Source organism: Rana temporaria, chromosome 12, assembly GCF_905171775.1.
Source record: "Rana temporaria chromosome 12, aRanTem1.1, whole genome shotgun sequence".
Taxonomy (NCBI): domain Eukaryota; kingdom Metazoa; phylum Chordata; class Amphibia; order Anura; family Ranidae; genus Rana; species Rana temporaria.
This window is the reverse complement of record NC_053500.1, coordinates 4,066,875-4,138,963: the sequence shown is the minus strand read 5'-3', so window position 1 is coordinate 4,138,963 and position 72,089 is coordinate 4,066,875. Positions and strand designations below refer to the sequence as shown.

At 47.8% G+C, this 72,089-nt stretch overlaps 2 protein-coding genes across 2 annotated transcripts in view; one reads left to right on the top strand and one right to left on the bottom strand.

Moving 5' to 3' along the window:
- Positions 1-45,627: 45,627 nt before the first annotated feature.
- On the bottom strand, positions 45,628-62,248 carry SLC2A10 (solute carrier family 2 member 10). The gene is made up of 6 exons (XM_040331612.1): positions 62,023-62,248; positions 57,778-57,826; positions 55,034-56,377; positions 53,155-53,277; positions 51,766-51,901; positions 45,628-45,964 (listed from the first exon to the last, which is right to left on the bottom strand). Exons 2-6 carry the CDS (start codon positions 57,779-57,781, stop codon positions 45,847-45,849), a joined length of 1,725 nt encoding a protein of 574 aa, XP_040187546.1. The 5' UTR covers positions 57,782-57,826; positions 62,023-62,248; the 3' UTR covers positions 45,628-45,846.
- A 9,453-nt stretch (positions 62,249-71,701) lies between these two features.
- Positions 71,702-72,089, top strand: part of TP53RK (TP53 regulating kinase) — a 3,424-nt gene continuing 3,036 nt past the window's right edge. The window contains exon 1 of the mRNA XM_040331613.1: positions 71,702-72,049. Within this exon, the coding sequence (XP_040187547.1) occupies positions 71,815-72,049 (235 nt within the window). The 5' untranslated portion in view covers positions 71,702-71,814. The remainder of the gene's footprint in view (positions 72,050-72,089) is intronic.

The window sequence follows — 72,089 nt, the reverse complement described above, 5'->3', positions numbered from 1 at the left end:
ATTTAATTTAATTTTCTACTTTGTACATTTTGTGGAAGCCGGTAAGATGTAGCAATTATCAGTTGTGGAAATTGTAGGTTTATCTCATTGTTTGGAACGTATCGGTTCGCAGCTCAGCCATTTCCTTACAGAGGGAGACTGTTCTCCGTGAGATCGCATTCCGAGATGTTGTGATATTGTTTACCTGGGAGAAAAAATAAAAAATGTGATGACACTGCAATACATTTACAATGTTGCTGTTTCACTTTTTCTATGATGGTATTTTATATGCAGAATCGTAGTCTCGCCCTCTAGTGGTCATCTGTAGAATAGGAAGTGTAGGTTGCAATCCTGCCTAGGAAAACAGTAAATGTAACGCTGACCGCTAAAATCTCACATGATCTTCATCAAAATTATTTTTAAAATAATCCCTGGTACTGTGAAGATTATTGGCAGGGCCGGAACAAAGAGTGGGCAGGAGGGGGGCTGCTTTGGGCACTGTGGTTTCATGTGAGGTTGGGGGGGGGGGGGGGTGCTGCGAGGAGATTGAGGGGATTTGTGTTCAGAGGAACAATTTTGGGGGGGGCAGGGGGTAAGAATCACTAGGAGTGGGGATTTAGGGGGATTTGTGTTGGGAGGGGGGATGAAAGAAGAGGATTTGTGCTAGGAGGGGGGGGGATCTGTGCTGTGATATGGTAAAGGGGGAGGAGAATTGTGCTATGTACATTGTTACTCCCTCCCTGTTACAGCCTCTCACCTTGTGACTCTCTACAAAGTTACAATGTTGCAGCCTCTCACCTTGAGACTCTCTACAAAGTTACAATGTTGCAGCCTCTCACCTTGTGACTCTACAAAGTTACAATGTTGCAGCCTCTCACCTTGTGACTCTACAAAGTTACAATGTTGCAGCCTCTCACCTTGTGACTCTACAAAGTTACAATGTTGCAGCCTCTCACCTTGTGACTCTACAAAGTTACAATGTTGCAGCCTCTCACCTTGTGACTCTACAAAGTTACAATGTTGCAGCCTCTCACCTTGTGACTCTACAAAGTTACAATGTTACAGCCTCTCACCTTGTGACTCTCTACAAAGTTACAATGTTACAGCCTCTCACCTTGTGACTCCCTACAAAGTTACAATGTTGCAGCCCCTCACCTTGTGACTCTACAAAGTTACAATGTTGCAGCCTCTCACCTTGTGACTCTCTACAAAGTTACAATGTTGCAGCCTCTCCCCTTGTGACTCTACAAAGTTACAATGTTACAGCCTCTCACCTTGTGACTCCCTACAAAGTTACAATGTTGCAGCCCCTCACCTTGTGACTCTACAAAGTTACAATGTTGCAGCCTCTCACCTTGTGACTCTACAAAGTTACAATGTTGCAGCCTCTCACCTTGTGACTCTACAAAGTTACAATGTTGCAGCCTCTCACCTTGTGACTCCCTACAAAGTTACAATGTTGCAGCCTCTCACCTTGTGACTCTACAAAGTTACAATGTTGCAGCCTCTCACCTTGTGACTCTACAAAGTTACAATGTTGCAGCCTCTCACCTTGTGACTCTACAAAGTTACAATGTTGCAGCCTCTCACCTTGTGACTCTCTACAAAGTTACAATGTTGCAGCCTCTCACCTTGTGACTCTACAAAGTTACAATGTTACAGCCTCTCACCTTGTGACTCTCTACAAAGTTACAATGTTGCAGCCTCTCCCCTTGTGACTCTCTACAAAGTTACAATGTTGCAGCCTCTCCCCTTGTGACTCTACAAAGTTACAATGTTACAGCCTCTCACCTTGTGACTCCCTACAAAGTTACAATGTTGCAGCCCCTCACCTTGTGACTCTACAAAGTTACAATGTTGCAGCCTCTCACCTTGTGACTCTACAAAGTTACAATGTTGCAGCCTCTCACCTTGTGACTCTACAAAGTTACAATGTTGCAGCCTCTCACCTTGTGACTCTACAAAGTTACAATGTTGCAGCCTCTCTCCTTGTGACTCTCTACAAAGTTACAATGTTACAGCCTCTCACCTTGTGACTCTCTACAAAGTTACAATGTTACAGCCTCTCACCTTGTGACTCTCTACAAAGTTACAATGTTGCAGCCTCTCACCTTGTGACTCTACAAAGTTACAATGTTACAGCCTCTCACCTTGTGACTCTCTACAAAGTTACAATGTTACAGCCTCTCACCTTGTGACTCTCTACAAAGTTACAATGTTGCAGCCTCTCACCTTGTGACTCCCTACAAAGTTACAATGTTGCAGCCTCTCACCTTGTGACTCTCTACAAAGTTACAATGTTGCAGCCTCTCACCTTGTGACTCTACAAAGTTACAATGTTGCAGCCTCTCACCTTGTGACTCTACAAAGTTACAATGTTGCAGCCTCTCACCTTGTGACTCTCTACAAAGTTACAATGTTGCAGCCTCTCACCTTGTGACTCTACAAAGTTACAATGTTGCAGCCTCTCACCTTGTGACTCCCTACAAAGTTACAATGTTGCAGCCCCTCACCTTGTGACTCTACAAAGTTACAATGTTGCAGCCTCTCACCTTGTGACTCTACAAAGTTACAATGTTGCAGCCTCTCACCTTGTGACTCTACAAAGTTACAATGTTGCAGCCTCTCACCTTGTGACTCTACAAAGTTACAATGTTGCAGCCTCTCACCTTGTGACTCTACAAAGTTACAATGTTACAGCCTCTCACCTTGTGACTCTCTACAAAGTTACAATGTTACAGCCTCTCACCTTGTGACTCTACAAAGTTACAATGTTACAGCCTCTCACCTTGTGACTCTACAAAGTTACAATGTTGCAGTCTCTCACCTTGTGACTCCCTACAAAGTTACAATGTTGCAGCCCCTCACCTTGTGACTCTACAAAGTTACAATGTTGCAGCCTCTCACCTTGTGACTCTCTACAAAGTTACAATGTTGCAGCCTCTCACCTTGTGACTCTACAAAGTTACAATGTTACAGCCTCTCACCTTGTGACTCCCTACAAAGTTACAATGTTGCAGCCCCTCACCTTGTGACTCTACAAAGTTACAATGTTGCAGCCTCTCACCTTGTGACTCTACAAAGTTACAATGTTGCAGCCTCTCACCTTGTGACTCTACAAAGTTACAATGTTGCAGCCTCTCACCTTGTGACTCCCTACAAAGTTACAATGTTGCAGCCTCTCACCTTGTGACTCTACAAAGTTACAATGTTGCAGCCTCTCACCTTGTGACTCTACAAAGTTACAATGTTGCAGCCTCTCTCCTTGTGACTCTCTACAAAGTTACAATGTTACAGCCTCTCACCTTGTGACTCTCTACAAAGTTACAATGTTACAGCCTCTCACCTTGTGACTCTCTACAAAGTTACAATGTTGCAGCCTCTCACCTTGTGACTCTACAAAGTTACAATGTTACAGCCTCTCACCTTGTGACTCTCTACAAAGTTACAATGTTACAGCCTCTCACCTTGTGACTCCCTACAAAGTTACAATGTTGCAGCCCCTCACCTTGTGACTCTACAAAGTTACAATGTTGCAGCCTCTCACCTTGTGACTCCCTACAAAGTTACAATGTTGCAGCCTCTCACCTTGTGACTCTACAAAGTTACAATGTTGCAGCCTCTCACCTTGTGACTCCCTACAAAGTTACAATGTTGCAGCCTCTCACCTTGTGACTCTACAAAGTTACAATGTTGCAGCCTCTCACCTTGTGACTCTACAAAGTTACAATGTTGCAGCCTCTCACCTTGTGACTCTACAAAGTTACAATGTTGCAGCCTCTCACCTTGTGACTCTACAAAGTTACAATGTTGCCGCCTCTCACCTTGTGACTCTCTACAAAGTTACAATGTTGCCGCCTCTCACCTTGTGACTCTACAAAGTTACAATGTTGCAGCCTCTCACCTTGTGACTCTACAAAGTTACAATGTTGCCGCCTCTCACCTTGTGACTCTACAAAGTTACAATGTTGCAGCCTCTCACCTTGTGACTCCACAAAGTTACAATGTTGCAGCCTCTCACCTTGTGACTCTACAAAGTTACAATGTTGCAGCCTCTCTCCTTGTGACTCTACAAAGTTACAATGTTGCAGCCTCTCACCTTGTGACTCTACAAAGTTACAATGTTGCAGCCTCTCACCTTGTGACTCTACAAAGTTACAATGTTGCAGCCTCTCACCTTGTGACTCTACAAAGTTACAATGTTGCAGCCTCTCACCTTGTGACTCTCTACAAAGTTACAATGTTGCAGCCTCTCACCTTGTGACTCTACAAAGTTACAATGTTGCAGCCTCTCACCTTGTGACTCTACAAAGTTACAATGTTGCAGCCTCTCACCTTGTGACTCTACAAAGTTACAATGTTGCAGCCTCTCACCTTGTGACTCTCTACAAAGTTACAATGTTGCAGCCTCTCACCTTGTGACTCTCTACAAAGTTACAATGTTGCAGCCTCTCACCTTGTGACTCTACAAAGTTACAATGTTGCAGCCTCTCACCTTGTGACTCTACAAAGTTACAATGTTGCAGCCTCTCCCCTTGTGACTCTACAAAGTTACAATGTTGCAGCCTCTCACCTTGTGACTCCCTACAAAGTTACAATGTTGCAGCCTCTCACCTTGTGACTCTACAAAGTTACAATGTTGCAGCCTCTCACCTTGTGACTCTACAAAGTTACAATGTTGCAGCCTCTTTATTTTTATTTATAGCGCAAAAACTAAAAACCGCAGAGATGATCAAATACCACCAAAAGAAAGCTCTATTTGTGGGGAAAAAAAGACACCAATTTTGTTTGGGAGCCACGTCGCACGACCGCGCAATTGTCAGTTAAAGCGACGCAGTGCCGAATCTCAAAAAGCGCTCTGGTCTTTGACCAGCAATATGGTCCGGGGGTTAAGTGGTTAGATCGTCAATGAATGAAAGGTGGAGCGTCTCGGAGAAATGATTGGGGTTTCTGTACATCGTGAGATATCAGGAAGTTACGTTTTCAGACTTGTGAATGAATGAAAGGGCCACTTTAAGCCAAAGATGTCGTCAATAATTGTTTATTCCTCTTATTTTCTATGACCCGCGTCTAATAAAGACCGATGACATCTTTGAGGACAGTGAAGGAATCTCGGCTTGGTACATCCCGGTGTGACGGGTACCCCACATCCGTGGTTCATAGAACGCCCCTCCTCCTCTCTCGGCGTCGCTCAGTAATGGTTCCGGCACTAGGGGAAGAACAGCTGCATCTTATCGTCCTAATTAAAAGCTAATAGGTCTTCCCACTTTGTCATTACAGCCTCCGATTGTTTATTTTTCTTCATAGCCATTTATTTTAACAAGTGCAGCACTGGAAGACTCTGGGGGGGGAGAAGGGGGGGGAGAAGGGGGGGGGGGTTCAGGTTTTTCCACCATCACTCCATTGTGACAACAGGTCCTCTGGGGCCCGTTCTCCTGACAATCCTGCCACATATATTATATGAGATATATAGCTATACACTACTATGCAAAAGTTTTAGGCAGGTGTGAATGCTTTCAGAAATACAAGTGTTAATAGTTTATTTTTATCAATTAACCACTTCCCGCCCGGTCACTGGTCAATTGACGTCCGGGAAGTGGTCGTGAAATCCTGACTGGACGTCTATTGACGTCCTGCAGGATTTCATGCCGGCCGCTCGCCCGTGCGGGCGCGCAGCGCGGCGATCGGTGATGCGGGGTGTCAGTCTGACACCCTGCATCTCCGATCACAGTAAAGAGCCTCCGGTGGAGGCTCGTTACCACGTGATCAGCTGTGTCCCATCACGGCTGATCACGATGTAAACAGGAAGAGCCGTTGACCGGCTCTTCCTCACTCGCGTCTGACAGACGCGAGTAGAGGAGAGCCGTTTGGTGGCTCTCCTGACAGGGGGGGTTCGCGCTGATTGTTTATCAGCGCAGCCCCCCCTCGGATCCCCACACTGGACCACCAGGGAGTGCCCCCCAAATAGCAAAAATAGATGAAAACATTTTTTTTTGGGCACAGTGAGGCTGCAATTGATGTGTTTTTTTTTTTTCGTTTGTTTGCTTCCCCCCAAAAATTTTAAGGAACCAGCCGCCACTGGTCTGGCTCTGGACTATTGGAGATTGATGTGGCACTTCAAATTTTATCCTTGCTGTCTTGCACCACAGACCAAGGAAACTATTGAGATCATCTGGGGTTTAGAAACTGTCTGTCCAGTGACCATATCACATGTATCAATAGCACTAGTCTCCAAACTGTGCCCCTGGGGGGGCCAAATATGGCCCTTTGCTTGCCTTTATCCGGCCCTTGGGGCATTATTCCTCCCACTGGCATCAAAGATGGAGCAATAATTGGTGCACTGACACCAACGATGCGGCACTATTCCTCCCACTGACACCAACGATGCGGCACTATTCCTCCCACTGACACCAACGATGCGGCACTATTCCTCCCACTGACACCAACGATGGGGGCACTAATAATTTTCCCAATACCAAAGATAGGACATCATTTACTCCCACTGATGCCAGGACATTTCTTACTCCCGCTGGCCATGGTCTGGTCCCTCTAAAGTCTGAAGGTCAGTAATCTAGCCCTTTGTTTAGAAAATTTGGAGACCCCCGATCAATATCATTCCAATACAATTGTATAACAACACCACTAGGATAACCTCACGGTGTCCACTTTGCCAAACAATGGAAACCAGAGCTCTCAGAAGAGACCTACATCTACAAATACCGTAATGGAGGTTCCCTTGGAGAAGAAGAACCCAGAACTCCAGTACTGCAAGGCTAAGGGGCTCACCACTTAGCCACCATTGTACCCTACTGAAATATATTTCTTCTTTGGAAACCAACGAGACCTTTAATGGATGGGAGCGCCGCCCCCTCTGGCTCTCGCACCGCCCCCTCTGGCTCTCGCATCGCCACTGAGTCTAATAACATCGATTCATGCATTGCATGAATCGATGTTATTGTCGCCGCTGCCGCTGGTCTATTCAGATGGCCGGACATAGAGTGCCGGCCACCTGAATAACGGCAGCTGGTTGGCTGTACGGAAGTGCCTATCAGACCCAGCGACTCTGATAGGCTTTCCGAGTACAGCCCTCAGTATCCGGAAGCTTATCCAGGGAACGTACCGGGGTGCGTTCCTTGGATAAGACTGACAGGCGTCTCAGCCAATCAGGTTGACTGGTTCTGGCTACCGGTAACCTGATTGGCTGAAGCGTCATCGAGGGCGGGAGAAGACATCGAGGGACGTGGATGGCTGACTCCAGTAAAGGTAAGTGCCGGGGGGGGGGGGGGGAAGGGACATTTTACAGGGTACAGCAGCGACGAAGGGCACAGTGACATCAATAGGCACAGTGGCGACAATAGGCACAGTGGGGACAATAGGCACAGTGGGGACAATTGGCACAGCGGCATGAATGGGTACAGTGGCGACAATTAAAGGGCACAGTGACCTCAATGGGCACAGTGGCGACAATTGGCACAGTGGCGACAATTGATGGCACAGTGGCTGCGTTTGATGGCATGGCACAGTGGTGCGAATTGATGGCACAGTGGCTGTGTTTGATGGCATGGCACAGTGACTGCGTTTGATGGCGTGGCACAGTGACTGCGTTTGGCATGGCACAGTGGTGCGAATTGATGGCACAGTGGCTGCGTTTGATGGCATGGCATTGTGACTGCATTTGATGGCATGGCACAGTGGTGCGAATTGATGGCACAGTGGCTGCATTTAATGGCATGGCACAGTGGTGACAATTGATGGCACAGTGGCTGCGTTTGATGGCATGGCACAGTGGTGACAATTGATGGCACAGGGGCTGCATTTGATGGGCACAGTGAGGCTGCAATTTTTTTTTTTTCGTTTGCGCCCCCCCAAAAATTTTGAGCACCAGCAGCCACTGGATGGGGCTGCCTAGTTATCGTCCAGTTGTGCAGCGGGGGGTTTTAGCGAATGGTTCCCTATAGTACCAGTCAGCCATGAACGGATCCTCGTAGTCTTTAGACCCTTCTCCCAGCACGTTCCAGGAACAGAGTTACGGAAGCGCACCTCTCCTAGGCAGATTGCCTTACTCCCATGAATATTACTTGAAATACTTAGCCGTTTGGCCAGTGGCCTGTTTCTCCCCCATTCTTTTCAACTCTTTCAGCGCAATGTTTTGTGGCGGCGCGGAAAACAGATGGCGCTGTCTGAGTCCCGCTCGCCTTGTAACAAGTGCAGGAACTAATAGACCATTAATCTGTCCCCGTTTCCTTTTGATGTGCAGGAAAGGTAATATTTTATCAAGAGAGAAGATATCGAGGCAACACTTTCCTCTCTGCGATCAGTCCACTGAAAGCGACCTCAAATTTCACCCCCCTCTGATTGTGGTTTCAATAGCTTCACTAAGTGGCTGAGATAATGAGCCAGGGCCCACATTACCCCCTTCAAATAACACTTGACGCATTGTTCTTATGACTTACAAGCCCTCTTTGAAGCTTCAAATCATTTGTTATTTTTGTGTCCAGCGAGCATAAAAGTATTCATACCCCTTGGAATTTTCCACATTTTGTCATGTTACAACCAAAATTGTGAATGTGTTTTATAGGGATTTTTTTTATGCGATAGTCAATGCTGTATCCTGGCCTAGGCCAACAAGGCCCAGGCCTAGGGCAGCACTTTGCAGGGGGGCAGCACGGACAGTGTCCCCGCCGGCTTGAGCTACACTGCTAGTAGGCAAATTAGTTTAGCGCCCCCATAAATCGGCCGCACTGCTTCCAGTATGTGGGCGGTTGGCATTCTGCAACTGTGGGGGGGGGGTCGCTTCTAAATTTTTACCATCCCTGTCCCATTGCAGAGATTTCCCTTCACTTCCTGTCCCATAGCCAAACAGGAAGTGAGAGGAAATCTATGCAAATTAAGGGAATCCATTGCCCCCTCCCCCCCAGGCCATCAGAACTAGTGTCCCCACTTGAAAATTTCAGGGTGGGTCTTAAACCGCAAGGGGTGTGGCCTTGACAGGAAGGGGTGGGTCATATTTAAATTAGGGGGTGCACGAGTTTGGTCAGGTCTAGGGCAGCACAAAACCTAAATACACCCCTGGTGATAGGCCAACACGAAGTGGCACCATCTTTGTGTTGGTCTTTCACATAAAATCCCAATAAAATACCCGTATATACTCGAGTAAAAGCCGACCCGAATATAAGCCGAGGCACCTAATTTTGCCACAAAAAAAATGGGAAAACATATTGACTCGAGTATAAGCCTAGGGTGTCCATCTGCATGCCTCACTGTGCCTCACTGTGTCCATGCCTTACTATGTGCATGTCTCACTGTGTCCATGCCTCACTGTGCCAATGCCTCACTGTGCCCATGCCTCACTGTGTCCATGCCTCACTATGCCCATGCCTCACTGTGTCCATGCCTCACTGTGCCCATGCCTCACTGTGCCCATGCCTCACTGTGCCCATGCCTTACTATGTCCATGACTAGACTGACGTTTAACATGGGAGTCTATATTTTTCCTGACGAGTTTCTTGGCAAGAATCTCTTGCCACCCGAGTGTACACACAGTCCTTTCATAAGAACCGCAGTTCTCTTGAAAGGAAAGAACGCGGTGACGTCATCGCGTACGACGAGCATGCGCTCGTCACATTCGCTGCCGTCGCCGCCATCTTGCTTCATCCTACCTATGCAGCACAACTCGCTTGGGATCTTCATCATGAAAGGTGGGGACCCAGTAAGTCACTGGGGCCCCTTTACAGCTTCAGTTGCTCCGGGCCATGAGGGCCCAGAGTCAGGAACTCCGCGTAGCACGTGCGCCCTGACCTGGTAGGCCATATCGTCGGGGCCCGTGATGTGCGCACACCCTAAAGGTGGGTGCCGCACCCCCGGAACTAGGAACAGTCTGCCTAGGCCCTAGAACATGGCATCTGTTCTAGAAGTACCCTCCCCCAGCATGCCCCGCGAGGGAAAAACTCCTCTGATTGGCTGCTGGCAAGAGGCTCCTCTGCCTGGCCTCCTCTGGCGCCACCTGCTATCCAAAGATGGAAATGTATCTTTGGAACACAGAATGAACCCACAGGACAGCCCAGCCTGGCAGAAACCCAATTTAAAGCGGATGTGCCATGGGAACAAAATATTAAAAGTCAGCAGCTACAAATACTGCAGCTGCTGACTTTTAATATTAGGACACTTACCTGTCCTGGAGTCCAGCGCCGATCGCAGCAGAGGACGAGCGATCGCTCGTCTCTCTGCTGCTCCCCCCGGCATCCACGCTGAGGGAACCAGGAAGTGAAGCGCTGCGGCTTCACTGCCCGGTTCCCTACGGCGCATGCGCGAGTCGCGCCGCGCCCGCCGATTGGCTCCCGCTGTGTGCTGGGAGCCGAGTGTTCCCAGCACACAACGGGAGGGGGGGCGACGGGATGTGACGGAATGCCCGTCTTTTGCCCGTGAATGCCGGGCCGGAAGTGGGTGCAAATACCTGTCTTTAGACAGGTATCTGCACCCCCCTCCCCCTGAAAGGTGTCAAATGTGACACCGGAGGGGGGGAGGGTTCCGATCAGCGGGACTCCACTTTAGGGTGGAGAACCGCTTTAACCAAATCAACATGGATGAGAGCAAAGTAACTCTCTCATCCCCCCTAAATTTAACATTAACAATTTGAAAGTACACAGGCGCTACATTGGAAAGCAATCTGCCTCAAAGAGAGACAAGCCAGGAAAAAGTACAGAAATAGAGAGAAATAAAATAAAAATTGAAAAATAGAAAAAAAAAAACAACAACACAAAGGGTAAAAGAAAGGAAATGAAGAAAAAAAAACAAAGAAAAAAGCGTGAAAAAGAAAAAAAAGGAAAAAAGAAGACAAAAACAAAAAACCAAGAACCAAGAGAAAAAACAACAGAAAAAAAAGGAAAAAGTACGTATAAAAATAATAATAAAAATAAAGATAAATGTGAAATAAAATTGAAAATAAAATAAACAAATAAAAACGAAAAATAAAATAAAATGAAAATAAAATACAGCGCTTTAGGCCGGGTACACACGGACAAACATGTATGGTGAAAGCGGTCCGTCGGACCGTTTTCACCATACATGTCTGCCAGAGGGCTTCTGTACGATGGTTGTACACACCATCGTACAGAAGTCCGCGCGTAAACAATACGCGGGGCGTGTCCGCGGTGTCGCCGCGTCGATGACGCGGTGTCGCCGCGACAATGACGCGGCGACGTGGGCGGCCCGCCTTTAAAATGCTTCCACGCATGCGTCGAAGTCATTCGACGCATGCGAGGGACGGCGGGCGCCTGGACATGTACGGCAGGTCTGTACTGACGACCGTACATGTCCGAGCGGGCTGAATTCCAGCGGGCTGTTTTAAAACAAGTCCAGGAATATTTGCCCGCTGGGAAAAGGCCCGGCGGGCAAATGTTTGCTGGAATTCGGCCCGCTCGCGCCCACACACGACCAAACATGTCTGCTGAAACTGGCCTGCGGGCCAGTTTCAGCAGACATGTTTGCTCGTGAGTATGGGGCCTTAGTGTAACATGTGTTAGAATGCTAAAAGCCAATGACAACATGCATGTGGCGAGATAAATAAACCAGCGGCCTCTATTGTTTCTTATTACCTGCCGAGTAGGAAATTTCACAGATAATTCCATACACTTGTCACAGTCTTGGACGATACACGTAAATACCCAATAAAATACATTGGGAGTGTAGAGAACGGGTCATGATCTCCCTAATGCACACCTCACCGTGGCTATAAGAGTTGTAAGGCAGGCCATAGGGAGCCATTGATAAACCTTTATACAGGCTTGGTAGTCTTGGTGTTTTGGGCCCCCTGGCCGCCCCCCCCCCCGTAGCAGCTGCATGAGCTGTCATGACTGGCAGTTACACCTTTCAGCTTTCAGCAACCTCCCTAAATGCTAGAAATTTTCGTCATCCATCTGCCCAACAGCTCATTGGCTTGTTTTTTTTTTTTTTCGCCTTCATTTCAGGCTCGGCTCTCTCTCCCCGGTACTGCGGAGGAAAAAGATTAGGAAAAGAAGGAAGCGGCCCATGTTATGGATCTTACTCAGCCAAAGTAAACGCAGGTCAGGAGATTAAACTTCATCAAAACTTTTCCGGCCTGACCCAAGTCAAACACATGAGCTGTCAAGGAGGACCGTATAGACGAGGGCCGCGGCTGCAGGAATCCGGTCGGAACTAATCGTTTTTCTTCTTTTTTTTTTGCAATGGACCTTTTAACGCCGCATTCCTGGGAGCGGGGAGACTGGAGTTTAAATACCGTGAGCGGATTTTCGTAACGAGGGTTAGGCTAATCTGCAAAAAAATAAAAAATGAAAAAAAATTTTTTAAAATCAACCGCAGAACTCGTAAGGAGCTTGACGTTCTTTTTTGGTGATCTAGAAATGAAGGGGAATTAACTGAGGGGGGAAAAAAGGACGCCAAGCTTTCACCGGTCCGTGTGCAAGTCTGAACCTGGCGCACTCTTCCCGGGAATAATGGAGTTCCATTGTCAGAGTTTATAGAGCGAGAGAGAGAGAGAGGGGGGGGATTAAAAGGACATGCTCACTTAGAGGATAGCTCCAGCCAAAAAAAGCTAAATGCAGAGTTTAACCTACCGAAGGATTTGTGAAATAAAGCACAGAATGTTGTGGTCTGCCCAACCCTGCTGTGGTGTATGGCTACCACCCCAGTGGTGGAACTACCAGGGTCACACTTGCAACTAGGCCCTGGTATTCTGTCCCTATGAGGGGGGCCCCCGAGATGGCAGGAAGGGGGCCCACTGTAGAACATGTGAAAGGGTCCGACTCGGTTCACACTCTTGCACCCACAAAGTCTTGCTACTTGCTTGTGACTTGCTTGAGATTTCATTGCCACTTCCTTGTGACTTGCTTGAGATTTCCTTGCCACTTCCTTGCGACTTGCTTGAGATTTCCTTGCCACTTCCTTGCTACTTGCTTGATATTTCCGTGCCACTTCCTTGAGATTTCATTGCCACTTCCTTGTGACTTGCTTGAGATTTCATTGCCTCTTCCATGTGAAATGCTTGAGATTTTCTTGCCACTTGCTTGTGACTTGCTTGAGATTTCATTGCCTCTTCCATGTGATATGCCTGAGATTTCCTTGCCACTTCCTTGCGACTTGCTTGAGATTTCATTGCCACTTCCTTGTGACTTGCTTGAGATTTCATTGCCTCTTTCTTGTGACTTGCCTGAGATTTCCTTGCCACTTCCTTGCGACTTGCTTGCGATTTCCTTGCCACTTCCTTGTGACTTTCTTGAGATTTTATTGCCACTTCCTTGTGACTTGCTTAAGATTTCCTTGCGACTTGCTTGAGATTTCCTTGTGACTTGCTTGAGATTTCCTTGTCACTTCCTTGCGACTTGCTTGAGATTTCGTTGCCACTTCCTTGTGACTTGCTTGAGATTTCATTGCCTCTTTCTTGTGACTTGCCTGAGATTTCCTTGCCACTTCCTTGCGACTTGCTTGAGATTTCATTGCCACTTCCACGTGACTTGCTTGAGATTTCATTGCCACTTCCTTGTGACTTGCTTGAGATTTCATTGCTTTTTTCTTGTGACTTGCCTGAGATTTCCTTGCCACTTCCTTGCGACTTGCTTGAGATTTCATTGCCACTTCTTTGTGACTTGCTTGAGATTTCGTTGCCACTTCCTTGTGACTTGCTTGAGATTTCATTGCCTCTTTCTTGTGACTTGCCTGAGATTTCCTTGCCACTTCCTTGCGACTTGCTTGAGATTTCATTGCCACTTCCACGTGACTTGCTTGAGATTTCATTGCCACTTCCTTGTGACTTGCTTGAGATTTCATTGCCACTTCCTTGTGACTTGCCTGAGATTTCCCTGCCACTTCCTTGCGGCTTGCTTGAGATTTCATTGCCACTTCCTTGTGACTTTCTTGAGATTTTATTGCCACTTCCTTGTGACTTGCTTAAGATTTCCTTGCCACTTCCTTGCGACTTGCTTGAGATTTCCTTGTGACTTGCTTGAGATTTCCTTGTCACTTCCTTGCGACTTGCTTGAGGTTTTATTGCCACTTCCTTGCGACTTGCTTGAGATTTCCTTGCCACTTCCTTGTGACTTGCTTGAGATTTCGTTGCCTCTTTCTTGTGACTTGCTTGAGATTTCATTGCCTCTTCCTTGTGATATGCCTGAGATTTCCTTGCCACTTCCTTGTGACTTGCTTGAGATTTCATTGCCTCTTCATTGTGATATGCATGAGATTTCCTTGCCACTTCCTTGTGAATTGTGCTTGAGATTTTCTTGCCACTTCCTTGTGACTTGCTTGAGATTTCCTTACCACTTCCTTTTAACTTGCTTGAGATTTCATTGCCACTTCCTTGTGACTTGCTTGAGATTTCCTTACCACTTCCTTTTGACTTGCTTGAGATTTCATTGCCACTTCCTTGCCACTTGCTTGCAACTTTTGTGATTTAACAATGCAGTCTATGGAACTTCCTTGTGACTTCTCAGAGCTCTGTGCTCAGCTGACGGTTAATTTCCAAAGACTCTTCCTTCCACAGTGACTCCCCTGGTCTTCATTTCCTGCTCGTCAGCTAGAGCTGCTGGTTATATAAACTCCTTGGATCAGATCTTCTGTGCCTTTGCCTTGGTCAACATATCCGGACTCTCTCTGCCGTGTTTTCCTGTGAAAAACTTTTTCTTGGCTGACTTTCCTTTCTGGTTCCTGATCCTGTTTGCTGCACCGGACTTTTCTGATCTCTGGACTCCTGTTTCTCTGTTCTGACTACCCGTCCTGGTTACTGAACTCCTGGCTATGTTTTGACTGTGTTTGCTCTGTTTTTACTGTTTTACCATTTTATTAAATAGTGTGATTTTTACTGCACTGCACAAGGGTGAAAACAGTAGTGTAGTGTCAATCTCCACAATCACAGTAGTGCAAATGAACAATAAACATTCTTCAAAAGTGTCCATGATAACTTCAAATATAATTGTCCATCATAAATAAATTAATTCAAATATCAAAAAAGAATCAATTGGGAAAATAGTGCTACTCTTCAAAAAGTGGGAAATTTTGAACACCGTAGATCCTTCACCAAAGTACACAAGTGCCAATCCACACCCATAGAGAAAGAGGCTCACCAGATTGTAGATTTCAATCGTATGTGTGATTGAATCACTTTAAGCTTTATGCAGATGATCAACCTAATCTTCACTCCGATCTCCTCAGCTTCAAATAGATGACGGCTCTCAGATTGTAGATTTCAATCGCATGTGTAATCCTATTGGTCGTCTGCGGAAGCAAGGAGGAGAAGAGCTGCTGGCCGATGCCTGGATGCCCAATCACCGTCGTTCTTCGGGCTGCCGATCCCCACCGCTGCTTGGTGCGCCAATTCCCGCTGCTCCTTGGCTGCCCGATCCCCGCTGCGGCTTGGTGCCTCGATCCCCGCCCCTCCTCGGATGCCTGCTGCCATGGTATCCGTAGTGGCGATACACATTTAACCCTTTCTTCAAACGCTATCAGGGGTTAAAAGCGCCCCGCTAGTGGCCGAATAGCGCAGCTAAAACGATGGTGAAGCGGCACTTTCCCCAATAACGCGGCCAGTTGGCAGTGTGAAATAGCTCTTGAGATGATTTAGCTTCACTCCATCCCCAAATATAGCATAGAGGATGTAGAGACCCCCCTTCAACACAGACCCCCCCTTCAGCACAAAACCCTCCATTCAGCACAGCCCCCCCATTCCGCACAGACCCCTCCATTTAGCACAGACCCCCCCCCTTAAGCACAGATGGACCCCCATTCAGCACAAACCCCCCTTCAGCACAGAGGAACCTCCCCTCCCCCCATCCCATTCAGTACCTCAGATCAGCCATCGGCTCAGCCGGGTCACAGCATGGTTCCCTCCTGTGTACACATAAACACTGTAGGGGGAGGCGGCTTCACTCTGCTCGCTGTGTCTGTGTGACATCCGGCCTGGGACCGCTCAGACAGCCCGCGTCCGCAAGACTCTTCAACACCTTCTCGATTTTCCAGGGGGGTCAATTGCCTCCCCCCTGCCCTATGGAGCGGATGCCCATGCCCGCTGCCTAGATGGGGTAAGTGCCAATGGACCAACTGGCAGACCATGGGGGTGGGGGAATGAGGGGCTTTGAGGTGCAACAGGGGGGAGGAGCCCCCCCAAACAAAAAAACACCAGCCACCACTGGTGGCCGCAGCACACGCACCCCCTAGGTGGAAGCGCAGAATCACGTGTGTGTATATATATATATACATAGTGAAACCTTGGATTACGAGAATAATCCGTTCCAGGAGAACGCTCGTAATCCAAAGCACTCGTATATCAAAGCGGGTTTCCCCATAGAAGTCAATGGAAATGAAAATAATTTGTTCGGCATTGCCTTCTACGGCATGCAATACCACATGTGGCCAGAGGATGGGGGGGGCGCCACCTGGGCAAGACTGAAGGGGAGGCTGGAGGTTTTCTAGTTCCCATCTGTCAGCAGACAACAATATAAACTTGACAGAGGATTTAATTCTATCTCTCGCTTTCAAACATTTGGCCGGCGTTCCACTTTAATTGTTTTTCCTCCTCCTCCTCCTCCTCCTCGCACAGTTCCAGGCGATTCTGTAGAAAGGCGGTTTTGGCACAAAGCAGACAGTACATGGAAGTTCTTCCTGAACTCTTTCCGCATCACTAGCAATCTCTTTGGCAAGAGTGACTTTCTTTGGCGTTACCTATTAATCCCTCTACGCGGAGACAGAACAGTAGTGAAGCGCGACACTTGTAAGATTCCAGCCGCTCGTCGGCCAACTATTGCGAAACCGAAACACGTCGTCTGTTGAAAGGTGACCTTGAAGTATCAGCATGGTTGGGATCACTGATATTCATAGGTGGGGTGGGGGGGGGGTGAAGGAGTCAGCCAATGGCAGCCCCGGCTCGTACGCCGTCGTTCGCAGAAACCGGCGCTCATAATCTCTTCCACAAACAGAAAAAAAAAAGAATCATCAAAGACACGAACACCTGGAGTGCCAATCAGCCGACTTGTTCGGTAAATACAATCCCATCAGAGAAATGTTCTTGTGGAGGAGTGGATAGGTGCAGACGCCTTGTCCTGTTTGATTGTTTAAGGGTGATGGAGGAATATATGACAGTCCACTCATGAGTGGTTGTTTGCCTGTGCTGGTGACTTCTAGAGCACCCGTCACCTCGCAACGGCGATGGTTAGTAGACCAGGCAGGGTCATCCAAAGTCCCCCTACTGTATCCTCTGTAAATGATAATACATTAAAGTGTTTCCAAACCTAAAGGTTTTACATTTTAATTTTGGAGATTTCCTTGCCTCTTCCTTGTGACTTGCATAAGATTTCCTTGCCACTTCCTTGTGACTTGCTTGCGATTTCCTTGCCACTTCCTTGTGACTTGCATAAGATTTCCTTGCCACTTCCGTGTGACTTCCTTGAGATTTCCTTGTCACTTCCTTGTCACTTGCTTGAGATTTCCTTGCCACTTCCTTGTGACTTGCTTGGGATTTCACTGACACTTCCTTGTGACTTGCTTGAGATTTCCTTGTCACTTCCTTGTGACTTGCTTGAGATTTCCTTGCCACTTCCGTGTGATTTGCTTGAGATTTCCTTGCCACTTCCTTGTGACTTGCTTGCGATTTCCTTGCCACTTCCTTGTGACTTGCTTGAGATTTCATTGACACTTCCTTGTGACTTGCTTGCGATTTCCTTGCCACTTACTTGTGACTTGCTTGAGATTTTATTGCCACTTCCTTGCTACTTGCTTGAGATTTCATTGCCACTTCCTTGCTACTTGCTTGAAATTTCATTGCCACTTCCTTGTGACTTGCTTGAGATTTCCTTGCCACTTTCTTGTGACTTGCTTGGGATTTCATTGACACTGCCTTGTGACTTGCTTGCGATTTCCTTGCCACTTCCTTGTGACTTGCTTGAGATTTTATTGCCACTTCCTTGCTACTTGCTTGAGATTTCATTGCCACTTCCTTGCTACTTGCTTGAAATTTCATTGCCACTTCCTTGTGACTTGCTTGGGATTTCCTTGCCACTTCCTTGTGACTTGCTTGGGATTTCATTGACACTTCTTTTTGACTTGCTTGAGATTTTATTGCCACTTCCTTGTGACTTGCTTGAGATTTCATTGCCACTTCCTTGCTACTTGCTTGAGATTTCATTGCCACTTTCTTGCTACTTGCTTGAAATTTCATTGCCACTTCCTTGTGACTTGCTTGAGATTTCCTTGCCACTTCCTTGTGACTTGCTTGAGATTTCCTTGCCACTTCCTTGTGACTTGCTTGGGATTTCATTGACACTTCCTTGTGACTTGCTTGAGATTTTATTGCCACTTCCTTGTGACTTGCTTGAGATTTCATTGCCACTTCCTTGCTACTTGCTTGAGATTTCATTGCCACTTCCTTGCTACTTGCTTGAAATTTCATTGCCACTTCCTTGTGACTTGCTTGAGATTTCCTTGCCACTTCCTTGTGACTTGCTTGGGATTTCATTGACACTTCCTTGTGACTTGCTTGAGATTTTATTGCCACTTCCTTGTGACTTGCTTGAGATTTCCTTGCCACTTCCTTGGGATTTCATTGACACTTCCTTGTGACTTGCTTGAGATTTCATTGACACTTCCTTGTGACTTGCTTGAGATTTCATTGACACTTCCTTGTGACTTGCTTGAGATTTCATTGCCACTTCCTTGTGACTTGCTTGAGATTTTCTTGCCACTTCCTTGTGACTTATCAAAATATCATCGGTAGCCTGCGGGACAGTACAGCGCCGAATGACATCATCCCCACAAAACTGCTAAAAGAATGTGCCGAGGCATTGGCACCCGTGGTCTCGCACCTCATAAACCAATCATTTAAGGAAGGCATGGTGCCGACTTCCCTAAAACAAGGCATAATAAAACCCATTTAAAAAAAAAAAACAACCTCGACCCGAAGGCCCCAAACCACCGTCGACCTATAACCGGTCTCAGCGTCTTCTCCAAGGTCATGGAGAACGCAGACTCAGATCTACCCTGGTTCTCATAATTTCTGGGAAATCAATCCCAGGCAGTGAAACTAGGTCCTTTTTCTTCTGAAGCACGGACTCTGACATGTGGAGTCCCGCAAGGGTCCCCCCTGTCGCCCGTGTTATTCTATCTTTACCTTCGCCCACTCCTTAAAATCATCAGTAACCAGGATCTTCTCTACCATTCGTACGCCGTAGATACTCAGCTCTACTTTCGTATAAACAGCAAAAAGGACCATTACCCCAGGCTAGAAAAATCCCTCACTTTGATAGATAACTGGATGACGGAGAGTCACCTCAAACTCAATGGATCAAAAACAGAACTCCTTCTGGTCCATGCAAATACAAAGAGATCGGCCAGGACGACATGGTCGCCCCCGCCCATATTTGGACAGACCATTACCCCCAGCGTCAAAGTCGAAAGTCTAGGAGTCATTTTTGACTCCGACATGACAATGGATGCTCAAACTGGGTCAGTAGTCAGCCGGTCTCACCATCTCCTGCGTCTACTAAGAAGACTCGTGCCCTTCATTCCGGGAAAAGACACAGCAGTAGTGGTGGGAACACTAATAAACTCCAAGCTCGACTATGCTAACTCCCTGTACCTAGGTCTCCCCAAATACCAGATTGCCCGTCTACAAGTCGTCCAGAATACGGCAGCGCGACTGGTAACAGGGAAAAAACCCTGGGAATCATTGGCTGCCCGTGAAGGACCTAATCGTATTCAAGGCCCTCTGCCTGACACACAAATGTATACAAGGCATCGCCCCCCAATATTTATGCGAGAAAATAAAATACCACAACCCCAATCGCGTTCTCCGCTAAGCTAACCAAAAATGTCTTTGCTGTACAGAATGATTGTTCTTGTAGTTAATGCGGAGCTCCACCCAAAAGGTGCCTCCTACCTACCTACTTGATGTCTGTTTACTTGCACAGTCTCCATTGTAGGGGCCCCAGAGCATTACTTTGCCCAGGGGCCCATGATGCTATTAAGACGGCCCTGCTGTGATGAATGCGCCCGGCGTCCTGAAAGGGGGCCGTACGCATGAATACGGGGGTGGTGGTGTGCTGTGAAAGTAACGGCCATGGATAGAGGGGCAGCGCTCCAGCGCCCCTAATGGACGGGGCCGCCACTGCCACAGAGTTTGTAAAAGTCCAACTCTCTGCTTTATAAAGTTTTTTGGGCAGGTAAATGAACTTTGTGTAAGCTCTTATTCTACTAGAATTTTCTTCTGTATATACAGTATAATCCTATATTAATCCTGTATCAAATTCCCTTCCTGTGAAGAAAACACTACCTGGGATCTCGATAACGCACAGTACTCTGTGGCTGGAGGACAGAGACGTGGGGGGGGGGGGGGGGATCTTTGCCTTTGTAGGGCTGACTTTATAGGTAGGACTTTATCTTCTGACTCTGGAAACCAGCGACAGAGCTTTCCATTCATTGCCGATCCTCCTAAAATGTTTTCATTGGATTGCGATTTAATAAAGACACAGCTGACAGATCGCTCAGCAGCCCCTTAAGCGGAGTGAATCATAATGTAATCTTTATTGTTTAATTAATTTTAAAGTGTCAGATCAGCACTTGGAAAAGTTATCCTTAAATTACTGACTAAAGCTTACCGAAACCACCATGATTATTTAAAGGGAGATAACCACGAAGGACTCTAGGGGGCGCCGCCATTATTGACCTTCCGACTTGACCTCGTTAACCACTTCCATACCGGGGGGCACTTACGCACCTTCCTGCCCAGGCCAATTTTCAGCTTTCAGCGCTGTCGCAATTTGAATGACAATTGCGCGGTCGTGCTACACTGTACCCAAATGAAATTTTTATCATTTTGTTTCCACCAATAGAGCTTTCTTTTGGTGGTATTTGATCACCTCTGCCAATTTTATTTTTTGCGCAACAACTAAAAAAAGACCGACATTTTTTTAAAAAATTACGTTTTTATTTTTTTCTGTAATTTTTTTTTGTAAATAAGTAGGTTTTCTTCTTCAATTATGGGCACTGATGAGGTGGCACTGATGGGCAGTGATAGGCGGCGCTGGTATGCTGCACTGATGGGCATTCATAGGCGGCACTGATGGGCAGCGATAGGCGGTGCTGGTATGCTGCACTGATGGGCATTCATAGGCGGCACTGATGGGCACTCATAGGCGGCACTGATGGGTACTCATAGGCGGCACTGATGGGCACTCATAGGCGGCACTGGGCACTCTTTGGCAGCACTGATGGGCACTCATGGGTGGCACTGATGTGTACGTATGGGTGGCACAGATGGGCACTGATAGGTGGGCACTGGGCATAGATGGGCACTAAGAGGTGGCACTGATGGACACTGGGTGGCACTGATGGACACTGAGGGATGGCATTGCTGGGCATCATTCCAGCCCATGTTGCCAGTCAGTACCCATTTGTGGGCACTGATTGGCATCGATTGTTTTTTTTTTTTATTGGTGTTTTTATTTTTTTTGTTGCTCTATTGAGCACTTGGGGGTACTCCCTGGTGGTCCAGTGTTGGCATCCGAGGGGGGGGGCTGCGCTGATAAACAATCAGCGCGAACCCCCCCTGTCAGGAGAGCCGCCGATCATCTCTCCTCTACTCACATCTGTCAGACGCGAGTGAGGAAGAGCCGATCAATGGCTCTTCCTGTTTACATCGTGATCAGCCGTGGTTGGACACGGCTGATCACGTGGTAAAGAGCCGAGATCGGAGATGCAGGGTGTCAGACTGATACCCCGCATCACCGATCGCCGCGCTCCGGCATGAAATCCTGCAGGACGTCAATAGACGTCCAGTCAGGATTTCACAACCACTTACCGGACGTCAATTGTCCATTGACCGGGGGGCGGGAAGTGGTTAACCAACTTTAAATGGAGATTCTAGGATATATCTTCAACTATTAGTCGTGCACAAATCTGGCACATAATTGGGAAGTGGAAGGAAAATGATAAATGATACAAATAAATATGTGAAAAGTGTATGGGGGGAGGGGCATTTGTATTCAGCCCCCTTTACTCTGATACCCCCTAACTAAAATCTAGTGGAACCAATTGCCTTCAGAAGTCACCTAATTATTAAATAGAGCCCACCCGTGTGTAATGTAATCTCAGTATAAACACAGCTGTTCTGTGAAGCCCTCGGAGGTTTGTTAGAGAACCTTAGTGAACAAACAGCATCACAAAGTGACCACAATGGGAAGCGACATAAGGTAACGTCGATTTGCCCAGCCGAGCCAACCTGCCGCAGTAAAACTGCGGCGGCTGGTCGGAAAATAGTTAAATACCACCAAAAGAAATCTCTAGTTGTGTGCAAAAAAATTATAAAAATCTAATTTGGGTACAGTGTTGCAATTGTCATTCAAAGTGCAACAGCGCTGAAAGCTGAAAATTGGCCTGGGCAGGATGGGGGGGTAAAGGTGTAGGAGTATGGAAGTGGTTAATGGCCATGGTAGGAGGGGGCTACTCCATATTAATGGTCATGGTAGGAGGTGGGGGGCTACTCCATATTAATGGTCATGGTAGGGGGGGGCTACGCCATATTAATGGTCATGGTAGGAGGTGGGGGGCTACTCCATATTAATGGTCATGGTAGGAGGTGGGGGGCTACTCCATATTAATGGTCATGGTAGGAGGTGGGGGGCTACTCCATATTAATGGTCATGGTAGGGGGGGGGCTACTCCATATTAATGGTCATGGTAGGAGGGGGGGGATACTCCATATTAATGGTCATGGTAGGAGGGGGGGCTACTCCATATTAATGGTCATGGTAGGAGGGGGGGGGGCTACTCCATATCAATGGTCATGGTAGGAGGGGGCTACTCCATATTAATGGCCATGGGGGGGCTACTCCATATTAATGGCCATGGGGGGGCTACTCCATATTAATGTCCATGGGAGGAAGGGGGCTACTCCATATTAATGGCCATGGGAGGAAGGGGGCTACTCCATATTAATGGCCATGGGGGGGCTACTCCATATTAATGGCCATGGGAGGAATGGGGCTACTCCATATTAATGGCCATGGGAGGAGGGAGCTACTCCATATTAGTAGCCATGGTAGGAGGGAGCTACTCCATATTAATGGTCATGGTAGGAGTTGGGGGGCTACTCCATATTAATGGTCATGGTAGGGGGGGCTACTCCATATTAATGGTCATGGTAGGAGGGGGGGCTACTCCATATTAATGGTCATGGTAGGAGGGGGGGGGCTACTCCATATTAATGGTCATGGTAGGAGGGGGGCTACTCCATATTAATGGTCATGGTAGGAGGGGGGCTACTCCATATTAATGGTCGAGGTAGGAGGGGGCTACTCCATATTAATGGCCATGGGGGGGCTACTCCATATTAATGGCCATGGGGGGGCTACTCCATATTAATGGCCATGGAAGGAATGGGCTACTCCATGTTAATTGCCATGGGAAGAAGGGGCTACTCCATATTAATGGTCATGGGGGGGCTACTCCATATTAATGGCCATGGGGGGGGCTACTCCATATTAATGGCCATGGAAGGAATGGGCTACTCCATGTTAATTGCCATGGGAGGAAGGGGCTACTCCATATTAATGGTCATGGGGGGGCTACTCCATATTAATGGCCATGGGGGGGCTACTCCATATTAATGGCCATGGGAGGAAGGGGGCTACTCCATGTAAATTGCCATGGGGGGCTACTCCATATTAATGGTCATGGGGGGGCTACTCCATATTAATGGCCATGGGAGGAGGGGGGCTACTCCATATTAATGGCCATGGGAGGAAGGGGGCTACTCCATATTAATGGCCATGGGAGGAGGGGGGCTCCTCCATATTAATCGCCACAGTTTTGGAAATTTTGTTGGGATAACCAACAACCTCGTATCCCTCCGATAGTCGGGCGTCCACAGACTTTGCCTGTTAGACATTTTAATTGGGAATCATATCAGAAGAGTCTTTCTGGCATCTTTAGCAGTAATTAGACTAATCTTTATCTGACGTGTTATAGACAGGAGGGCATCCATTGACATGTAAGGGTGACAGGTCCTCTTTCCAAGTCTCAGATGTCTCTGTTCCCATGCTGAGCCCCGCAGGGTCTTGCTATAAATATCACCTGACACTGATCCGTATCTTCATTACCGCCCGTGTTTTCTCACACCCGAGGTGTGAATAGACTCGTCACAAAAGGACGAGGAATTCCCTCCAGGGAGATTCATCTTCTCAGGGAGGAAATGAAAAGTCTTGGGGGGTTCACAGAGATTCGGTAGACGTAGAATTTTGTTGCAGGTTACCACCAGCTAGGCCATCTCTTCTGTCATCCTGGACAAAATTCAGTGACATCATTGGGCAAATGCCAACTACTGCCGGTGTCAGGGGCATTGTAATAAAAGGGAAACATTTCTTGTGGGTCGCTTGATGGCAAACCGGCTGGATATCTGAGGGGGGGGGGGGGTAAATGATGTATCTCAGACCCCATGCTGTATCTGAGTGGCTTCTTCAATTATCTACTGCATGGGTCTTCAAACCACGGCCCTCCAGTTGTTTAGGAACTACAATTCCCATCATGCCCCAGTCACGTCTGTGAATGTCAGTGTGTTACAAGGCCTCATGGGATGTGTAGTTCTACGACAGCTGGAGGGCCGTAGTTTGAGGATCCCTGATCTTTTGGATACTGACTGTGATAAGGGGTACAGTGGACCTTCGGTTTACGAGTAACGCGGTTAACAAGCGTTTTGAAAGACGAGCAACTTAAAAAAAAAAAAATCCTGACTCGGTTTGCGAGTGTTGTCGAGCAGAATTCAAGCTAATGGGGTGTGCAGTACCGCATTTTTCCAGAGGTGCAGGGGGCGCTGGTGACGCTCAGAACGGTTTGGAGCCGTTCGGAAATACTCAGTTTCCAAACTTTTCCGAGATCAGCCAAGCTGTCCCTTCCCCGAGCATGACTGAGGCTCTCCGGCAACCCCTCACCTCTGGCCGCCGCATGCGGTATTTGCATGCCATAGAAGTCAATGCGGAACGAATTATTTTAGTTTACATTAGGGTTGTCCCGATACCGATACTAGTACCGATACGGGATACGGGACCGATACCAAGCATTTGCCCGATTACTACTTGTACTCGGGCAAATGCTCCCGATGCTTCACCCGATGCTTTTTACAGTCATCGGTGATCAGTGCGTGGGGAAGTTACAAGCACCGATCACCGCTGTATAGATTTAAAAGTAATTTCTCCACTGGAACGGATTACGCTCCTAATCTGAGGTTCTGCTGTATTATCAAAACTGCTAAAATGTATCGTTTACGTGATGCCGTTGTGGCTTTACCATGTTCCTGGTCCTATTTGAAGAGTCCTCCAGCAGAGTATTTCAGGAGAGGAGAGTGCCTTGAAAAAGTATTCATACCCCTTGAAATTTTCCTTCCACTTCACAATTATATGTCACTTTTAGCTGGATTCAGGTAGGGCGGCGTAATTTTGACCCGGCGTAGCGTATCGTATTTACGCTACGCCGCCGTAAGTCAGAGAGGCAAGTGCTGTATTCACAAAGCACTTGCCTCCTAAGTTACGGCAGCGTAGCGTAAATGGGCCGGCCTAAGCGCGCCTAATTCAAATGAGGAACAGGGGGGCGTGTTTTATGTAAATAATTTGTGACCCGACGTGATTGCCGTTTTTTTACGAACGGCGCATGCGCCGTCCGTGGACATATCCCAGTGTGCATTGCTCCAAAGTATGCCGCAACGTGAACGTAAATTACGTCCAGCCCCATTCACGGACGAGTTACACAAACGACGTAAAATTTTTCAAAATTCAACGCAGGAACGACGCCCATACTTAAAGCGGATGTGCCACTAAAAAAACATATTAAAAGCCAGCAGCTACAAATACTGCAGCTGCTGACTTTTAATATAAGGACACTTACCTGTCCTGGAGTCCAGCGGTGATCGCAGCAGATGACGAGCCGATCGCTCGTCACCCTGCTGCTCCCCCCTCCATCCACGGTGAGGGAACCAGGAAGTGAAGCGCTCCGGCTTCACTGCCCGGTTCCCTACGGCGCATGCACGAGTCGCGCTGCGCCCGCCGATTGGCTCCCGCTTTGTGCTGGGAGCCGAGTGTTCCCAGCATACAACGGGGGACGGACGGGAAGGAAGGGAAAAACCCGTCCTTTGCCCGTATCGTAGGGCCGGAAGTGGGTGCAGATACCTGTCTGTAGACAGGTATCTGCACCCCCCTCCCCCCTGAAAGGTGTCAAATGTGACACCGGAGGGGGGGAGGGTGCCGATCAGCGGGACTCCACTTTAGAGTGGAGATCCGCTTTAACATTGGCTAGGCCAACTATTTGTTTGACTAACTTTACGCCTGAAAACGCCTTACGTAAACGGCGTATCTTTACTGCGACGGGCAAGCATACAATCGTGAATCGGCGTATCTCGCTGATTTACGCCTTCTAGGCGTAAATCAGCGTTCACGCCCCTAGCGGCCGGCGGAACTAGTCCGCGGACCAGTTTCCGCCGGACATGTCCCACCGTGTGTACGGCCTAGCGGACAGGTTTCCAGCGGACAAAAGTTTCTTAGCATGCTAAGGCCTCGTACACACGACCGAACATGTTTGCTGAAACTGGTCCGCGGACCAGTTTCCGCGGACATGTTCGGTCGTCTGTACGGCAGACCGGACCGGATTCCCGGCCGAGCGGACAGGTTTCCAGCGGACAAATGTTTCTTAGCATGCTAAGAAACATGTCCGCTGGAAGCCTGTCCGTCGGACATGTTCGGTCGTCTGTACGACTCACCGGACATGTCCGCTCGGCCGTAAGCCCTCGCATGCGTTGAAGTGATTCGACGCATGCGTGGAAGCATTGACCTTCCAGGGTCGCGCACGTCGCCACGTCATCGTCGCGGCCACGTCACCGCGTATCCTGTCCGCGGGAAATTTGGTCTGATGGTGTGTACAGCCATCAGACCAAATGATCCCAGCGGACATGTTCGATGAAAACGGTCCACGGACCGTTTTCATCGGACAGGTCCCGTCGTGTGTACGAGGCCTAAGAAACTTGTCCGGTGGAAACCTGTCCGTCCGACATGTCCGATGGTTAGTACACCTAACCCTCCGACCGAAATCCCCCTGCATGCGTCAAAGTGATTCGACACATGCGTGGAAGCATTGATCTTCCTGGTTCGCGCACGTCGCCGCGTCATCGTCGCCGTGTTCGGTCGTGTGTACAGGGGCCTCAGAGTTACGATGGCGTATCTACTGATACGCCGGCTTAACTCTTTGTGAATCCAGCTATTTGTGTTGGTCTATCACATAAAATACATTTACGTTTTTTTTGGTTGGACGTGGAAAAAAATGTCAAGGGGGTGTGAATACTTTTTATCAAGGCGCTGTAGATAAAGAGTTAGGAGCTGAGTCCTCCAGCAGATCAGAGAGAATTTCATTAGATGAAAGATAATATAGGGATTTGTGTCGGTGATGAAATGTTCCGTTTTTCCCGGGATGTGGGAACGGCTCTGGTATTGTAAAACATAACGGATGACTCAGGCATATGTTTGGCCATCTTATATAGGATGATGTTATGGCCCCCGGACTCCCCCCGGACTCCCCCCATAGGAGCTTATAGGCCGAGCATGATGATTTCAGTAAAAAATTATTTGTGGTTCTTTCTTTGCCAATCACATGACCCTAAATCCAATCAGCAGCCCTCACCCCGATCTCACCCGACTCATACATTTTATTCCCTTTTTAAATGTTCCTCGTTACATTTTGTAGTCTAGACCCCCCCCCCGGCTGACTTCACAGAACCAGCAGCTGGAAAAACCTACAAAACACATGATATTCTCATCTATGTTGGGAGAATTATTGTCGGCATGATGACATAACAGAAATATCCTATAAAACCGGAGGACAGGAAATATCTGCGTTGCTATTATTACTCTTGTTATACATTTATATAGCTCTGACATATACCGGAGACTGCGAGCCAGGCCTTCTCGTCCAACATCAGCAGGGGGGGGGGGTACAGGCAGTACACCTGTAAGGGGCCCGGTGGCATCCCCCTTCTTTCTTTCTTTTTTGTCAGCGCCCAAAGTCCCCCCCAACCTCTAAAAAAAAAAAAATTGCTTTCTTTTTCATTTTTTTTTTCATCAGCACCCAAAGCCCCCCCCCCCCCAACTTCTAAGGGGCCCCCGGATAGCATCCCCCTTTTTTTAAAATGTTTTTTTTTATTTTAGTTCTTTTTTGTCAGCACCCGAAGCCCCCCCCCCCCCCCCCCCTAAGGGGTCCGGTGGTCCCCAGGGGCTCAGTGGTCCACAGGGGTCCGGATGGCATCCCCCTTTCTTGTTTTGTTTTCGTCAGCACCCAAAGCCCCCCCCCCCCCCCCTGCAGAGGGGTCAGAGTGCTGGGGGGATATCTGGGGTGTAGAGGGGTCAGAGTGCTGGGGGTATATCTGGGGTGTAGAGGGGTCAGAGTGCCAGGGGTATATCTGGGGTGTAGAGGGGTCAGAGTGCCGGGGGTGTATCTGGGGTGTAGAGGGGGTCAGCGTGCTGGGGGGATATCTGGGATATCTGGGGTGTAGAGGGGGTCAGCGTGCTGGAGGGATATCTGGGGTGTAGAGGGGTCAGGGTGCTGGGGGGATATCTGGGGTGTAGAGGGGTCAGAGTGCATGGGGGGATATCTGGGGTGAAGAGGGGTCAGAGTGATGGGGGGATATCTGGGGTGTAGAGGGGTCAGGGTGCTGGGGGGATATCTGGGGTGTAGAGGGGTCAGAGTGCTGGAGGGATATCTGGGGAGTAGAGGGGTCAGAGTGCTGGGGGGATATCTGGGGTGTAGAGGGGTCAGGGTGCTGGGGGGATATCTGGGGAGTAGAGGGGTCAGAGTGCTGGAGGGATATCTGGGGTGTAGAGGGGTCAGAGTGCTGGGGGATATCTGGGGTGTAGAGGGGTCAGAGTGCTGGGGGGATATCTGGGGTGTAGAGGGGTCAGAGTGCTGGGGGGATATCTAAGGTGTAGAGGGGTCAGAGTGCTGGGGGGATATCTGCGGTGTAGAGGGGTCAGAGTGCTGGGGGGGATATCTAAGGTGTAGAGGGGTCAGGGTGCTGGGGGGATATCTGGGGTGTAGAGGGGTCAGAGTGCTGGGGGGATATCTGGGGTGTAGAGGGGTCAGAGTTCTGGGGGGATATCTAAGGTGTAGAGGGGTCAGGGTGCTGGGGGGATATCTGGGGTGTAGAGGGGTCAGAGTGCTGGGGGGATATCTAAGGTGTAGAGGGGTCAGGGTGCTGGGGGGATATCTGGGGTGTAGAGGGGTCAGAGTGCTGGGGGGATATCTGGGGTGTAGAGGGGTCAGAGTTCTGGGGGGATATCTAAGGTGTAGAGGGGTCAGGGTGCTGGGGGGATATCTGGGATGTAGAGGGGTCAGAGTGCTGGGGGGATATCTGGGGTGTAGAGGGGTCAGAGTGCTGGGGGGGATATCTAAGGTGTAGAGGGGTCAGGGTGCTGGGGGGATATCTGGGGTGTAGAGGGGTCAGAGTGCTGGGGGGATATCTGGGGTGTAGAGGGGTCAGAGTTCTGGGGGGATATCTAAGGTGTAGAGGGGTCAGGGTGCTGGGGGGATATCTGGGATGTAGAGGGGTCAGAGTGCTGGGGGGATATCTGGGGTGTAGAGGGGTCAGGGTGCTGGGGGGATATCTGGGGTGTAGAGGGGTCAGAGTTCTGGGGGGATATCTGGGGTGTAGAGGGGTCAGAGTTCTGGGGGGATATCTGGGGTGTAGAGGGGTCAGAATGCTGGGGGGATATCTGGGATGTAGAGGGGTCAGAGTGCTGGGGGGGATATCTGGGGTGTAGAGGGGTCAGAGTGCTGGGGGGATATCTGGGATGTAGAGGGATCAGAGTGCTGGGGGGATATCTGGGGTGTAGAGGGGTCATAGTGCTGGGGGGATATCTGGGGTGTAGAGGGGTCAGAGTGCTGGGGAGATATCTGGGGTGTAGAGGGGTCAGAGTGCTGGGGGGATATCTGGGGTGTAGAGGGGTCAGAGTGCTGGGGAGATATCTGGGGTGTAGAGGGGTCAGCGTGCTGGGGGGATATCTGGGATATCTGGGGTGTAGATTTCCCCATTTCGGGGTAGCCCGGTCTCAAGGACAAGCTGTTTTTGGGAAAGGGCAGGGGCCCCCCCTATGCAGCTGGCTGGGGCCCCTGGGCAGTGCCCAGGTGTGCCCTCTCATTAAGACAGCCCTGCACATACATAATTTCTCCAACATAATAAACACAAGTTTTTGAAAAACGTGGGGAAAAAAAGTAAAACGTATTTTTTTTACAAAGCTTCTTCAGGTCTTTGGAAAGAGCGACCAGATTCTCAACCACAGAACAGAAGTCGTGTCGCCGGACATTGTCCGATTTTGTATCCGTTGTACAACGTTCCTTTGCTCCAGTCACACACACAACCAAAGCGTCTTCCTTCCACTTTCGCAAATCCCAAGCGGCGAGAGAACGAGAGCCGTCCAACCTCCAGACTGTTTTCTTTGGTCCGCCATCCGGGTGTTGTGTGATAGGCCAGACCGGAGGCTGCCGAAGCGGAAAGACGTTTGGCGAGGGCTGAGCAGGTAGAGGGAGAAAACGCTGTTTCGGACGAGTTCCTCAGCTTGTGACGCCGGGCTTGAGTCTCTTTTTTTTTACGCGTCGTTAATCATTCATGTCAGTTCTCCGTCTGGTTGGAGCTTTCCAGATCCCCGTAGGTGAGGAGCAGGAGATGAATGGCGCGGCAATGAAAATAAAGTTGTACTTGCTGGACGCTGGAATATAAGATCAGAAACCACAATGCAGCCTGTGATGGGAACAATACAGGAAAAGTTGCTTCTCTCTAATCTACAGCATTTAACCGCTTCCCGGCTAGGGTTGCCACCTGTCCGGGATTCACCCGGACAGTCCAGGTTTTGAATCATGTGTCGGGGGGTTTCAGGCAGACTGGAACCCGAACACATTATTCAGATTGGGCTGTGGCTCCCCAAGTAACCAAGACAGGGCCGCCATCATAAATTATGGGGCCCCTTACACCGCTTCAGGCATGGGCCCTCCTGGAGCAGAGAAGCGGGGGGGGGGGGGTTGCCGCGAATTGCGCCCTTTACAAAAAAAGGAGAAATAAAGAAAAATATATATAAAAAAAGGGGGGGGTTGCCATCTGGGGCCCTGGGGACCTCTGGGCCCTTTAATAATAATAAAAAAAAACTCTGGGCCCTTTAATAAAAAAAGAAATAAAAACAAATATATAAAAAAAGAAATAAACATTTATAAATATATATATATATATATATATATAATAAAAAAATTAAAAATATATATTTTTTTATAAAAAAAAGGAGGGGGGGGTTGTCATCCGGGGCCCTGGGGACCTCCGGACCCCTAAAAAAAAAAATTGGCCCTTTAATAAAAAATAAAATAAAAATATATTAAAAATATATATATATATATTTTTTTTAATAAAAAATAAATAAAAAAAGGGGGGGTTGCCACCCGGGCCCCTGGGGACCTCCGGACCTCTAAAAAAAAAAAAAATTGTCCCTTTAATAAAAAATAAAATAAAAATGTTAAAATGTATTTTTTTTTTTTTTTATAAAAAATAAATAAAAAAAAGGGGGGTTGCCATCTGGGGCCATGTGGGCCTCCCGGCCCCTTACAGGTGTACTACCTGTACCCCCCTGATGGCGGCCCTGAACCAAGATAGTCACGCACAAATCTGTTGCTGTCCAGGAGCTGTGGGCAGCTGTCTGGGGGCAGGTTTGGCATCACTGGGGGGGGGGTGGGGTAATGATGTCAGCAAGAGCAATTTGGCCACACCCACTGCACGCTATGCGCACCCCATTACTAATCCCCTTGGGGCCATCCAAGGTGTTCCCAGGCCGCTAATGTGTTCGGGTTTGGCTTGAAGAAAAGGTGGCAACCTTATTCCCGACCGCCGCACGCCGATATACGTCGGCAGAATGGCACGGGCAGGCAAATGGGCGTACCTGTACGTCCCTTTAAATTTGCCACCTTGCAGGCGCACGCCTGTCGCGCGTCTCCGGAGTGTGCGCCCCTCGGGTCCCGCAAAACGAGATGTTCGCCGGCGGCCCGCGATTACGGTGAGGAGAGGCAGAACGGGGAGATGCCTATGTAAACAAGGCATTTCCCTGTTCTTCCCAGTGACAGGACAGGGATCTACTGCTCCCCGTCATCAGGAGCGGGGCTTTTTTCAGCGGGGACGCGGAGGAACGCAGTTCCGGCACCTCCAGCAACTAATGTATGTAATGGCAAGGAGTGCTGGAAGGTCTATTGATGCTCGCTGATGGGGGGATCTATGTTTGCATGGAGGTCTTCTGTTGCTGGGTAGGTCTATTGTTGCGAGTGGGGGGGGGGGGTCTTACTGTTGAGGGAGAGATCTATCATTTCCAGCTCCTGAAGGGTCTATTGATGCTGTTGCTGCTGGGAGATCTGATGTTGCTGCTGGGGGGTCTATTGTTGTTGGGGGGGAGTCTATTGTTGTGTGGGGAATCTATTGTGGCTGGGGTAAGGCCTATCATTGCTGGGGGGGGGGGGACTACTGTTGCTGGGGTTGTTTTTTTTGGGGGGGGGGGGGGCCATTGTCATTTTTACAGCGGAAAGCGCTATAAAAATGCACTGATTACTGTGACAGTGACAATTGCAGTTTAGGAGTTAACCGCTAGGGGGCGCTGAAGGGGTTAAGTGTGACCTCATGTGTGTTTCTGACTGTAGGGGGGCTGGGCTGGACGTGTGATGTCACCGATCGTCATTCCCTGTATCGGGGAACAGACGATCACTGACATTGCCACAGTGAAGAACGGGGAAGCTGTGTTTACACTCACCTCTGGGGACCGATCACAGGACTCCGGCGGCGATCGAGTCCGCGGGTCCGCGGGTACCGCGGTCACAGAGCTTCGGACCGGGGCACCCTCGCGACTCCACGGCTGGGCCTTAAAGAGACACGTACAGGTACGTGATTGTGCCCAGCCGTGCCATTCTACCGACGTATATCGGCGCGAAGGGGTCCTTACGTGGTTAAAGCGACGCAGTGCCGAATCGCAAAAAAATGGCATGGGATGTGCAAAGGCTCTTGTCTTCTTTTTGCTCTTAGTGGGTTTTTGTATTGTGAACGCCTCTGGCAGAGCATGCGCTTTGCACCCCGCCATTCACTTCTGTAAGAGGCCGGGAATGAAGCTGGATGTGGGGGGGTGAAGTAGCTACAGCATTCAATAAACGGTAAAAGGACTAATAAGCATCTGAATGAAAACAAAAGCAATATTGATACATAAAACATACAAAGTTACTCTCACTTTTCACAAATCTTCAGGACTGGAGGAGTAGAAGAAGCCTTTGCCCACATCGCCACCTGCTGGCTGTGTACACATTAGCAGGCGCAAAGTGGGGATACTGTACAGTAAGGGGCAGATTCTCGTAGATCGCCGCATCTCTGCGGCGGCGTAACGTATCTCATTTAAGTTACGCCGCCGCAAGTTTTACGGGCAAGTGCTTGATTCACAAAGCACTTGCCTGTAAAGATGCGGCGGCGTAGCGTAAATCCCCCGGCGCAAGCCCGCCTAATTCAAATGATCCGGGTAGGGGGCGTGGATCATTTAAATTAGGCGCGTTCCCGCGCCGAACGTACTGCGCATGCGCCGTCCCTAAAATTTCCCGACCCGCATTGCGCTAAATGACGTCGCAAGGACGTCATTGGTTTTTGACGTGAACGTAAATGGCGTCCAGCCCCATTCACGGACGACTTACGCAAACAACGTAAATTTTGACGCGGGAACAACGGCCATACTTAACATTGGTTGCCCCTCATATAGCAGGGGCAACTTTACGCATCGCAAATCTAACGTAAACGTTGTATCTTCACTGCGTCAACCGCGCGTACATTCGGGAATTCACGTATTTTGCTAATTTGCATACTCGATCGGGAAAACGACGGAGGTGACACCTAGCGGTGAAAAAAAAAATGCATTTCTAAGAATCAGTTGCATAGATACGACGGCCCAGATTAGGACTTACGATGGCGTACATTGCGTTGCGCCATCGTAAGCCCTTTCAGAATCTGGGCCTTAGCCCCCGTCCACACCTAGGCGTATATACGCCTGTAGTGCGACGCCGCTGCAGCCCGAGACGCCAGAGGGATGATTTAACATGCACCTCTATGGAGATGGTTCACATCTCCACGCCGAACGCCGTACTTTCGGCGTTCGGCATAGGAGATGTGAACCATCTCCATAGAGGGGGTGAAGGCTGCATTCACAATCGCGGCGTTTTGTCGCTGCAAATCGCGGTACAAAACGCTGCTATTTGTCGCCACAATTCGCGGGACAAAACGCCGCGATTTTGTACGCCGAGGTGTGAATGCAGCCTAAATCTCCAAGAGTGGTTGGGGGTTGCCTGAGATTTGAGGTGTATATAGCTGGTTTAACCCTTTCATGACTGAGCCTATTTCTGACATTTAAGTTAAAATACATATTTTTTTGCTAGAAAATTACTTAGAACCCCCAAACATTATATATATATATTTTTAGCAGATAATCTAGAGGAGGGGTCCTCAAACTTTTTAAACAGGGGGCCAGTTCACTGTACCTCAGACCGTTAGAGGCGTGGACTATAATTAAAAAAAAAATCCACCATCATTGCAAGCCCCCCTCACCATCATTGCGAACCCAGTACTAGCAAGGGGGGCTTAATAAAGAGGGTTCAACCCGCTACTAGCAAGGGGGACCTAATAAAGGGGGTCAAACCCGATACTAACAAGGAGGACCTAATAAAGGGGGTTCAACCCGCTACTAGCAAGGGGGACCTAATAAAGGGGGTCCAACCCGCTACTGGCAAGGGGGGACCTAAAAAAGGGGGTCCAACCCGCTACTAGCAAGGGGGACCTAATAAAGGGGGTCAAACCCGATACTAGCAAGGGGGACCTAATAAAGGGGGTCCAACCCGCTACTAGCAAGGGGGACCTAATAAAGGGGGTCCAACCTGCTACTAGCAAGGGGGGCCTAATAAAGGGGGCCCAACCCGCTACTAGCAAGGGGGGACCTAATAAAGGGAGTCCAACCCGCTACTAGCAAGGGGGGACCTAATATAGGGGGTCCAACCTGCTACTAGCAAGGGGTACCTAATAAAAGGGGTCCAACCCGATACTAGCAAGGGGGACCTAATAAAGGGGGTCCGATCCGATATTATCAAGGGGGTCCTAATAAAGGGGGTCCAACTGCTACTAGCAAGGGGGACCTAATAAAGGGTCCGGTGAGGGTATATATATAAATATATATGAATGAAAATATGGCAACCGTAACAATCTGAGGGGAATTTGCTTTCAGAACTCTCTGAAAACACACACAAGGCTCGGTAAGAAAGTTGGCATGTCGGGGCACGCAGTCCTCCAGCCAGCGAGGCGCCAACCCTTTACCCAAGACAGCTCCTCACCGATCACACAAGCGACTGGGGTCACCCTCCTCATCCGCCGGGATTATCTGACAAGAGGAGGGTGACAGGAACACAAAGGGCCGCGTCATTCTTACCCGCTCGCTCTTTGTAGTGGATTAGTCTGGAGTGTCGCGGGGTTGTTTTTTCTTGAGCCGCATTGAATGGCGCTCTGCCGAGGCTTTCAGCTTCACCTTCTCGGGGGCGATTATTGTATTAAACGCTTAAGAAAAATACAGAGCTGCCAGCTGAAGTGATTGAAGGAGTGATTGCGGGCTGACGTTTCCTCTTGTAGGCCGAGTGTTACCACCATGCCTCCCGTGCTTGACTGCGGATTTTACTAGCATGTCAATTGTATATTTCAAGTGGCTGTAAAGCCTTTTATATCCCCCCTCCCCCCCAGTGAAGTGTCTGGCCCTCGGGGGATAGACAGAGATGAAGCAAATCCTCCTGCATAAGTTGTACCTGTTTATCTGCAGCCTTCTGTCCTCTACAAAGTGCAGGATTTTACACAGCTTCCAGAAAAGCAGGAGGTCAGGAGCTGAATTTACACTTTCGTGGAGCTCAATGAGACACCTACCCCCTTCACACGCCGCAAGCAACAGAGCTGAGGCTCTCATTCACAGGCTGTGTGCTGGAGCTCCCTCCCTTGTCACCTTTTTATCTCTTGGTGTCAGGAAAGCTTGTCACAAGTGATTCATGCCGATAGAAGACAGAAATGACACTAAGGGCCAGATTCTCGTAGATCGGCGTAAAACTATGCGGCCGTAACGTATCTCGTTTACGTTACGCGGCCGCAAGTTTTACGGGCAAGTGCTTGATTCACAAAGCACTGGCCTGTAAAGTTGCGGCGGCGTAGCGTAAATTCTCTGGCGCAAGCCCGCCTAATTCAAATGATCCAGGTAGGGGGCGTGGATCATTTAAATTAGGCGCGTCCCCGTGCCGATCGTACTGCGCATGCGCCGTCCCTAAAATTTCCCGACGTGCATTGCGCTAAATGACGTCGCAAGGATGTCATTGGTTTCGACATTAACGTAAATGGCGTCCAGCGCCATTCACGGACGACTTACACAAAACGACGTACATTTTTAAATTTTGCCGCGGGAACGACGGCCATACTTAACATTGGTTGCCCCTCATATAGCAGGGGCAACTTTACGCGTCGCAAATGCTACGGAAACGTTGTAAATTCACTGCGTCGACCGCGCGTACGTTCGGGAATCTCGCGTAAATAGCTAATTTGCATACCCGACGGGGAAAACGACGCGACACGAGGCGACGAGGCGACACCTAGCGGTGGGAAAAAAATTGCATCTAAGATCTGACAGCGTAAGAGACTTACGCCTGTCGGATCTAATGGATATCTATGCGTAACTGATTCTAAGAATCAGTCGCATAGATACGCCGGGCCAGATTAGGACTTATGACGGCGCAAATGGCGTTGCGCCATCGTAAGCCCTTTGAGAATCTGGGCCCAAGAGTACTTTCACACTGGGACAGGGGGGGGGGGGCGTTAGCGGTAAAGCGCTGCTAGGAAGACTGGGGAAATGCCTTGTTTACATCAGCATCCCCCCGTTCTTCCTCTCCGTGAGACGATCGCGGGCAGGCCCGGACTGGCCATAGGGCATATGCCCCGTGGGTCGCGGCGGTCCACAACGGCCCGCGGGCCACATTTCACGTCTCCCCCCCCCCCCCCGTGTAACATGCAGGGGGTCCAGAACGGTGTAATTGTGTGTCTGTGTAACAAACTGTGGGGTGCTGTGTAATGGAAAGGGGTCCAGAGGTGCGGTGCTGTGAAATGTAAAGGGGTTCAGAGGTGCAGGGTGCTGTGTAATGTAAAGGGGTCCAGAGATGCAAGGTGCTGTGTAATGTAAAGGGGTCCAGAGGTGCAGGGTGCTGTGTAATGTAAAGGGGTCCAGAGGTGCAGGGTGCTGTGTAATGTAAAAGGGTCCAGAGGTGCGGTGCTGTGTAATGTAAAGGGGTCCAGAGGTGCAGGGTGCTGTGTAATGTAAAGGGGTCCAGAGGTGCAGGGTGCTGTGTAATGTAAAGGGGTCCAGATGTGCAGGGTGTTGTGTAATGTAAAGGGGTCCAGAGGTTCAAGGTGCTGTGTAATGTAAAGGAGTCCAGAGGTGCAGGGGGCTGTGTAATGTAAAGGGGTCCAGAGGTGCAGGGTGCTGTGTAATGTAAAGGGGGCCAGAGGTGCAGGGGGCTGTGTAATGTAAAGGGGTCCAGAGGTGTAGGGTGCTATGTAATGTAAAAGGGTCCAGAGGTGCAGGGTGCTGTGTAATGTAAAGGGGTCCAGAGGTACAAGGTGCTGTGTAATGTAAAGGGGTCCAGAGGTGCAGGGTGCTGTGTAATGTAAAGTGGTGCAGAGGTAGAAGGTGATGTTTAATGTAAAGGGGTCCAGAGATGCAGGGTGCTGTGTAATGTAAAGGGGTCCAGAGGTGCAGGGTGCTGTGTAATGTAAAGGGGTCCAGAGGTAGAAGGTGATGTTTAATGTAAAGGGGTCCAGAGATGCAGGGTGCTGTGTAATGTAAAGGGGTCCAGAGGTGCAGGGTGCTGTGTAATGTAAAGGGGTCCAGAGGTGCAGGGTGCTGGATCCCCACATCCCATCATTAACCACCGCAGAGCCCCCCCCCCCCCCCCCGGGCTGCTCAGTCTAAAATGCCCGGGCCTGATCACACTCACAGAGCTTGCGCCCACAATGCCGCGTCTTAAAGGCGACGTACGGTTACGCTAATCTGCCTTACGTGCCATTCTTCTGTATATCGGCGTGAGCCGGTCGGCAAGCGGTTAAAATAACGTCCTGAAATGATGGGGTTGATTTCCTAAAGGCAAATAGTCTGTGCACTTGGCAAGGGCGTTTGCTCCAGGGCTTAGTAAATGAGGGGGAAGTTCTGCTGATTTCCATTATCCAATCACATACTAGAAATAATAAAAAAAAAAAATGTCCTTGCATGTGATTGGGTATTCTTTGGAAAGTGAAGCTTCACCTCATTTTCTAAGCTCTGGAGCAAATGCCTTTACGGAGGGCAACTGCACTTGCAAAGTCTATAGGCCTTTAGTAAATCAACCCCCCCAACTGTTTCAGGGGCAAATTTATCCTCCTAGTGCAGCAGCCGGTCGGCTCTGATTGGCTTGTTGCAGAAGAAACACGGATTTGCAATAAAAGATATTTGCTTATAAAGGGGTCACTGGCGCCATCTAGTGGTAGTTTTAGAATAAGCACAGCTCTGCGCAGACTGCTGGCGTTCTATAAATCCTGTACAATAACAAACAACTCATATTAATGTTGCTAGTTAAAAGTGGTTTGAAAGCTTTACGTTTTTAACCTTTGGTGAAAAACCTTCTGTGCTGCAACCAGGGCTGTCTTAATGAGAGGGCACACCTGGGCACTGCCCTTTCCTCAAAGCAGCTGGTCCTTGAACCCGGGCTCTACACTCTAGATATCCCCTGCCTCCTACCTACTTGATTTCTGTTTACCTACACTGGCCCAGATTCAAGAAGCAATTGCGTCTGCGTAACCATAGTTACGCAACGCAATTGCTTACTTGCGCAGGCGTAACGACTTCTCCTGATTCAGAGAGCTCGTTACGCCGACTGCAGCCTAAGATATGCGTGGCATAAGGCTCTTATGCCCTCATATCTTAGGCTGCATTCTTACACAGGCCGCTAGGTGGCGTTCCCGTTGTGGTCAGCGTATAGTATGCAAATTGCATACGAACGCTGATTCACAACGTTACGCGAGCCCTGTGTACGCAGTTTACGTAGTTTGCGTACGTTGGGTTTCGCGTAAGGCTGCACATTCTAAAAGCAGGGACAGCCAATGCTAAGGATACCTGTCGTTCCCGCGTCGCGAGGTTTAAATTTTACATCGTTTGCGTAAGTGTATCGTGAATCGCGCTGGACGCCATTCACGTTCACTTTGAAGCAAATGACGTCCTTGCGACGTCATTTGCCGCAATGCACGCCGGGAAAGTTTCCCGACGGAGCATGCGCTCTACGCTCGGCGCGGAAGCGCGCCTAATTTAAATGATTCCCGCCCCCGGCGGGATCATTTACATTGCGCGCGCTTACGCCGGGCAATTTTACCGGCGCGCCCTCACAATTTACGGAGCTACTGCTCCGTGAATCGAGGGCAGCGCAAAATATTTGCGGGGGCGCAGGGCAAAAAAAAGCTTTCCGCGGGGGCACCTGATGAAGAGGAGAAGCCTGGAGCGCCGGTGGAGGACCCCAGAAAAGGATTTGGGGGGTGCTCTGTGCAAAACCATTACACAGAGCAGGTAAGTAGAACAGGTTTGTTATTTTCCCTTTTTTTTTTTTTTTAAAAGGAAGGGTTACAACCACTTTTTAATTAAAAAATAAATAAATACAATTTTAAATTAAAAAGAATAAATGTTTAAAGGATACAATATATCAAAATCTTAACGTTATAACCTCCTAATGCCCGCCTTTGGAACATAAATGTGATTATTTCTCTACTTCTTTGAGTATAAAGACAAGACATTTACGACACAACAAATGCAACCCGATACAAAAAAAACACAAATTTTTTAACCACTTAACCCCCGGACCATATTGCTGGTCAAGGACCAGAGCACTTTTTGCGATTCGGCACTGCGTTGCTTTAACTGACAATTGCGCGGTCGTGTGACGTGGCTCCCAAACAAAAGTGACGTCCTTTTTTCCCCACAAATAGAGCTTTCTTTTGGTGGTATTTGATCACCTCTGCGGTTTTATCTTTTGCGCTATAAACAAAAATAGAGCGACAATTTTGAAAAAAAATAATATTTTTTACTTTTTGCTATAATAAATATCGCCCAAAAATATATATAAAAAAAAAACAATTTTCCTCAGTTTAGGCCGATACGTATTCTTCTACATATTTTTCGTAAAAAAAAAAAAAAAAAATCGCAATAAGCGTTTGATTGGTTTGCGCAAAAGTTATAGCGTTTACAAAATAGGGGATAGTTTTATGGCATTTTTATTATTTTTTTTTTTTTACTAGTAATGGCGGCGATCAGCGATTTTTTTTATCGGTACTGCGACATTATGGCGGACACTTTTGACACACTTTTGGGACCATTCTTATTTTTATAGCGATCAGTGCTATAAAAATGCATTGGATTACTATAAAAATGCCACTGGCAGTGAAGGGGTTAACACTAGGGGGCGGGGAAGGGGTTAAGTATGTTCCCTGGGTGTGTTCTAACTGTAAGGGGGGTGGCCTCACTAGGGGAAATGACGGATCGGCATTTCTCCTGACAGGACCGGGAGCTGTGTGTTTACACACACAGCTCTCGGTCCCCCGCTCTGTAACGAGCGATCGCAGGTTTCCCGGCGGCGATCGCGCCCGTCGGGCACGTGCATGGGAGTCGGGGGCAAGCAGGGGGACACGCGAGTGCCCCTATTGGCTGCTGGGCGAGGTGACTTATAGCTACGTGATCTCGCCCAGCAAAGCCGACCTGCCGCCGTATAACTGCGGCGGCTGGTCGGCAAGCAGTTAAAAAGAATAAATAAATGTTTCAAAGGATACAATATATCAAAATCTTAAAGTTATAATCTCCTAATGCCCACCTTTGGAACAGAATCACATTAATTTCTCTACTTCTTTGAGTATAAAGACAAGTCGTTTACGACACAACAAATGCCACCCGATACAAAAAACACACATTTATTAAACAAGATCTGATAAAAACACATAAATACAGTTCTAAAACCCAATGTCATCAATTCTTGCAAATCACAAAGGATATCATTTTATTTCAGAAGTTGATATATAAACTCCTCTATAGAAGCAGAATTTTCAAACGTTTGGTGTACTGGACTGTCTGTATTGCAGGATTGATGATTTTTGCCACTTATTGGGAACTTGTGGGGGATTGCAGTTGCTGAGTTTTTAAAGGACCCCCCCCCCCCCCCCCATGTTGCTTAAAGTGAAGCTGCAGTACAAAAGCAACAGGATCACTTAATTGCTTCCCCCTGGCTGCTCATAATTCCCTTCACCTCATTCCCATGCTGTCTTATGGCTCGGGAGCGGGCACACACCGGTGCCCCCGGGGGCACTGCTTAACCACTTAAGGACCACCTCCTGCACATATACGTCGGCAGAATGGCACGGCTGGGCACAAGCACGTACCTGTACGTCCTCTTTAAGTGCCCAGCCGTGGGTCGCGGGCGCACGCCCGCGACCCGGTCCGAAGCTCCGTGGCCGCGGGACCCGATCGCCGATGGAGTCCCGCGATCGGTCCCCGGAGCTGAAGAACAGGGAGAGCTGTGTGTAAACACACCTTCCCCGTTCTTCACTGTGGCGCCGTCATTGATCGTGTGTTCCCTGTTATAGGGAAACACGATCAATGACGTCACACGTCAAGTCCCGCCCCCTACAGTTAGAAACACATATGAGGTCACACTTAACCCCTTCAGCGCCCCCTTGTGGTTAACTCCCAAACTGCAATTGTCATTTTCACAGTAATCAGTGCATTTTTATAGCATTTTTTGCTGTGGAAATGACAATTGTCCCAAAAATGTGTCAAAATTGTCCGATGAGTCCGCCATAATGTCGCAGTCACAAAAAAAAAAAAAAACACGCTGATCGCCGCCATTAGTAGTAAAAAAAAATTATTATTAAAAATGCAATAAAACTATCCCCTATTTTGTAAACACTATACATTTTGCGCAAACCAAATCGATAAACGCTTATTGCGATTTTTTTTTCCCAAAAATATGTAGAAGAATACGTATCGGCCTAAACTGAGGGAAAAAAATTTTTTTTAGATATTTTTGGGGATATTTATTATAGCAACAAGTAAAAGATATTGCATTTTTTTCAAAATTGTCGCTCTATTTTTGTTTATAGCGCAAAAAAAAAAAAAACGCTGAGGTGATCAAATACCACCAAAATAAAGCTCTATTTGTGGGGAAAAAAGGACGCCAGTTTTGTTTGGGAGCCACGTCGCATGACCGCGCAATTGTCAGTTAAAGCCATGCAGTGCCGAATCGCAAAAGCTGGCCGGGTCCTTTACCTGCATTTTGGTCCGGGTCTTATGTGGTTAAAGCAGAGTTTCGCCCCCAAAAAAAATATATATATATTTTAAAAAAGTCAGCAGCTACAAATACTGCAGCTGCTGACTTTTTAATATCAGGACACTTACCTGTCCAGGGCGCGCCCGCGATGTCAGCACCCGAAGCCGATCTCTCCCTCGGGTGGAGGCGCGCCACCTTCGGTAAGGGAATCAGGAAGTGAAGTGTGGCTTTACTTCCTGGTTCCCTACTGCGCATGCGCGACTCCTCGCACTGAGTGTTCCCACTGGTCCCTGCTGTCTTCTGGGACATGTGTGTCTCCCAGAAGACAGCGGGGGGGGGGGAGTAGGTGCCAGATGTGGCGTAGGTCACTGCGGTGATCTATGCCCGGAAGTGGGAGCAAATACCGGTATTACGCAGCTATCTGCTCCCTCCTCCCCCCCTGAAAGGTGCCAAATGTGACACCGGAGGGCAGGGGGAGGGTTCCAAAAAGTGGAAGTTCCATTCTTGGGTGGAACTTCGCTTTAAGGCTGCATTCACACCTGAGCGTTTTTTGGTAATTTTTTCCAGCGTTTTGTCGCACGTATTCATGCGTATTTGCGCGTTTGCATACAGCGTCGTCCGACGTTTTTTATTTTAGCCAATAGGAAAAATTATCATCTTTTCATCATTTGTTGCTATGTTTGTCGATTTTTTTTTTATCTTCTGCCTGGGTGAAATGTTCTATTGATTAAAGCGACAAAACGCCCGTAGAAACGCTCGTTGTCGCGCTAGACGCTCGAATCGAGCGTTTCCATTACTTTCTATGGGAAATACTAACGCTTAAAAACGCCCAAACTGCCCGATTCGCGCGACCAAAAATGGTCCGGGACTTGTTTGAGCTTCAGGCGTTCGGCGTCGGGAGTTTTGGAGTGGAGATGTGAACCATCTCCATAGGGAATAATGTATTTTTTCCCCCTCTAGTGTTTTGGAGCGTCGTGCTTCAGGCGACAAAACGCTCAGGTGTGAATGGGGCGAGCCTAAATGGGAGGAGCCTGGAGCACCGACGGGGGGGGGTAAAAAAAAAGGGGGGGGGATCATGGCTGCTCTGTGCAAAACCAACTGCACAGAGCAGGGAATTTTTGTTTTTTAAATAATAATAATAATAATAATAATAATAATAATAATAATAAAAAAAACACTAACAAAGCTTTAATATCACAAAAAAAAAAATCGAAATTAATTACATTTTTGGCCAGAAAAAAATAAAAAATAAAATCACTAATGTCAATGACAATTCTTAAGGCAGTATATTGGAAATATTCTATATCCTGAGCTAGAAGGTTAATGTTTTGAAAATAATGTCCTTTTTTCGTGTCCCACAACCTCTCCGTAGAACTCTTTGGGTTGCAGACTTGGTGCAATAGAAGCCACATGTATTGCATTAAATATGTTTTTTTTTTTGTAATACACAAGTAGGTAGATTCAGGTACGGGCGGGCAATTTTAAGACGGCGTAGCCTAGCGTGTTTACACTACGCCACCTTAAGTAAGAGAGGCAAGTACTGTATTCTCAAAGCGCTTGCCTCCTTACTTAGGGCTGCGTAGCGTAATTGCGGCGGACGTAAGGGCGCCTAATTCAAAATGGGTTGGAGGGGGCGTGTTTAATGGCAATGAGGCTTGACCTCACGTTTTTGAAGTTTTTTGGCTACTGCGCCAGGCGCCTACATTTCCCAGTGCGCATTGCGGCTAAGTACGCCGCACGGGCCTATTGATTTCGACGTGGACGTAAACGACGCGACTCCCGATTCGCGGACGACTTACGCAAACGACGTAAAAAATTCGAACCTCGCGGCGGGAGCGGCGGCCATACTTTAACATTGTTATTCCACCTAATAGGTGGAATAACTTTAGGCCTAATAAGGCCTTATGGAAACGGCGTAAATCGACTGCGGCGGCCGGGCGTACGTTCGTGAATCGGCGTAAAAACCAATTTACATATTCTACGCCGACAGAAATGGAAACGCCACTTAGCGGCCATCCGAAAAATTGCAATCTAAGATAGGAAGGCGCAAGCCGTCGTATCTTAGATATGTTTAAGCGTATCTCTGTTTGAGCATACGCTTAAACATACATCGGCGTAGATTCTGAGTTAGGTCGGCTTATCTACTGATAAGCCGGCCTAACTCTACCTGAATCTACCTAAAGATCTCCAAATCTCCCCCTTCTGGTCCCATCGGCATTACAGATCTTAAATATTCACAGAGCATTGGGCATTCTTTCAGGCTTCCCCTAAAGATTCAGCAACCATTCATAGTAGTTTTTACACTTGTTCTTCTAAGATTGGGTTGTATGTCGCCATTTTTCAGTGTTTGAAAGAGTCACGAGAGAGTGTGTGGATACCAGGAACGTGTGTGTACCCACCACTTGGCCGGGCGGCCGCCTAAGACCTCCCACTCACAGGGGCCTCTCGGCTGCCTGATTTGCCTCTGCTCAATCACTGAGTGCTAGATCCGTGCAACTTTCTGCAACCATTTTTAATTTGCTTGATTTTTTTAATTATTATTACCCATTATGGGCATGAGTGGGGCCCCCGTGTCTAAGTTTTGCTCAAGGCCTCACAAAGCCTAGAGCCACCTCTGTTGGTAGGATACCTTGCAACACACACACATACACACACACAATCTTAAGATCAATGATTTGCTCTTAACGTCTTGTGAAGAAGAACGGTCCATAATGGAGCACAGCTAGGTTGGCAAGAGATACACTGCAGAATTAAAGTCTTAAAATGCCCAATTTATAAAACAGCAGTAGAGTTGAACCTCGGATTACGACCATAGTCCGTTCCAGGAGAATGTTCGTAATCCAAAGCACTCGCGTATCAAAGCGAGTTTTCCCATAGAAGTCAATGGAAAGGAAAAATAATTTGTTCCACATTGACTTCAATGGGATGCAATACCGAATGCGGCCAGAGGTGGGGGGGGGCAGCAGAGAGTGCCGAAAAGGCCCAAGGACACTTCGGCTCGTTTCCTGTGCCCCCGTACCTCAGGCCAAATGAGGTACTGCAGGCCAATGTTCAGCTTTTCTCGGCTCCTGCGCCCCCGTACCTCAGGCCAAATGAGGTACTGCAGGCCAATGTTCGGCTCTACTCGGCTTCTGCGCCCCCGTACCTCAAGGCAAATGAGGTACTGCAGGCCTATTTAGCTTGAATTCTGCTCGTCAACACTCGCAAACCGAGTCAGAATTTAAAAAAAAAGTTGCTCACAAATCAAAACGCTCTCTAACCAAGTTACTCTTAAACCAAGGGTCCACTGAAGGTAGAACAAATTCTAAAAATGTGTCTCCAGACAGCATCCGGGGCCTTCTTTTTCATTCGCGGTTTTATCAGATTGCAGGATGTGATGAGGCACTCTTCTCCAGAACTCTTCTCCGGCTACCTTCAATGACTTAATCAGGAGCAGCTAGATGAGCTGGAGTCGGAGGTGGTCGACTGCCCCATTCTTTGGTACCGAGGGCTAGAAAAGTGTTCCCCGCAACAATTACTCCACACCGGTCTTCCTGAGAGGAACCTGAAACCACAAAACCCAAAAAAACGTTAATTCCATGAATGGCTTCCCGAGGTTCTAATACAGAATTTGGTGGGGATCATTCCATGAATGGCCTCCCGAGGTTCCAATAGAGAATTTGGTGGGGATCATTCCATGAATGGCTTCCCGAGGTTCTAATACAGAATTTGGCGAGGATCATTCCATGAATGGCTTCCCGAGGTTCTAATACAGAATTTGGTGGGGATCATTCCATGAATGGCTTCCTGAGGTTCTAATACAGAATTTGGTGGGGATCATTCCATGAATGGCTTCCCGGGGTTCTAATAGAGAATTTGGTGGGGATCATTTCATGAATGGCTTCCTGAGGTTCTAATAGAGAATTTGGTGGGGATCATTCCATGAATGGCTTCCCGAGGTTCTAATACAGAATTTGGTGGGGATCATTTCATGAATGGCTTCCTGAGGTTCTAATAGAGAATTTGGTGGGGATCATTCCATGAATGGCTTCCTGAGGTTCTAATACAGAATTTGGTGGGGATCATTCCCTGAATGGCCTCCTGAGGTTCTAATACAGAATTTGGTGGGGATCATTTCATGAATGGCTTCCTGAGGTTCTAATAGAGAATTTGGTGGGGATCATTCCATGAATGGCTTCCTGAGGTTCTAATAGAGAATTTGGTGGGGATCATTCCATGAATGGCTTCTCGAGGTTCTAATACAGAATTTGGTGGGGATCATTCCATGAATAGCCTCCTGAGGTTCTAATATAGAATTTGGTGGGGATCATTCCATGAATAGCCTCCTGAGGTTCTAATATAGAATTTGGTGGGGATCATTCCATGAATAGCCTCCTGAGGTTCTAATATAGAATTTGGTGGGGATCATTCCATGAATGGCTTCCCGGGGTTCTAATACAGAATTTGGTGGGGGTCACATTTTTTTTTTAGAGCTGGCAATAGATCAATGGGAGCGTAAACACCCTAAGGTTTTTCACTTGGTTGACCATATTTCAGACCTGGGTTTTTTCTTGTTGAACGGTCTACAGAAGGAAAGAGAACCAGTCATACATTTCTAGCAAGGTCTTATCTACAGGGAAAGAAAAGTGATCAGAGGAGGTTTTCAGAATCCATAAACTAGGGGGTTCCTGATTGGGCCCAAAGACAGGAGGCCGCCCTCTTATGTTTATGGATACGTTAGCAGAAAAAAAGGCATTTTCAGAGCAAACAGCTGTGTCACTATGGGGGCGTGGACTTGCACCCGGGTGACACCCACCAGAGGGGTAATAATATCAAGTAGGTAATGTGACACCAGAGGGGGGAAGAGGAACTAGATAAGCGGAAGTTCAATTTTTGGGTGGAACTCTGCTTTAGCAAGCAAAAATAAAGTTTTTAGTTTTTGTTATAAAATTTTGCTTCCTTCAGGTGGCAGCTTTACCCCGAGTCTCCTCCTCGGCGGCTTCCCCTGCATCTCCTCCCTCCTCCTCCTCGGCGGCTTCATCTGCGTCTCCTCCCTCCTCCTCCTCGGCAGCTTTCCCTGCGTCTCCTCCCTCAGCCTCTCCTCCCTCCTCCTCCTCGGCGGCTTCCCCTGCGTCTCCTCCCTCATCCTCCCTCCTCGGCGGCTTCCCCTGCGTCTCTTCCCTCCTCCTCGGCGGCTTCCCCTGCATCTCCTCCCTTCTCCTTCTCCTCCTCGGCGGCTTCCACTGCATGTCCTCCCTCCTCCTCGGCGGCTTCCCCTGTGTCTCCTCCCTCCTCCTCGGTGGCTTCCCCTGCATCTCCTCCCTCCTCCTCCTTCTCCTCCTCCTTTCTTCCCAGGCGGCTTCCCCTGCCTCTCCTCCCTCCTCCTCCTCGGTGGCTTCCCCTGCGTCTCCTCCCTCCTCCTCCTCGGTGGCATCCCCTGCGTTTCCTCCCTCCTCCTTGGCGGCTTCCCCTGCGTCTCCTCCCTCCTCCTCAGCGGCCTCCTCCTCCTTGGCGGCTTCCCCTGCCTCACCTCCTCCTCGGCAGCTTCCCCTGCCTCCCCTGCCTCTCCTCCTCCACCTCAGCGGCTTCCCCTGCGTCTCCTCCTTCTCCTCGGCGGCATTCCCCTGCGTCTCCTCCCTCCTCCTCCTCGGCGGCTTCCCCTGCGTCTCCTCCCTCCTCCTCCTCCTCGGCGGCTTCCCCTGCTAATGTGCACTGATGGGAACTGATGTTGCGGCACTGATGAGGCTGCACTGATCTCCTCTCCTGACACTGACAGCACATCAGGAAATGAATGTCAATAACCGGCAAGTTTGTTTACATCTGATCAGCTGTGATTGAACACAGCTGATCACATGGTATAGGGCCACTTTGATTCAGCTGTGACTGAATGGGGGGGCGTGGCGAGAGAGCCGCCCTGTAGCCATCTTTCAGGCTACAGCATAGATCCGAAGCAGTTATATTTTCAGTCTATGGCACTCGCAGCAATCAAGATGGCACCCATTGAAATGAAAGCGTTTTGACTTGTAACTCAAGTTTCTGTGTCGCAAGACTAAAGGACAGAGATAGTTTACAGTGTTCAGTACAATATTAGTCCCTGCAATGAAATTTATGTGTACCGTATTTGCCGGCGTATAAGACGACCTTTTGAATGCAAAAAAATGCATCCAAAGTCGGGGGTCGTCTTATATTCCGTCAGGCTGCGGGCTCCATGATTTAAAAGCCGCGCCTCCTCCTCAGACTGTTCCGTGATAGGCGGAACACTCATTTTCCCAGCAGGGCCTCTGTTCAGTGTTCCGCCTATCACGGATGCCTTCTCATCCTAGGACGAGAGGTTGTCCGTGATAGGTGGAACACTGAACAGAGGCCCCGCTGGGAAAATTAGTGTTCCGCCTATCACGGAACAATCTGCGGAGGAGGCGCAGATTTTGAATCATGGATGCCCGCAGCAATAAAATAAGGTAGGGAGATCGTCTTGGCCGGCACGGTGGAGGCATGTGATGGACAGTGGAGGCATGTGATGGACAGTGGAGGCATGTGATGGACAGTGGGGCATGGAATGGCACGGCACAGTGGAGGCATGGAATGGCACAGTGGAGGCATGGAACGGCACAGTGGAGGCATGGAACGGCACAGTGGAGGCATGGCACGGCACAGTGGAGGCATGGCACGGCACAGTGGAGGCATGGCACGGCACAGTGGAGGCATGGAATGGCACAGTGGAGGCATGGAATGGCACGGCACAGTGGGGCATGGAATGGCACGGCACAGTGGGGCATGGAATGGCACGGCACAGTGGGGCATGGAATGGCACGGCACAGTGAGATTTGAAAAATGCCTGTTTCTGTCAGCGGTTGTTCTGGCTACCCCTCAGCTTCCAGACAGACTAGTAGGAAGGGGGTAGTCTGATACAGCGAGTATATCCCCAAAACCAACATTTTTCCTGGAAAAATAGGGGCTCGTCTTATACGCCGGCAAATACGGGTAGGCATTTTAGAAAATGGATGAATTTGGAAGCACCAAAGCCAAGTACTGCCAGCAAAAGGGGCCTTCATAAAAGAGCATGGAGTTACTGAAAGTTGAAGAAACGAGGGTGAAAAAAAAAAACGGATGCGGCCGAAGCCATCGCTGTGTACAAAGATGGAGGCCGGAGCTCGCTCTCCAGATGGCTTCATTGCTTTGCCAAACCCCGTAAGCCCTCGAGTCTAACAGATATTTTCCATGGCTGCCCCTAAGCCAATCAGCCGCAGGCATATGCGGTTGGCCTCTCATCTGCCATCAAATACCCAAACCAAGAAACAGTGGAAAAAATCACGGAGATTTTAGATGGGGGAGGGGGGAGGATTTAGGGCCTTGAAAAAAAAGGGGGGGGTGAAGTAACCATAATCTCTCTGGATTTGAGAACAGTAAAAACCAGAAAGTCTATTAGAAGTCTCCATGTGCCAATCATCTGGGACCCCCACGTGAAACCGACGGCGGCGTTTGAATTAAGTGCGGTTCACCTCGGCATATTCCAGTGATGAGGTTGAAATAAAACCAAAAAAAATGGGAGAAAATGAACAGAACACAAAAGAACTCTGCAAATCTAACATTTAATTGTTCCGAAGGATCAAGATAATCAGACGCAGATCCTGAGCTCCATTGTTTGGTTTACCCACCGTGACATGGCAATGCTTACTTGCAGAAAAGGGATTAAAATGCTGACATAAGTCACATTAACCCTTCTGGTACCATGTGAAAAAAAAGACATGGGGGGGGGGGGTAAAAAGAAAAAGAAGACATGGGGGGGGGGGGGGGTGAAAAAAAAAAAAGAAGACATGGGGGGGGGGGGTGAAAAGAAAAAGAAGACATAGGGGGGTGAAAAGAAAAAGAAGACATGGGGGGGGGGGGGTGAAAAGAAAAAGAAGACATGGGGGGTGAAAAGAAAAAGACATGGGGGGTGAAAAGAAAAAGACATGGGGGGTGAAAAGAAAAAGAAGACATGGGGGGGGGGTGAAAAGAAAAAGAAGACAGGGGGGGGGGGGAAAAGAAAAAGAAGACAGGGGGGGGGGGTGAAAAGAAAAAGAAGACGGGGGGGTGAAAAGAAAAAGAAGACATGGGGGGGTTAAAAAAAGAAGACATGGGGGGGGGGTGAAAAAAAGAAGACATGGGGGGGAGGGGGTGAAAAAAAGAAGACATGGGGAGTGAAAAAGGTTCCATTCAATGATTAAGCACCATTACATGGTGTGAAACGCGTCAGCTATTCTACCCTGTCTTTTCTGTAACATGAAGTAACTGTATTGGATCTCATCTGCCATTCAAGATATGAATAAAGATGCCTTCTACGGTGTGCGGCCGTCCAGGACTTTTCTATTCTTCCTAATTTGTTCCCCTGCGTCTCCTCCCTCCTCCTCCTCGGCGGCTTCCCCTGCGTCTCCTCCCTCCTCCTCCTCGGCGGCTTCCCCTGCGTCTCCTCCCTCCTCCTCGGCGGGTTTCCCCTGTGTCTCCTCCCTCCTCCTCCTCTGCGGCGGCTTCCCTGCGTCTCCTCCCTCCTCCTCGGCGGCTTCCCCTGCGTCTCCTCCCTCCTCGGCGGCTTCCCCTGCATCTCCTCCCTCCTCCTCCTCTGCGGCGGCTTCCCTGCGTCTCCTCCCTCCTCCTCCTCTGCGGCGGCTTCCCCTGCGCCTCCTCCTCGGCAGGTTCCCCTGCGTCTCCTCCCTCCTCCTCAGCGGCTTCCCCTGCGTCTCCTCCCTCCTCCTCTGTGGCTTCCCCTGCGTCTCCTCCCTCCTCCTCGGCGGCTTCCCCTGCGTCTCCTCGGCGGCTTCCCCTGCGTCTCCTCCCTCCTCGGTGGCCCAATAGAATAGTTTCTCCTCTCGGCCAATCGGGTGACGGGTCTCAGGACTCGCTTCCCGATTGGCCTGGAGGTGAATCAGGAAGACAATAGCGAATATTAACATAGCTATTGTCACACAACTGGGTGGGCTCACTGCGCCCCCAAGCCCACACTTTTTTTTTTTACACCAATTGGAGCTTCAGCTTAAAAAAAAACACCCAATTGGAATCCATGCGTCGGGCGCCCTGCATGTAGATTAGGGGCCGGGTGCATGGACTCCACTGGGAGGTTTTGCAAAATTTCTATAAAAGTATAGATTTCCTATCATTTTATGTCTCAGTGACAATGGCGCCCCACCCACAGCACTCACAGAGAATGAATTGACCCAGCAGGGACACAGAGAAATAAAAATGTTTGACAGGGGTTCTAACCCTTCAATAAAAAAATTAAAGTGTGGGCTTCCGATACACAACATGGCCTCGTATCTATAGTCCTAGATATCTCAGGTGTGAACCAGATTACATATCTTCGTCTCCTTCCGTTCCCAGCAGTAAAATTACCTTTTATCAGAGAATTCTTTGTCAATCTCTTCCAGAGAACGTCCTTTTGTCTCCGGAATGAAGTAGTAAATAAATATTATTGCAACCACTCCCATCAAGCCGTACATGAGGAAGGTCCAAGACAGACCTATAGATTCTGTACAGAAATAAAAAAAAAAGAAAACGTATTAAAAAAAACACACAAGTATTCACAACTTTTGTAGCTTTATTCGTTTTTTTAAATATTTTCTTGAATTTTAGAATCAACAAAATTCCATTAACCACTTCAGCCCCCGGCCAATTTTTGCTGGTCAATGACCGGGCCACTTTTTGGGATTCTGCGCTCCGTCGTTTTAACTGACAATGGCGCCGTTGTGCGACGTGGCTCCCAAACAAAATTGGTGTCTTTTTTTCCCCACAAATAGAGCTTTCTTTTGGTGGTATTTGATCACCTTTTTGCTATAATAAATATCCCCCAAAAATATATAAGAAAATAACGATTTTCTTCCTCAGTTTAGGCCGATACGTATTCTTATACATATTTTTCGTAAAAAAAAAAAAAAAAAAAAATCGCAATAAACGTTTATTGATTGGTTTGATTGGATAAAATAGGGGGTAGTTTTATGGCATTTTTAATAATATTTTTTTTTTTTACTAGTAATGGCGGCGATCATATAAATAAAATGAATAAATAGTTAATAAATGAAATATCATTTTTTTATTACACACAAATAATAATAATAATATACATTATATATAAAAAAAACAATATTTATTACACACACACACTATATATTTTCTATTATTATTTATTTCACACACACACACATTATGTGTGTGTGTGTGTGAAATAAATAATAATAAAAAATGTGCGTGTAATAATAGAAAAAAAAATTATATATATATATATATATATATATATATATATATATATATATATATATATATATATATATATATACATATATATACATATATATACATATATATATAATGATGATTAGTTAATAAATTAAATTATATAATTTTTTTTTATTACACACAAATATATATATATATATATATATATATATATATATATATATATATATATATATATATATATATATATATATATATATATATATATATATATATGATTAAATAGTTAATAAATTAAATATCATTTTTTTTATTACACACAAATATTATATATATATATATATATATATATATATATATATATATATATTATATTTATTTATTTTACCATTTTGGTGCTTTGTTCATTTCATAAAAATTGCAATAGAATCTCTATTGCTCTCTTCTGCACAGCGACAGCAACTGCCCACCTTGCCCATAAGCCTTTATACAGATGTTCCTTGCACACCACTTTATAAATGCCCCCCCCCCCCCCAATGTGTTGCTTACCGATAACCTCTAGGAATGTCAATGTGATCAGCAGGTTGGCTGCCCAGTTTAAACTGTTACAGAAGGCAAATGCCCTTCCTCGTATTTCTGCAGGGTAGATCTCACTGAGGACCAGCCAGGTCACTGGAGGAAAAGGAAAAAAAAGGAAGAAATGAAATATTACTACTGAAGGATGTAGATAAAAAAAAAAAAGCCCACACAACATTTGCACAGTCGGCAACCCATAGACTGGCAGATAGATACAGTAAAACCTTGGATTGCGAGCATAATTTGTTCCAGAAACACGCTTGTAATCCAAAGCACTTGTATATCAAAGCGAATTTCCACATAAGAAATAATGGAAACTCAGATGATTCGTTCCACAACCATTTATTCATAAGTCCTTCTGTTTATATAGTCTATATAAAAAAGACACAAATGGATGCGGTATTTCGTTATTTCGGATAATTCGTAACTCCAGATAAATTTGTATTCGTTACAATTACTAAAAGCCAAATTTGAATGGAAAATCCAATACCAATATTAATAATAATAATAACTTATTATTATTATTATTATTAATTTGTTTCATTCCATTTGTTTAGATGCGGCATTCATTATTTCAGATAATTCATAACTTCAGATAGTAATTGTAACAAATACAAATTTTAACAGTCAAATTTGAATGGAAATTCCAATACCAATATTATTAATAATAATAAAAACGTATTATTATTATTAATTTGTTTCATTCCATTTGTTTAGATGCGCTATTCGTTATTTCGGATAATTCATAACTCCAGATAAATTTGTATTTGTTACAATTACTAAAAGCCAAATTTGGATGGAAATTCCAATACCAATATTATTTTTTTTCACAAGAAACAATACCAATATTATTAATAATAATAATAAAAACTTTTTATTATTATTAATTTGTTTCATTCCATTTGTTTAGATGCGCTATTCGTTATTTCGGATAATTCGTAACTCCAGATAAATTTGTATTTGTTACAATTACTAAAAGCCAAATTTGAATGGAAATTCCAATACCAATATTAATAATAATAATAATAATAATAATAATAATAATAATAATAATAAATTATTATTAATAATAATAAAAACTTTTTATTATTAATTTGTTTCATTCCATTTGTTTTGATGCGGCATTCGTTATTTCGGATAATTCGTAACTCCAGATAAATTTGTATGTTACAATTACTAAAAGTCAAATTTGAATGGAAATTCCAATACATATAAATTTAACAAATTAGTTAGTCATTATTTTGAATTTTACTGATTCTTTCTTTCTTCCAAAATTTAAAAAATTCAAAAATTGGAAATTCCAAAAGTTGGAAATTCGAAAATCTGAAAATGAAAACAGACAAAGTCGGTCGCGGGAGAGGTGGGGTGGGACTCCCGCCTGTAAAAGAAATCAAGCGGCTAGGATTATTTTTACTTTGTAGGGAATCTTCCGGCCCGAAAAGACAATATCACGGTTATTGCAGCAGTAATGACCGAGATAGCACCCATCCAATCCGAGGACGTTTATAAAAACGTACGGCGGGCAGGAAGTAGTTAAACTGAGCTGAAAAACCTGACAGGAGTTCCACCCTTACCCCATTCTATCCAACACTTGGTCAGAAGAGCATCAAAATTTATACAAGGTGAGTAACAATGGCTGACGGCATCGGTCTCAGCAAACCCTCGCTCTGTAGAAAGCGTGCCAAGCCGTTATATATTATTTAAACATATCTTTATTCACAGTCAAGCCACAATTATCTTTATTAAATATGTTTGCTTAAGTTTTAGTTTAGTTTTTTTTATTCCTGCATGCCAAACCGTGTCAACCCACAAAGTATCTTAAATCTTATGTACTTATTTGCTCCACACTTACTTGGTCCAAATCCAATAGAAAAAGCACTTACGAACGCCATTAAACTCAAAAGGGTAATCCAGGTCAACCCAGTGTGACCGGAGAGTGTCTGGTCTCTAGTAAAGGATTCTGGGTATTTTGCCAGCTCACTGGAGTCAGATGAATACGCCGTCAACGCAGAGGAGCGAAGAGACGGCCATGTTGCATTCTTGGTGAAGAGCAGTGTGGTGGAGCCCTGCATCCTGGTCACCGGGACACTGTGCTGGGCTTCAAAGGATGCAGTTATGTCACCGAGGGATTCTAATTTAACAGAAGCATTTGAGAGGTCAAGAGTTGAATTTATTGGCGCGAGGGATTCGCAGCCCTTGTGAGTATCCAGATTGATCGTGAAACTTGCAAGGCCAATCCCGGTCACCGAAAGGGTCATCATCGTACATCCAGCCAGAAGCAAGGCTCTCCGCCCTGCTTTGTCAGCACAACTCATGGCAACCAACGTCGAGAGGACCTTCACAACGCCAAGACCTACAGAAGCCAAGACCGCAGAAGAGTTGCTTTGGTAACCCAGAGACTTAAATATGGTTGACGCGTAATAAAGCACATTTGGTTGGCCAGTTAGTTGTTGGAACAGAACTAGACCTAGACCCACCAACGTCCTTGTCCGCATGTTGTCCTTTGAACGAAAGAGGTCAAGGAAAGCATAATCTCTACCGGAGGATGTGGACTTGATGTCTTCAGCTTCCTGAATATTTTGTAGTGGGATGAGACCATGTGGAGATTCTTGGCCTAAAACATTTACTTTGGGGGGCCTTGATGGGAGGAACAGAATGCTGATGAACTGTAAGATAGCCGGTGAAATTGCCAACCCAAACATGTATTTCCATCCCCAGTGTGCACCAGATAAGAAATAATTCATGCCGTAGGAAAGTAAAATTCCAAGTGTAATCCCAGTTTCGTAAAGAGACACAAGTGTGCCTCTCTGATGCGGTTTGACAATTTCCGAAACGTATATGCAGCACGCCATGGAGGATATAGATATGCCAAACCCAACGGTGACGCGTCCGACCACCAAAGACCAAAAGGATGATGAGAATATTAAAACCGTGCTCCCCGCCAACACCACCACATTGCTGGCCAGTATAGACGTCCGCCGTCCGGATCGGTCAATCAGGACTCCTCCTATGAGCGATGCAAAAAGGGCGCCGATTAAAACTGCGCTCACCAGCGCCTCTTGTTGGAAACAGGTAAGATGAAAATCATTCTTCAGTTGAAGTAAGGCTCCAGAAATTATTCCTAGTTCGTACCCAAATATCAGTCCGCCCAGTAAGGAGACCGTAGCAGATAATAGGAGAGTAACTGGTCGGAGGCCTGAAAAAAAAATTAAAATAATAATAATAATAATAATAATAATAATAATAATAATAATAATAATAATATGGGAACGATCCACTCCATCACATTCATGATTTCAGTTCATGACATAGATTGGACTATCAAATTACCAAAATGTCAGAGCAATGAAAACCTGTAGCATTCAGTTGCAGTAATGGAGGTTTTTGAGGAATGGCACCCCCGTCCGTTGGGGCCAGGGCGAGGAATGGCGCACCCGTCCGTTGGGGCCAGGGCGAGGAATGGCGCACCCGTCCGTTGGGGCCAGGGCGAGGAATGGCGCACCCGTCCGTTGGGGCCAGGGCGAGGAATGGCGCACCCGTCCGTTGGGGCCAGGGCGAGGAATGGCTCACTGGGGCCAGAGGGAGGAATGGCGCCCCGCTCACTGGGGCCAGAGGGAGGAATGGCGCCCCGCTCACTGGGGCCAGAGGGAGGAATAGTGGACACCATTCCTTCCACTGGCACCAATTCTCCCACTGACACCGATTATGGGGTCATTGGTGTCCGTGTCAATGATGCCCCATCATTGATGTCAGCTGAAGAAATGGTGCCCCGTAAGAGTGAGAATAACAAAGCTACAAGGACCATATAAAAGCAAACAAAGAGCCACAGTTTGTAAACCACTGCTCTAGATCAGGGGTCTCTTCAAACGTTCTAAGCAAGTGGCCAGTTTATTGTCCTTCATGATTTAGGGGAGCCAGACTGTGGCCATTGGGAGAAGAAAATTCCCCGGCATCAGTGCCCCATCATTGGTTTTAATGAGGGAATAGTGCCCCATTGATGGTGTTAGTAGGGGAATAAAACACAGGTGTGTAAGCGCTTCCACCTGCACACATCCCAATAGGGGGAATGGTGCCCCATCACTGGTGTCAGGTAGTGGAATAGTGCCTCAAGGGCCAGATAAAAGGTAAGCAAAAGGGGCAACATCTGGGCCCCCCGGGTCACAGTTTGGAGACCACTGCTCTAGATGATGCACCAGTAAGCGGATGGTATAAGGAGAGGTGTTGTACTTTCCAGAATATATATTGTTTTTTTTTTTTGTAAGGGGGAGTATAACAATAAAAGGCAATTCCTGAAAAAAAAGGGGGGGGGGTGGAGTATAAAAATTAAAAAGGCAATTCCCGAAAAAATTTAAAATAAAATAAAAGGAGGAATATAACAATAAAAGGCAATCCCTAAAGAAAAAAAAAGGGGGGGGGAGTATAACAATAAAAGGCAATTCCTGAAAAAAAAGGGGGGGGGGAGTATAACAATAAAAGGCAATTCCTGAAAAAATAAATAAAGAGGAGTAGAACAATAAAAGGCAATTCATGAAAAAAAAAGGGGGGGGGATATAACAAAAGAAAGGTAATTCCTGAAAAAAATAAAAAGTGCCTTACCCATAGTGAAGAGTCACTCACTTCCAGATTCCTCTTATTTTACATGACGCTGCAAAAAATAAATACAAAATAAGGGACCCCATTTATCTATTGTTTTTATAAGTAAGAAAATAAAACTAGAAGGCGTTTCTAGGTGCTAAGAAACTGGTATATCCACCATCACCTCTGCTGAATACTGCTCACTGGGAAGGTAAAGGGGCCTGCTTGAAAGTGCAGTGCAGCGCAGCGGCGCACTTTAGAAACGGCGATCGTGCCGTTTCTAAAAAAGGAGGTCATGCCGTGACTGGCGGCTCTCGCATGCATGCGCGGGAGTGACGTTATCACGGCTCCGGCCAGTGCCAGAGCCGCAAAGTAACTCCGGGACGACATCACCGACTGCCGCAGCCGGTGCTGTGTCAGGCACCGCAGCGGGGGCTTCGATCCCAGGTGAGTATTACATAATGAGCTAGTATGCATAGCATACTAGCTCATTATGCCTTTGTCTTGCAGGTGTTGGGTGTTTGTTTTTTCCCCAAAAGTAGGTTTACAACCACTTAAAAAGACTCTTAAATATACATCTTAAAAAGGACACAACATACAAGGATATGGGAAATCAGCATAGACACCGATACACCTTCACAGGTTCAACTGGATGGTAAGGATGAGCTGCGGCGCGTTCGCACAGTCCACGTGCAGAGCCCACCAGGAAGTTGGCACCGCGCTGCACTAATCACAGGCAGGGAGACATTTCCCGACGCGCGGCTGCAGAGATCGGGAAATGTCTCCCTGCCTGTGATTAGCGTAGCGCCGACTTCCTGCCGGGCTCCGCACGTGGTCTTTGCGAACACACGCCGCAGCTCATCCTTACTGGATGGACTATTGTCTTTTTTCAGCCTTACCAACTATGAAACTTTTCCTCCGCACAACTGCCGCTCACCGGATATTTTCTCCCCCCCCCCCACCATTCTCTGTAAACCAGAGAGATGGTTGTGTGTAGAAATCCCAGAAATACTCAGACTGGCCCGTCTGCCACCAACAACCATGCCAGGTTCAAAGTCACTTAACCACTTAAGGACCGCCGCACGACTATATACATCGACAGAATGGCGCGACCCGGTCCGAAACTTCGTGACCATGCGGACCCGATCGCCACCGGTGTCCCGTGATCGGGTCACAGGAGCTGAAGAACGGGGAGAGGTGAGTGTAAACAAACCTTCCCCGTTCTTCTCTGTGGCAGTGTCAGTGATCGTCTGTTCCCTCCAGCCCCGCCCCCCTACAGTAAGAAACACACATGAGGTCACACTTAACCTCTACAGCGCCCCCTAGTGGTTAACCCCTTCACTGCCATTGTAATTTTCACAGTAATCAGTGCTTTTTTATAGCACTTTTCGCTGTGAAAATGCCAATGGTCCCAAAAATGTGTCAAAAGTGTCCGATGTGTCCGCCATATTGTCGCAGTCATGAGAAAAGAAAAAAAACGCTGATCGCCGCCATTACTAGTAAAAAAAAAAATATTAATAAGAATGCCATAAAACTATACCCTATTTTGTAAACGCTATAACTTTTGCGCAAACCAATCAATAAACGCTTATTGCGATTTTTTTATACCAATAATATGTAGAAGAATACGTATCGGCCTAAACCGAGGAAAAAACGTTTTTTTATATATATTTTTTGGCGGATATTTATTACAGCAAAAAGTAAAAAATATTGCATTTTTTTCAAAATTGTCGCTCTATTTTTGTTTATAGCGCAAAAAATAAAAAACCGCAGAGGTGATCAAATACCACCAAAAGAAATCTCTATTTGTGGGGGGGGGAAAGGACGCCAATTTTGTTTGGGAGCCACGTTGCACGATCGCGCAATTGTCAGTTAAAGCGAGGCAGTGCCGAATCGCAAAAAGGGGCCAGGTCCTTTACCTGCGTAATGGTCCGGGTCTTAGCCGATTAAATTTGCTTTCTTCATTAGTGACAGGACGCTTGGGAGCATCTTTGGGAGCCTTGTATACAGCGCTGCCGAAACGTCCCTGCCAGTTGGAGTGAACGGGCAACGCTTCCAAAAGCGCCTGAAAAGTGATTCGGAAACGCCGCAACGCCTCTTCTTTAGGGGTTAAAATCGCACCGCTACCGACTGAAAAGCGATGCTGAGCCCAGGTTCACACTGAGCTGCGGGAATGAAGCCGTGCGAGTTCAGCTGAACTCGCATGATTCCCACGATTACAGAGACGTCTGTTAAGGTTTCTGTACAGAAACTACTTTTTGAAATCGGTGCAGCGCTTAGGACGGTGCCATTGCCGGCGTCTCGTCGAGCTAGTTCCCCCTATCGATATGGTTCCCTGCTTGACTGCGCAGGCGAAGCCCACAGAAATCTCCGAACCTGATCAGCTGTTCTCAGATACGCTACGCCGCCATAACTTAGTGAGGCAGGTTCTGTATTCAGAAAGAACCTGCGCCCTAAGTTACGGCGGCGTAGCGTATGTGGTCCGGCGCAAGCCCACGTAATACAAATTATCCAGGCAGTGGGCGTGTTGTATGTAAATGAATGGTGACCCCACGTAAATGACGTTTTTTACTAACGGCGCATGCGCCATCCGTGGACGTATCCCAGTGCGCATGCTCCAAATTGCGCCGCAAAGCCTCATTGGTTTTGACGTGAACGTAACTTACGCAAAGCCCTATTCGCGAACGACTTATGCAAAATTCAACGCTGGCCCGACGTCCATACTCAACATTGGCTACGCCTCATATAGCAGGGGTAACTTTACGCCGGAAAAAGCCTTACGTAAAAAAAAATGCGCCGGGCGGACGTACGTTTCTGAATCGCCGTATCTACCTAATTTACATATTCTACGCGTAAATCTCCGGAAGCGCCACCTAGCGGCCAGCGTAAATATGCAACTGAGATACGACGGCGTAAGAGACTTACGTCAGTCGTATCTTAGCCAAATTTCGGCGTATCTTGCTTTCTGAATACAGAAAGAAGATACGCCGGCGCATCCTAGAATTTACGCGGCGTATCAATAGATACGCCGACGTAAATTGTTTCTGAATATGGGCCTATGTGTGTATATTGTCTGTCTGTGTGTATATACTGTGTATGTGTGTGTGTGGCCCCATAATCTATTGCCCGGGGGCCCCATAATCTCCTATTGCCCGGGGGCCCCATGAGTTGTCAGTCCGCCCCTGCCTGGACCTGTTGCTACACCTGAAAACAGCCGATCAGGTTCGGTGATTCCCATCAGCTCGGATTGCGCCTGCGCAGTCAAGTGGGGGAACCATACCGATAGGAGGAACCATATCGGCAGATGCCGCCGATTTGACATCGCACCAGTGTGGACCAGGGCTCCAACACACATAAAATCGTCTCTAAAACGAGCGCCGCTTTTCCCCGCGAACGCAGCTGCGGCCCCAACCCGGTGTGAAAGGGATCTAATAGGGTGAGATTGAGAGCCGGTTCACACTGGGGCGACTCGTCAGGCGGCTCCTCAGCCGCCTGACAAGTCGCCTCCCATTCTATTCCCCAGAACCGTTCTAATAGGAGCGACGCAAGTCGCTCCGACTTAGAAAGAGGTTCCTTACGACTTCAGGGGCGGCTCGGAGCGACTTGCATTGACTTCTATACAGAAGTCATTTTGCTGATCGCCTCTGAAGTCGTCTTCAGGACGCCTTGCCGAGTCGCCCCCGAAGTCGTGCCGCCGCAATGTGAACCGACTCTTACTAAACTGGGTGCGCTCGGAATCTGGCGCAGCTGTGCATGGGAACCAATCAGCTTGTTCAATTAAGCTTCGACAATAAAACCTGGAAGCCGATTTCTCTGCAGAGCAGTTTTAGTAAAGAACCCCCTCGGTATACATAAAAATCACACAAAAGCAATAATTTCTCATGTTATAGAGATCATTTGTAAATGTAAAGTACCCGTGTTCCACGCACTAATAAAGAGAGAAATACAATTATCTGAAACTTTCACAAAAACTAGATAAAAGAATCAAAAAAAAAAAATCACACAAACTAATAAAATTAATACAACCGTCTCAAATTTTCATATCAACTAATAATAAAAAGTCCCACATTTGTCAAATTTTGACATTGAGTAATAAAAAAAATACAAAATAAAGATACAATTGTATCAGATTCTTTCACATGAACTAGTAACAAAGTAACAAAGTAACTATGTAGTGTATGCAGAGCAATGAAGCTCCTCTCTTATTCAGTACTTGTAGAAATGTAGAAGATTTTGTCTTTTTTTTTTGTCTTTTTTGTCAGTTACCTGGATGATCTGCATTGTAAATACAGGTGAGGTGTGTTCGGTGGCTGGCACATTCCCACACAGTGTCAGGATTAGGCTGGAGGAGGATCTTTGTTGCAGGAAGTTGGGGGGACGTGGCAGGGAAGGGAGGAAAATATAAAAAAAGACTTCTCCTCCCTGGTGCTCTGGGAGTGTGATGGCAGCTGTAGTAGCCGCATTCTTTCAGCTATTTATAGGCTGCAATAATAATGGCCCTTCAGCCAGATTCCTGCTGGGGGTTGTGCGCTTCACCTTTATTTACTTCTGCAGACTGCAGTGCAAACTTGTCAAACGTTTACATTCATTGCCCCCAGACAATGTCAGAGTTTTCAGATCCTGTCTTTATGTTGCTGGTTTTATTTAATAGGCTTTAAAATGCATGTTTCTGAAAGCAACTATAGGGGCCGTGCACATCGTTCCTTTCCGGATCTAGGGGGGTGCTGGGGGAGCTGCGCCCTCCAGATTTTAGTTGCACCTTCAGTGCAGGGATGGGAGAAGCTTTGCCAAGTGTCCTGCCAGCAGTGACCCCTGTCCTCTGCCCTGCCAGCAGTGACCCCTGTCCTCTGCCCTACCAGCAGTGACCCCTGTCCTCTGCCCTACCAGCAGTGACCCCTGTCCTCTGCCCTGCCTGCAGTGACCCCTGTCCTCTGCCCTGCCTGCAGTGACCCCTGTCCCCTGCCCTACCAGTAGTGACCTCTGCCCTGCCAGCAGTGACCCCTGCCCTCTGCCCTGCCAGCAGTGACCCCTGTCCTCAGCCCTACCACCCTACCATCAGTGACCCCTGTCCTCTGCCCTGCCAGCAGTGACCCCTGTCCTCTTCCCTGCCAGCAAAGACCCCTGTCCTCTGCTCTGCTAACCCACTGTCCTCTGCACTGCCAGCAGTGAACCCTGTCCTCTGCCCTGCCAGCAATGACCCCTGTCCTCTGCCCTGCCTGCAGTGACCCCTGTCCTCTGGTCTGCCTGCAGTGACCCCTGTCCTCTGCCCTGCCAGCAAAGACCCCTGTCCTCTGCTCTGCTAGCCCACTGTCCTCTGGCCTGCCTGCAGTGACCCCTGTCCTCTGCCCTACCTGCAGTGACCCCTGTCCTCTGCCCTGCCTGCAGTGACCCCTGTCCTCTGCCCTGCCAGCAGTGACCCCTGTCCTCTGCTCTACCAGCAGTGACCCCTGTCCTCTGCCCTACCAGCAGTGACCCCTGTCCTCTGGCCTGCCTGCAGTGACCCCTGTCCTCTGCCTGCAGTGACCCCTTTCCTCTGCCCTGCCTGCAGTGACCCCTGTCCTCTGCCCTGCCAGCAATGACCCCTGTCTTCTGTCCTGCCAGCAATGACCCCTGTCCTCTGTCCTGCCAGCAATGACCCCTGTCCTCTGTCCTGCCAACAATGACCCTGTCCTCTGCTCTGCTAACCCACTGTCCTCTGCCCTGCCAGCAGTGACCCCTGTCCTCCACCCTGCCAGTAGTGACCCCTGTCCTCTGCTCTGCTGACCCACTGTCCTCCCCCTGCCAGAAGTGACCCCTGTCCTCCGCCCTGCTGACATCTGTCCTCTGCCCTGCTGATCCAGTACTCTGCACTGTTGACTCCTGTTCTATGCCCTGCTAACCTATATACAATGCCCTACAAACTGCTAACCCTGTCCTCTGCTCTGCTAACCCCCTGTCCTCCCCCCTGCAAGCAGTGACCCCTGTCCTCCCCCCTGCCAGCAGTGACCCCAGCACCCTCCCTGCCAGCATTGACGCCTGCATCCCCCTGCCAGCAGTGACCCCTGTCCTCCCCCTGCCAGCAGTGACCCCTGCATCCCCCTGCCAGCAGTGACCCCTGTCCTCCCCCTGCCAGCAGTGACCCCTGTCCCCTGCCCTGCTGATATCTGTCCCCTGCCCTGCTGATATCTATTCTCTGCCCTGCTGATCCTGTACTCTGCAGTGCTGACTCCTGTTCTATGCCCTGCTGACCTCTATACAATGCCCTACAAACTGCTAACCCTGTCCTCTGCTCTGCTAACCCCCTGTCCTCTGCCCTGCCAGCAGTGACCCCTGTCCTCCCCCCTGCCAGCAGTGACCCCTGTCCTCTGCCCTGCCAGCAGTGACCCCTGTCCTCCCCCCTGCCAGCAGTGACAACTGTCCTCCACCCTGCTGATATCTATCCTCCGCACTGCTGACATCTGTCCTCTGCCCTGCTGATCCTGTACTCTGCACTGCTGACTCCTGTTCTATGCCCTGCTGATCTCTATTCAATGCCCTACAAACTGCTAACCCTGTCCTCTGCTCTGCTAACCCCCTGTCCCCCGCTCTGCCAGCAGTGACCCCTGCTCTCCACCTTGCTGACCTCTGTCCTGTGCCCTGTTGACCCTGTCCTCCCCCTGCCAGCAGTGACCCCTGTCCTCCCCCCTGCCAGCAGTGACCCCTGTCCCCTTCCCTACCAGCAGTGACCCCTGTCCCCTTCCCTACCAGCAGTGACCCCTGTCCTTTTTCTTTATTATTACAGGTATTTGCAAAGTGCCAACAATTTGTGCAGCACTTTACATCCGTTTCTGTCCTCTATCACACATACAGCGGGTAAAATAAGTATTGAACACGTCACCATAGCACCAAACAAATGAGTTCAGAAATTAAGTTATGTGTAATAAAATAGAATGACACAGGGAAAAAGTATTAAAAACATGAAGAAAGGGAGGCAAATTAATATCAGCTGGTTCAGTCTCAACTGATGGCCTATAAAAAGGCGTCTCATTACCAAGGTGTCACGCTAGAAACATCTCACGGTGGGCAAAAGCAAAGAGCTCTCTCAAGACATTTGCAACCTTATTGTTGCAAAACATACTGGCCCGGATTCAGATAGGAGATACGACGGCGTATCTCCTGATACGCCGTCGTATCTCTAAGGCCGGCCGGTCGTATCTATGCGACTGATTCATAGAATCAGGTTACGCATAGATATCCCTAAGATCCGCCAGGTGTAAGTGACTTACACCGTCGGATCTTAGGCTGCAATTCCAGGCCGGCCGCTAGGTGGCGCTTCCATATCTTTTATGCGTCGAATATGCAAATGAGCATTTACGCCGATTCAGAAACGAACGACCGCCCGGCGCTTTTTCTTTACGTCGTTTGCGTTCGGCTTTTTCCGGCGGAAAGTTACCCCTGCTATGGCAGGGGTAAGTGTGGCGTATCCTATGTTAAGTATGGCCGTCGTTCCCGCGCCGAGTTTTGAATTTTTTACGTCGTTTGCGAATACAGCCGGACGTAATTTACGTTAACGTCGAAACCAATGACGTCCTTGAGATGTTATTTGGAGCGTTTTTTTTTCATTTTTTTACGTCGTTTGCGTTCGGCTTTTTCCGGCGGAAAGTTACCCCTGCTATAGCAGGGGTAAGTGCGGCGTATCCTATGTTAAGTATGGCCGTCGTTCCCGCGCCGAGTTTTGAATTTTTTACGTCGTCTGCGTAAGTCGTTCGTGAATACCGCCGGACGTAATTTACGTTAACGTAGAAACCAATGACGTCCTTGCGACGTCATTTGGAGCAATGCACGCTGGGAAAATTTGCGGACGGCGCATGCGCTGTTCAATCGGCACGGGGACGCGCCTAATTTAAATAGTACACGCCCCCTAGCCGCTGAATTTGAATTCCGCCGGGGGATTTACGATACGCCGCCGCAACTTTAGAGGCAAGTGCTTTCTGAATAAAGCACTTGCCTCAAAAAATAGCGGCCGCGTAACGTAAATCAGATAGGTTACGCGGATCTAAAGATCCGCTAACCTATCTGAATCTAGCCCACGGATGGCATTGGTTACAGAAGGATTTCTAAACTTCTGAATGTTCCAGTGAGCACTGTTGGGGCCATAATCCCGAAAGTGGAAAGAACACAATTTCACCGTAAACCGGGTCCTCCTTCGCAAGATTTCTGACAGAGGAATGTTATGTAGGAACAGTCTTTAGATCCTTGCGGAAAATGGCAAATCAGAAAACTCACCAAAGCTCTTGCATCTGTCTTCTGTACGTTGTGCTTCCCGGCTGTGGCGCGCCGTACTTTGGCCTATGGTGTGACGCTCTGAGTGCTCCTTTACTCCCCAAATTTCGAAGAGCCTTCACCCTCCATGGCTGCCTTGGCAGAGCCCGGGCTCCTGTCTAGACGCTGAAACAAAAATCTATATATTTTGTTTTATTATCTGGGATCCCCAGACACTTCCCACCATCTATAACAGTGCAACAAAGAGGAAACTTCCCAACTGATTATTAAATAAGATTTCAAGGTTTCTGCAGCTATAGCAACAGCCTTTCTTATGCTAATTCGGCTTAAAAGAGACCAGGTGATCATTTACAATTTACTTTCTCATTACTGAAGATCGGCAGTGTACGGCAGATAATATTCATAGGATGGGGAAACCGGTTGCTATAGTGGCTAAATCCCCCGTCTGTTGGGAAGTGTATGTTATGTCCTCTTCTGAAAGGTCCTCTGGTGGTTCTGTATAAACCACCATGATCAATATAAATGAAACTCGTGGAGACAATGCCCATTTTTGTTACTTCAACATCTGGGGTCACCATCTACTTTCTGGACTGAGATACGATTGGGCACAATGGTTGCATTTAATGGGGCACACTGGCTGCATGTGTTGGGCAGTGGGCACAGTGGCTGCAATTGATGGCACAGTGGTTGCATTTGATGGGCACAGTGGCTGCAATTGATGGCACAGTGGCTGAATTTGATGGGCACAGTGGCTGCGTTTGATCGGCACAGTGGCTGCATTTGATGGGCACAGTGGCTGCATTTGATAGGGCACAGTGGCTGCATTTGATAGGGCACAGTGGCTTCATTTGATAGGGCACAGTGGCTTCATTTGATAGGGCACAGTGGCTGCATTTGATAGGGCACAGTGGCTGTAATTGATGGCACTGTGGTGACATTTGATAGGGCACAGTGGCTGCATTTGATGGGGCACAGTGGCTGCAATTGATGGCACAGTGGTGGCATTTGATGGGCAGAGTGGCTGCAATTGATGGCACAGTGGCTGAATTTGATGGGCACAGTGGCTGCAATTGATGGCACAGTGGCGGAATTTGATGGGCACAGTGGCTGCATTTGATGGCACAGTGGCTGCATTTGATGGGCACGGTGGTTGCCTTTGATGGGCAAAGTGGCTGCATTTGATGGGCACAGTGGCTGCATTTGATGGGCACGGTGGTTGCCTTTGATGGGCACAGTGGCTGCAATTGATGGCACAGTGGCTGAATTTGATGGGCACAGTGAGGCTGCAATTGATGTTTTTTTTTCATGCATTGAGCATAATTTGTTGGGGCATGACATGACAGATACATAGTAAAACCTCGGATTACGAGTATAATTCGTTCCAGAAACATGCTTGTAATCCAAAGCACTTGTATATCAAAGCGAATTTCCCCCATAAGAAATAATGGAAACTCAAATGATTCGTTCCACAACCATTTATTCATAAGTCCTTCTGTTTATAGTCCATATAAAAAGATTATAGCGATGTGATTGGTTGTGTAACCATAAAATGTCTACAAATGGAAGCCTCCACAAGGGGGTTAGAAGCAAAATCCAGCAGGAGCTCCAGAGTATAAAAGAGAAGAGAGGCGCCTCTAAGTGTAGCAATAAGTTGCTAAATGTTGTCCCTTCATTACATGTAACCATATTGCTACACTTAGAGGCTCCTCTCTTCTCTTTTATACTCTAGTAACACTAGTTGTGACATGACGCTGCTCTTATATCAAGACATCGCTTGTATATCAAGTCAAAATGTATTTAAAAATGTTGCTTGTCTTGCAAATCGCTCTCAAACCAAGTTACTCTTAAACCAAGGTTTTACTGTTTCAGGTACAGACAGACCTTTGGAAGCATTCTGTGTGAAAAGGGGAACTTAATATTTTTTTTATCTCTTTCATGTTATAAAAGTAGAGAACTCTGGCGCTATCTGATGGACTGGGGGGGGGGGGGGAGAGAACTGCAGCAGCACCTGTGGATCCGATCCTAACAGAAAAAGTGATAATAATGTAAAGTATGGTAGCTGCGCTGTGGGGGAGGGAATGGGAAGGGGAAGTGAAAGGGAACAGGAAGTAAAGGGATTCTTTATCTAGATACACCACGTCTACGGGCCTTCCTTTATCTAGATACACCACGTCTACGGGCCTTCCTTTATCTAGCTACACCACGTCTACAGACCTTCCTTTATCTAGATACACCACATCTACAGACCTTCCTTTATCTAGATACACCACGTCTACGGGCCTTCCTTTATCTAGCTACACCACGTCTACGGACCTTCCTTTATCCAGATACACCACGTCTACGTGCCTTCCTTTATCTAGATACACCACGTCTACGGGCCTTCCTTTATCTAGATACACCACGTCTACGTGCCTTCCTTTATCTAGATACACCACGTCTACGGGCCTTCCTTTATCTAGATACACCACGTCTACGGGTCTTCCTTTATCTAGATACACCACGTCTACGGGCCTTCCTTTATCCAGATACACCACGTCTACGGGCCTTCCTTTATCTAGATACACCACGTCTACGGGCCTTGCTTTATCTAGATACACCACGTCTACGTGCCTTCCTTTATCTAGATACACCACGTCTACGGGCCTTCCTTTATCTAGATACACCACGTCTACGTGCCTTCCTTTATCTAGCTACACCACGTCTACGTGCCTTCCTTTATCTAGATACACCACGTCTACGGGCCTTCCTTTATCTAGATACACCACGTCTACGGGCCTTCCTTTATCTAGATACACCACGTCTACGGGCCTTGCTTTATCCAGATACACCACGTCTACAGGTCTTCCTTTATCCAGATACACCACGTCTACGGGCCTTCCTTTATCCAGATACACCATGTCTACGGGCCTTCCTTTATCTAGATACACCACGTCTACGGACCTCCCTTTATCCAGATACACCACGTCTACAGGCCTTCCTTTATCCAGATACACCACGTCTACGAGCCTTCTTTTATCCAGATACACCACGTCTACGGGCCTTCCTTTATCCAGATACACCATGTCTACGGACCTCCCTTTATCCAGATACACCACGTCTACAGGCCTTCCTTTATCCAGATACACCATGTCTACGGGCCTTCCTTTATCCAGATACACCACGTCTACGGACCTTCCTTTATCTAGATACACCACGTCTACGGGCCTTCCTTTATCTAGATACACCACGTCTACGGGCCTTCCTTTATCTAGATGGCAACTCACCTCCTCATAGAAGGTTAATAGATTGGTTTGGCTAGGACTATTACTTCATGAATCCATGCTGATTACTGCTAATGATATCGTTCTCATTACTAAAATCTTGTATATAGTCCCTTATCACCCCCTCCAAGAGCTTGCATACTATTGATGTTAGGCTGGCTGGTCTGTATTTTGGGCCCTTTTTAAATATTGGAGCTACATTGGCTTTTCTCCAATCAGCTGGTACCAGTCCAGTTAGTAGACTGTCAGTGAAAATTAGGAACAATGGTCTGGCAATTACTTGACTGAGTTCCCTAAGTACCCTCGGGTGCAAACCATCCGGTCCTGGTGATTTATTAATGTTACATTTCCCAAGTCAAAAAGGTGCTTCCTGTGATATTCTCATGAGGATAAACATTGCAGTTTTGGTTACTGAAGCTCCACGATTGCCTCGTGAAGACTGAGGAGAAGAATAAATGCAATACCTTTGCCATCCTTTGTAACCAGATTTCCTTCCTCATTCTTTATGGGGCCAATATGGTCTGTCCTCACTTTTTTATTGTTTGTTTATATATGTAAATAATTTCTTGGGATTTTTTTTGCTCTCTTTCGCTATGTGTCTTTCGTGTTCTATCCTGGCCGCCACCCTAATTGCACCCTTACATATCTTGTTGCATTCTTTATAAAGTTGGAATGCTGATGATGATCCCTCAGCCTTGTATTTTTTGAAGGCCTCCTTTGCTTTTATATGCATTTTTACATTGGAGTTAAGCCACCCAGGACTTTTTTACGCTCTTTTAAATGTATTACCCAATGGGATGCACTGGCTAATGCCCTTATGTAATATGCTCTTAACAAGGAGGTCCGCCAAATTTATTTATTTTTTAAAAGTCAGCAGCTACAAATACTGCAGCTGCTGACTTTTCTGGTACAATCTTTTTTTATTGAGATTTTTTTGAAGAAATGAGAAAACGATTATAATAATCCCACGCAGGGGATGTGAACAAGACCGGGGGCTCCATATAGAGCAACTGAGCTTGGTTGCTCAGAAATTAAATTTGCGGAAAAATCAGCTGCTGACTTTTAAAATAACGACACTTACCTGTCCAGCGCGCCCGCGATTCCAGCACCCGAGGCCGACCCGTCCCTCAAGTGCTACCGCCGCCATCTTCAGTAAGGGAATCAGGAAGTGAAGCCGATTCCCTACTGCGCATGCGCGACTCGCGCTGCGCAATGCCACTGGTCCCTGCTCTCTTCTGGGGCCCCGTGTGTCTAGCAGAAGGCAGCGGGGGGAGGGGGGGAGGCTTGGGGCGCCGGACGTGGCATAGACTGCGGCAGATAATGCAGGGGTCTATGCCTGGAAAAGGGTGCAAATATCTGCTTCCCCCTCCCCCTGAAAGGTGCCAAATGTGACACCGGAGGGGGGGGGGGGATCCAGACAGGGGAGGTTGTGTGAACCTCCGCTTTAAAGCAAGCCCATCTCTCCTCTGTGTTCTTTGTTCCTAAGATGTTATCCCAATTTATGCTTTCTAGCAAGGTTCATAGTTTAGGGAAGTTGGCTCTTTTGAAATTCAGTGGCAGTACCGGGCACTTTAATTTTATTCCCCAGGGTCTCTGTTAATAAAAAAATATATATAATGTTTGGGGGTTATAAGCAATTTTCTAGCAAAAAATACTGATTTAAACGTGTAAACAAAAAGTGCCAGAAAACGGCGGGTCAGTAAGTGGTTAAAGTACTGGTGTTTAGGCCTCATTCACACGGGCGGTCCTGCGTTTAGCTTTTCTGAAGTATAACTGACTTTTTATGCCTCCCATATGCTTTTTGCCATGTTTAGATATAATTAGTCACGTTTTAGAATGTCCAATCGGCTTCTGGACCCACAGAATTCTCTAAATGCAGGTAAACATACATTGTGACCGGCGCGCATTGAACAATCAATACCTGAACTGAGAAAATCGCCTCAAAAACGCCGGTCTGACGATGCCGGTGTGAATGAGGCCTAAACGCGGCACTTTAGACACCAGGGCAGGAAGTGAGAGGAAATCGTCCTAAAGCAAGAAAATGTCCCCTCACTTCCTGTTTCGGTGACCACTGTGTAACGTTTTGGTGAATCTCCCCCAGCGCGTACACCAACAGCAGTAAAAACCTGACAGGGTTCCAACCCCTCGCTGCTCCACCCAAAACTGGCTTTAGATACGCTTTTATTTGTTGTATATACTTATAAACACTGGTTGCCATGGGTTACTAAGGGCCGTTTCTCTCGATATGATTATTTATTTATATTATGTTTTTAAATATATATATCAATATACCGAGATATATATCTGTGTGTTGTAGGAGGGTGTAATGTGAATTTGAGGACTCTTATAGCGCTGCTGTATACAGGAGCGCCGTACATGCTCCCGGAACTTTTTTTCGTGCTTCAATTTCCGGCCGGAACGCCTTTAACGGTGAACAAGTTATACGTTAAACTGCGCCAGCCGCTATTCTTCACGTAAGTTACGTTGGAAGATTGCGCGCCGCGCTCGCTGAGAGGCCCCTCTACGCTGTTTGCGGAGCGCTGACAGAGCTGGAGCCATGGCCGCTCAGGCGGAGTGTGAGAGCCGGCGGAGGAGCCGGGAGTATCTGGAGGGGCTACAGCTGCTGAAGCAGGGCGCCGAGGCCCGGGTGTACCGGGGGAAGTTCCTGGGGAAGGCGGCGGTGGTGAAAGAGAGGTTCCCCAAAACCTACAGACACCCCGCGCTGGACGAGAAGCTCACACACCGGAGGACGGCTCAGGAGGCCCGCGCCATACTCAGGTGCAGGAAGGCAGGTGAGCCGCCAGAGGGCGCTGCGACCATACAATCCTATGT

Bases quoted from the DNA above. Each gene is read 5' to 3' on its own strand.
- SLC2A10 (XM_040331612.1), bottom strand. The intron at 53,278-55,033 runs GTAAGTGTGGAG...CTTTTCCTCCAG, and splicing joins TTCTATTGGATTTGGACCAA to TGACCTGGCTGGTCCTCAGT. The intron at 45,965-51,765 runs GTAATTTTACTG...TTGTGGTTTCAG, and splicing joins AAAGAATTCTCTGATAAAAG to GTTCCTCTCAGGAAGACCGG.